Source organism: Pinus tabuliformis, chromosome 7 (genome assembly GCF_031772625.1).
Source record: "Pinus tabuliformis cultivar Carrire ecotype Pingquan chromosome 7, CPIR1, whole genome shotgun sequence".
NCBI classification, from domain to species: Eukaryota; Viridiplantae; Streptophyta; class Pinopsida; order Pinales; family Pinaceae; genus Pinus; species Pinus tabuliformis.
Genome location: NC_142293.1, coordinates 545,761,207 through 545,833,295, shown reverse-complemented (window position 1 = coordinate 545,833,295; position 72,089 = coordinate 545,761,207). Strand labels below are relative to the sequence as shown.

Sequence of the window (72,089 nt, the reverse complement as noted above, 5' to 3'; positions counted from 1 at the left end):
ACTTTCTCCACTAGATGGTTTTTTCCCTGCCAAACTACCACCACTTGCTCCTTGACCTGGAACTAAAACTAACGCATGCGTTCCAGAGTTCGCATCAGCTCCTCATGATTTTCGTGATTAATTCACTCTACCACATCTACCCAGTCCATTAAGGATTGAATTAGGCCATGACAATTTTCCAAGTAGCAATGTTGCAATCCCTATGGGTCAGGGGCTTCATCGCAATCATTTCTTGGAGCAAATTGACCTCTCCTACGCCCACCACCTTTCCGAGACTCAAGCGTCTGAGAGTTATTGCTGGTGCCGCCACTGTCACCACGTTGATTCAACTGTCCCCGACCTCTACCTCCTCCTCGAGCAGTTAGACACAGGACTCCGCAAATTTCACTACCTCGCCCTCCAAACGGTCCAGAACCTGCACCCCAAGCCCTTCCCACCGGATTGCTCCCACTTCCATCCACCATGGTTGCCAATGCGCAGGTATCCTCCCTCCCCTTCCCTGGCTTTGCCAAGAGGATAGCCCACTCGCATTGAAGAATGGGGTGCATATGCCACCATCCAAGTGCTCTCACAACAACCGAGAGTGTGACCCCTTGAGCTATCTTGAATTGTTACCCTCCCATTCACCAGACTGACCTCCAAGAGCCCCGCCTACTCGAACGCACACCAAAATCATCTTCACTCCGCTCGTTAGTCCGCCCGAGAGATAAGGTCACTCGCTTAAAGCCTAGGTAGTGAGTTTGACCATCGTCACTAGCACCATCTTCGCTATCCCCACCACACGAGTCACTCCAGTGAATAGAACCAGCTACCAGGGGGACGACAATTCTCCAGAAGCTTGGCGCCTCCCGATTGCCGCCCTCACCTTGGCATTGCTAGCTTTTGCAAAGGCGTTCATTGCCCCAAATAAACCAAAAATAACATTTTCCTTCCCCGAGCAATTGTCATCCCAGTCCCTCCCTGCAAAGCAGGAGAAAAACCAAGAGTTGGACTCCATTATACGTAACAAACCACAATTCCATGAAGAAAATCTATAAACCACCAATTTTGTCACGCCTCCGAAGCTGCTTTTGTCGTTGTGCAGGAAACCACGTTTAGCTCCACCACCAGACCTGAGCACTGAAATGAATTCCTGACTCCTCCCTCATCCCGCCTATCAACTCATCAACAATTCCCCTTTCCGAGGCACCTTGATTACTCACATGCCCCAAATCGAATATCCTTGTACATCATTCCCTCCGTCATATATGGAGAGGTGACCAGGTGGTATGACCCTCCCCAATGGCCCATTTGTCACTCCTCATGAAACCCGATAACCATGTTATTCTCAGTACTCACCATTTCAAGGATTAATATATTTTTTAATTAATCAAAATAAATAAATAAAATATATCTAACTTAGGTTCTAATTAACCCCACAAAAATTTTAAAACAATTGATTTTAATTTTATTTATATTAAAAAACACACAACACACACATATAACTTTTACAATTTCTTTTAAATTTTAATTTTATTGAATTTTTATTTTTATTAAAATTAAATAATTAGCTAGTAAAAAAATCATGATTTACAAAAATATTTCTAAACAAAATAAAATAAAGTAGTAAAAACCAGAACTACTATATACATTTTTAAAAAACTATAATTTAACTTTTACAATTCCTGTATAAATTTTTAATATTTTTTTAAACATAACATCCACTTAGTAGAACTCATATAAAAATTCGAATAAGAAATTTTTAATTCGAAAAAAAATAGATACTATACATCTTAAAAACTATCATCTTAATTGGGATATTTTCAGCACATTTTTTTTAAATTTATTTTGAATTTTGAATAACATCCAATAAACTAGATAATATAGAAACTTCACTTCCCTTCAATATTTTCTTATTTATAAATTTAAATCTAAAATATTTTTCTAATTTTAAAATTGATTTATCTGAAATCTTTTATAATAAATATAAACATTTTTAAAAATATCTGAAATTCCATAAAATCAGTCATTGCAAAATTAACATGTATTACAAATTAACAAACTGTTGTGTAACAGATTCTTCATTTTCCTATTTCACTGGCTTTTTATCCCATAAAAACAGTAATAAAGTTGGAAAATTATAAACTTTCCTATTCCACTGTGATTTTCCAGTTTCTCCATTTTTTTTCCTTCTCCGTAGATGCCATCCTATCACTATTTGTTCCACCATTAACATTCTCTCGTAGTGAATGAACAATCTGTTCCATTTACATAAACAAGCAACCGCCAATTTTGAGACATTTAATTTTTCATTTAACCGCTTATCCTTGAAAAACGAATCGAACCTCATCGAATAATACGGTATTCGTATGAAATTGGCGAATTTTCGAATTTTTTTGCCCGATTCGAACGAATTTGGTAACTATTGTAGAACTATATTTCCATGCCACATTTGTCATATTTTATGTAAAACTTTTAAATTTCTAATAGATAAATTCTCGTAGTTGCATAGTTTAATTAGATCATTATTAAATTGGTATTTTATTTTTCATGAGTTTTGAAGATCATACGATGAAACTTGAAATATTTTAAATGGGTATTCTGACTCTTCATCACTTTTGTACATCATTTTATGAAAGTTGTATTTGATAACACATAGAATATTGAAAATGATAGGGAGGATGGAGGCATATCATCACTCCATTTCCAATGTATAGGCAACAACAAAATATTTAATATTGAACACAATACATATTTCAAAAACTTAATAGACCATTTGTCCACACTTAACCCAATCGTGGATCCCAATGTTAAACTTCGGGAGCACGGTGTCCGCGATTTTCTTGAGCCGCTGGCGATAAAGCACCACCATATCCGTCACTCCAGCAGTGTTCCGTTCATGCAATGCGTACTAATGTAGATCATAGTTACCAAGTTCGGAATCGAATTCGATACGATACGATAAAAAGTCTAATAAGAAATTTTTAATTTGAAAAAAAATTGATACTGTACATCTTAAAAACTATCATTTTAAAAAAAATTGTTGTGTTCGGGATATTTTCAGCCCATTTTTTTTAATTTATTTTGAATTTTGAATAACAACCAATAAACTAGATAATATAGAAACTTCACTTCCCTTCAATACTTTTATTTCTAAATTTAAATCTAACATATTTTTCTAATTTTAAAACTAATTTATCTAAAATTTTTCATAATAAATATAAACATTTTTAAAAATATCTGAAATTCCATCAAATCAGTTATTGCAAAATTAACATGTATTACAAATTAACAAACTCTTGTGGAACAGAATCTTCCTTTTCCTATTTTACTGGCTTTTTAACCCATAAAAACAATAATGAAATTAGAAAATTATAAACTTTCTATTCCACTGTGATTTTCCAGTTTCTCCAGTTTCTTTCCTTCTGCGCGGATGCCATCCTACCACTATTTGTTCCACCATTAACATTCTCTCTTACTAAATGAACAATCTATTCCGTTTACGTAAACAACCAACCACCAATTTTGAAACATTTAATTTTTCATTTAACCGTTTATCTAACAATTTATCCTTGAGAACTGAATCGAATCTCATCGAATAATACGGTATTCGTATCGAATTAGCCAATTTTCGAATTTTTTTAGCCCGATTCGGGCCAATTTGGTAACTATGATGTAGATATATACATTCATTGGGACAAGAGTTTTACTCTCTCTGCTCTTCAGACTCGAATAGTAACACGAATCACTATGATTTTTTTTTGTCGTAGTTTAATCACACTTTTTCTATTTAGAAATTTTGGTGAGATTGTTATAAAATTAGATAGAAATTTTTATAAATCAAGTTATATTTGTTAAACTGAAAAATTTTGGGTGTTTAAAAATTTTTGATATTAAATTTTAAAATTTCTAGAAATTTTTGATGATGTTGAATCTATTTAGACTTTAAAAACACATAATTCAAAAACTGCTACTCAAAATTTCTAAAAAAAATTGCAAAGATGCTAGCCACTTTTCTTTTGACGATTCTTCCTACATTTTTCTTGAATGGAAAAAAGATTGAAAACCACTAGACCGTATTTTCTTGACAGGTTATTGACATTCGTATCATTTAGTTCATGGCAAGGGCTAACCAGCCATATATTGAGTCATAAATGCCCTTGCCAGCTATGTATGTGGTGCAAACTTGGGATGGCATACATAAACACTCCGGCGGGCGACCTCGCGTTTCCGGTGATATACCCGGGACCCACCAAAGAGGGCCCGCCCGCCCCGTCCCTCCGTTCCCGCTATCCACGTCAGCGCACGGGATCCATTTTCAAATGAAACTCTTCCCTCGCGCCCATTTCATTAAAATTCATTTTCGAGGGTGGATGGCTCTACAACCTACTCTGCGCATCCGTTGCTAACAACCGCTGCATCCTGCTTCGCATGTCCTCTGCAACGTGCTCTACGACTGCTCTGCGCATCTGCTGCAACCATCCGCTACATCCTCTGCGCTGGTTTCTGCGCAACATCTGCCTGCAAACGACTGCGCAAGAGCTGTGGGTATTCATCTGTAGGACGAGTTTTGTCAGAATTCCAACGATCACAGGTATTTCTCTGCAATCTAAAATTCCATAAGGCTTTGGACATTTGACAAGTCTGCTATTTGTCTGCTGCGAAATCTGGCTAGGAAAACAGGCAAAGTAAATGTTTTTGGTTTGTTTTTCTCTCTATGATGCTTCGTTGAGTCGATCTGATTCACTTGTGTTGGTCTTCCAAGTCTGAACCATATATCCGAGTCAAATTGCGACTATGACTTGGATGAGCTGATTTGGCTTAGCTTTCTGAAAGAACAGAGATGAACTCCGGTGTTAGCAAAGAAACTAAGAAACCAGTAACACCGATCGAACTGTTTCTAAAAGATTTATATGCAAAACTGTCACTCAAACCTCTCAAGCCACAGCGAACACATGGAGCTCAACCTATTTGCAAATATGGATCTTAATCGAAACTTGGGTGGTCAGCAAGGTATCCAGGTCACTGACTATTTATTTCTATGTGGAGATGGAGCTGTTGCAATCAAGAAAGACTGCTGAAGGAGATAAAATTCATAGGCATGGATTTTAACCAAAACACCAAGCTGGAGAACACCAGAGTGCTTGGAACCCATAACCTTTTATCTGTAGATATAAATTGTTAACAAAAATATCAGAACAGGGTATCCTGCAGAAACCCACCTTATTCCCTATTCATTCATGTATATGGAATTATCACAATCAATAAAGATAGCTTGGTATTAAGTTTAGATAATGAGCTTTGCCATCTCAAAAACTAAATTATGAATGGAAAGTGGAATAGGTATTTCACATCAATTATATCAAGGATTTAGGAACTCTGATAGTAATATCAGAGATTTTAAACGCTGATTATTTTCATGAAGCCATTGACCTATACCAGCTAAACGGATACAAAGTTGCAGGGAAATGAACACTAAATTATGAATGGAAAGTGGAATAGTTATTTCACATCAATTATATTAAGGATTTAGGAACTCTATAGTAACATCCGAGATTTTAAAGGAAAAATCATTACTGATTATTTTCATGAAGCCATTGACCTATTCCAGCTAAACGGATACAAAGTTGCAGGGAAATGAACAGAAGAAGAAATTAAGTACCTCTGAAGGGCAACTGTAGTGGAAAGCCCTGCAATTCCACCACCCACAATTGCTATGCCTTCACATTGCTCATTGCTAATGCTGCCGCTGCTCATCTTCCTACCTCCTCAAACTTAAAACCAGTAGGGTGTCTGAAAGGTGGGTATGAGTAGGGCTCTCCACTGCAGAAGTCTTGAATGGTGATATCTCTGTTAGAAGTTTTGAAGGGTGAGATCTTTGTTTGATCTTTGTTTTTCTCGGGCGGGAGATCTGTTGCTCTACTTCTCTGTTTCGTATGGGTTTTCTCAACGTTTTACAACAGCACAAACAAATTACAAATATTGATGCGGTACTTAATAGAGTGAGAGCTCTCCTTTGCCATCATGACTCAAACTCAAATCAGATACTACCTGAAATTATTCAACAGCAGATCTCTTGGATCAGGAAGAATACCAGAGCTAACTGATGAGTTAAGGAGAATCCAAAACCATGGCTAACATCCAAAGTCAGGGAGACAAACACTCTTTAGACTGCATCACATTTCATGCAAAAATTAGTTAATCTACCGAAGGATAAACCAAACAAAATTAACCTGAAGAGTTGTCAAGCCAAATTGTGGTAGAGGACTCATCCTCTGACACTTGCTGATGCTGAGGATGTGCATCCTCTAAGTCTTATCACTGATATGGTATTTTCTGTTATTTTTCAAGGATGTGCATTCAGACTTGAGGTAGCATAAAAATAATCAATTTCAATCAGGATATTTTGTCATGTTAAAGTATTCTAACATGAATCTATTTTGTTGTTGTCACTATGGAGTGCTTCTAAGCCCACGGAATGGTGGAAAAGTGGACACTATGCATTGAAGTATCATGCCGCCCCAATCCGGGTCCAGCATCTTTAAAAATTGTCCTTCACAATGGGGAAAAAAATCATGTGATTTATAGAATATGGGAAGTGCAGGGAAAGACAACCAATAACGAAGCATACTACATTACACTTGTTGCAGGTTGAAAAGAGGCAAAACACAATGGGGTGAATAACATAACAGTGCTGACAAACTCAGAATTAATCTGTAATCACATGGAAGGCATCTACAATGTTCGCGCAGACAATTTGAGGCCCCTCTACAGAGAGGCAAAAATCTGGAGTGCTCGATTTAATTCTTTTTCGATAAAGCACGTTGCGGAGATCCATAAAATCTCTACTGATCTAATGGTTGGAGCAATCTCAAGTGTAGATGCAGGTGCCAGAGATGATTCAGGATCATCGTTCATTCCACTGGCAAACATTGATCAGCATCAATATAGGTCTCGACTATGTGTATACACCATGGTTGTCATTTTTATTGGGATTCTCATACCGTGGTTCTTTCAGTAAAGTACTCGTTAATGTACTTTTTTTTGGTTTTGTAATATCATTCACCTTGGATGTCCAATCATGTTATAACTGAATTCATGTGTCCAATTATGTACATTATATTTGAGGTGAACTAATTATTCTTAACCTACTGGTGATTCTGAAGGCCATCCACAAGTTGGCAAATGTGTGGATCATTGCTTTCAGTGCATATGAATATGTGAATGTTTGATTGGTTTTAATTATGTCCATTTAATATTTTTCAAACTTGACTAGACTACTATTGGACATGGAATTATAACTCCTCAGCTTAATAATATGTATGCACAATCTTCTTCAAGCATCATTCATGATTGCCTATTAATACTTGGAGGGTACCAAAGGCTCATAGTTACCTTGTTATCTACACCTGTTAATTCCATCCACATACTTGCAGCTGCTCCATAAAACAACACAACTATCTGCACAAGCAATCTGATTTCCTTCATTTGAAGCATTTTTGTTGAGTAGGGTTTGCAACACACAAGCAATTCTAGGTAATGTATCCTTTCTTTTCCTTGCTTTCCATACTATATGCACTCACCACATATTTATTTCCTTCAACTTGTTGCTTGACACGAAGTTGGAATGCTTAACACCTACATATAAACTTAGAATGCTGATCACTTGGAACATGTAAGTATTAATTCTCTTTTTGTTTCTTTAAGGACAACTGTTTTATAGCCAGGTTCAAGCATGTTTGCAAACCTCTGGTCGTCTGATGATAACCATTCTTCGACATTTGGGTGAGACAACCGTCACAACTGAACTTTAGTAACATTCATGTTAGACCTCTTATTTCTTGTAAGTTAATCAACCTCCATGCATAATTACGCTACACTCTCAGTGCATGGATGCTCACATTATCATGGAATAGCATTAATGATCCACAACTTCGTTAGAATAAATTTCTGCAAGAATACATTTCATACATAGAGCAGAGCAGACGACTTAAAGGAAAAAAAGGATGAAAATAGTCAACTGAGAGACCACGTTCCTCTTGAATAATGTGCCGACGACCAGGAATCAACCAGAAAGTAGTTATGGAAAGACCATCTGCCATCTCAATCCTTTCCCTGTACTCATGTTGAAAAGAGATTGGTTGTGATGAACTCGACTTAAAATGGATCTTTAACAGTTTTGGAAAGACCATCTGTCATCTCAATCCTTTTCCTGTTACACATGTTGAAAAAAGATGGTAAAATTGTTTTGTGATGAACTAGACTTCCTCAAAATCGATCTTAACATTTGTCTTTCCATAGTGCATGCACTCTTCATCTAGTTTATTACCATTTATGAATCACATAAATTTGGATGTTGTTTACACATTTTTCCATCAGCAAGAAAGAGAGTCAACTTTAAGGTCACGAGCTTTGAAAATTTTTTAATTCAACTCTGAAATTTGTTAATGGTTAGTTCTTTCTCTAGACCGGCTTTAGACTGAAAAAATAAGCACCTCTTAAAGAAAATTATTCCACCAGCTCCACTGAATTGAGGTTGTCCCTGAGCAGCATCATCAAAAAGAATTCCTAAGCCATTGATTTATCAATTAGTTGCACAACAATCTATCTTGGGTAAAATATCTGGGGGGTTTGTTATCTTTCAACTGTTTCAAAAAACTAAGATTGTTCAGTCCTTGCTATGTAGATTGGATTATTAGGGTTAATTTATTCTCAAATAAGCTAATTAAACTCCCCAGGCAATGATAGTAAGTAAAGCTTCAAACCTCTTCACAGTATGATTTTCACACCAATGATTTAATCAGTCTTCTGCAAGAGGACTCCTACAATCAGTCTTCTGCAAGAGGACTCCTACAAACATATCTTGCAAGCCCCTCTATCTCTTTCCAAAACTTGAATAGCGAGAAAAGGACAAAATATAAAACTTGAATAGTGAGAAAAGGACAGAATATAAGCAAATGATGCACACTCTCTTCTTCAACCTTGTTCCAGGTGAAAACATTATTGTCCAAGTTCTAGCCAGTGGAAAACCCTTAATTGTAATGAACATTTCATTTTCCATATCAACTTGAAGTACCATTTAAAGCCCCAAAAACCCTACTTTCACCCAAAAAAAATTAAAAATGGAGACCCAATATTGGGAATATAATGCTAACCAACTGGTCTCTTTGACCAAATAATCTCGTCTGGCTAACCTTTAATCCTTACATGAACATCACAGGGATGCAATATATTTCTCTCATTCCAGGGCATCGTCCCCATATAATCCAAGCTCCTAAGTAGATTTCCATGCTAGGCCCCAATTGACATATTCATAGATATGTTCTCTGATTGAGAGTAATGAACCTTTTATCGTGCAACATAAAAAAACTAGTGTAACGTAATACACTATTCAACCATTTTGATGATTATGTTATAATTCAATTTGTATCATTTAAAGACTAGTCAATATGATTTTGCAAACTTAGTAGAAAATCCATGACTCCTAATTCTTGTTGTGGCTGCCCTGGTTGAAGTTGTTGGTTCCAGCATGTGATAGTCGATGTTAATTTCAAGTATAAATGATAAATCAAACAGTAGTAAATGACATTTAATCAGGATTGTTCATGATGAGTGCAATCCTATGAGCAGGAGAAATTATTACAATCTTTATAGTTTAATCATTATTAAATAACTAACTAGCTGAACAAAGGACAGGAACTCTGTGAAGGGATTGGTTGATTTGCAGACATTGTAGAAATGCATAATTGTAATGTGTACAATTGTTAGTAATGGTTCTAACTAATAGGCCACAACACTGAAAGTAATAATATTAGCCATTCATGCCACCAAAGGCTGAGAATGACAAAGAATGACATAATGGGGTTTGGGTTCTTTTTTAGGCTGAGCTGCTTTAGCTGGGCTTTAATTTTTAGCTTCCTCACTTCTTTTGCATCATCAATTAGAAGCTCTTGCAATAATATTATTGATGTGCTGGATGGCATTGCCCAAGTAGCTAGAAGTTTTCTCCTTAATTCTGTTGGTATTAATCTTGTTTAGTTACATGCTTTGTTAGGTAAGTGATACGAACAAAACTATTTTTCTTCTGTATTTCAAGCTAAAGCAAACTGCCTTCTAATTTATATGTAATCAAAATTGGCCAATCAGATCCGCGGATCAAGTTGGCCAATCAAATCCTTCTAGTCTCAGATCTGTGGATCAAGTTGGCCAATCAAAATTGCATGCAGTGAATCCATTTTGCTTGATCATGTTCTTGTTAGTCAAGCAGCATATCATCAGTTTACCCTTTCAAGATGTACATATTTGTGTTGTCATTATTTTATCCTTTCAGGGAATACATATTTATTGATGCAATGGTTTTTACCCTTGACTTGTAGAATTCTCTTCCCACACACGATCCGTCATATTTCAGATTGATGCAGTGTGTAAGACTGTAAGTGCATAAAGGTGCAATGCGTGCATATTTAATGGTGTCCTGTTTCTCTTAAAGCAATTCTTTTTGATATTTTCACTGGTTTAAATTAAGTAGCAGTTGATCATAAATATTCTTGCTTCAACTGAAAGCGGGTTTATGATTGATATGGTATATCATTCTTCCTTTTATAATCTTAAACATGAAGAAACATAGAAAAAAATGCACCATACACAGTAATTTCAATTACATACTGACAATACGATCAAAGAGATCAGCAATAAAATCTATAAAATGAAGGTTAAAATAATTTGCAATGGAGCATCCATTGCAGTGATTATCATAATCGATTGTTTAACCACTGTTTAATTGAAATTATATGTTCACCGAATCAGGTAATTCCTTTCCCACCAACCAATGTAACTTTGCTCCATTGCAGTGATTATCAATCCACACTTCTTAAAGGCAAATGGTGCAAGTGCAGACAGCAAGTTAGCATAAAGCATTGCCAACAAATTTCACCAACCACTAAGAAGTTCAAGTTATTCAAAACTGTCCCAAGAGATTCACACATAATTTCTCACTGAATCAGGTTCTAAAAGGAATTATGTTCCCTCACAAAAACACTGTGCCAAGGGACCAAGCAAGGATATGTAGCACTATCTTGATTCATCCCACAGATTTTGGTACAAAAGAAACACCTAGGGAAGCTATGGAAATCTTTTAAGGCCCGAAAATATGGATGGAAAAAGAGGTTTGATATAGATTTGACGACAATGCTGACAGAATAGACTAGAAACAGTGCAGTACTCCTAGAAACTTGCTTGGAGAATCACAGGTCATCAGCAGCCAAAGTTCAGGACCAAGTGGGAAATGTGTATAATTAATGAAAACAAGAAAAACTCAGAATTTGAAATAATTAAAAGAGTTCATGAATTTTTCCCTTAATAATATTAACAGAACTGTTTCAATGGTCGCAAAAATGCAGAGCTTTTGATATTACAAAGACCAAGTTGGTTTGCCTGCGAAGGAACCACAAGCATAGTTAAACATACAAATAGAAGGAAACCAATTTCAATGCCCTAACTAGCCAACAAATTTCACCAACCACTAAGAAGTTCAAGTTATTCAAAACTGTCCCAAGAGATTCACACATAATTTCTCACTGAATCAGGTTCTAAAAGGAATTATGTTCCCTGTCAACCTTTTAAATGCTCAATAAATCAAAGCTGGAGGGCCAAATCAGGCTGTGAATCAACCAGCATTCCAGAAGACTGCCTAACTGGAGACCTTGGAGACTGTTTTTCTACATTCAAATCTGGTGGAATCGAATTTGAAAATTCAGATGTCTGTTGAGAAAGCTGTTTTGAAGGTAAAGACTTCCATAGTTGTTTTTGAGATTGGGATGTATCAGCTCCCATTGGTATCTGCCTGCAATTAAAAGGACTCTGTGTGGTTGAATTTGGCAATTCTAACATCGAGTTTAGACCTCCCTGAGAAGTGGCATGAGATGACATATTCTGAGGATGCATCCAGCTCAGCTGTGAACGCATATACAGAGGCATGTCCATGGGTGCCTGCTGTTGAATAAATTGAGGAACACTACTAGAAATGCCTGATAGTTTTGTATCACCATATGGTTCCCTGGCCACACAATTGGAATTACCATCCAACCTTCTATCAAAACCAATGCTGCCAGAAGTTGTCGTCTGGACACTTGAAACAGGTTGCACATGTTCAGCTGGTTTGGCAGATGCCCATTGCATAAGTCGGTTACTTCTGGAGACAATCTCAAGCAATTTTGACTGGGATACATCTGAGGTAAATTTTGCACCTGCCAGATTGACTTCACTGGATTTAGCAATTAATGAAGCTGATTTCAACTCACTCTGTTTGACTCCTTGCAAAGGCGTTTGAAAATTTATATTGTTGGCTGACTGTGAACTCATAGATAGAGGAACAGGTAACCCGGTAGATTGAGACAGAGATACTAGTCCTGTAGATTGAGCAACTGTTGCAACTGTAGATTGAGCCAAGGTCTGTTGATCCTTGATCTCCTCACGCAATAACAAAGCACCAGGAGGAGCTTCAGCTGTAACAAAAAAGAAAAAAACACGTCGTTATGCAATCGCATACCCGCCATGGCCTTATATAACAAAACGAGCCAATTATATATATATACTCTTTGTCAGCTCAAAATTTATAACCAAAAATAAATAATCAAAATACAAGCATTATCCAAAAGGAAAAAGTGTACTGTAGATCTTATGAAATCAGAGTAAACAATCTCAGGGATCTGAGAAATTGTAAATAGTGTGATCTTATGAAATAAGAGTAAACAATCTCAGGGATCAATGCTCAGAGCACTAGTTTGGTGACTTGCGGGCCTAAATGTTAAGTTCTAGTAGATTCGGACAAACAATCAAGGGTGAATGTTCACTCCTAACAGTCCAGGCCAAAAAAATCATATAGCAGTCGAGGCCAAAAATAATCATTTATACAAGTCCCTGGGGGAGTAGCTTCATGTGTCTACAAGCTGGTGTTGCACATCCACTTGCTAATATTGTGTATGTAATTGTGGTTATCCATATATCAGTTTAACTTGAAGTAACCATTTTTCCTTTTTCTGTTACTAGTCTCATAATTCAAGAATGCTTACACAGCCTTGTGAATGATCCACATTAAGTAGCCAGAACTTATTATTATTAAAAAATGTTAATGGAAACCTCTAATTTATTGCAGTGTAATAGAAAAGAGCATACAGTTTGTATATAGAAATTTATAAGGATATTGATGCACTTTTACTGTTCAGCTTCATCTCTCCTTCAAACTGTCTTTCAAATCATTTCAAGGATAGTGATCCAAAAAGTGCTCATAACCAAAATCGCTATAAGTTAAATCAAAAGTGACTAGATGAAAGTCCAGTTCAGAGTTAATGGAAACCTATAAGTTAAATCAAAAGTGACTAGATGAAAGTCCAGTTCAGAGTTAATGGAAACCTCTAATTTATTGCAGTGAAATAGAAAAGAGCATACAGTTTGTATATAGAAATTTATAAGGATATTGATGCACTTTTACTGTTCAACTTCATCTCTCCTTCAAACTGTCTTTCAAATCATTTCAAAGATAGTGATCCAAAAAGTGCTCATAACTAAAATCGCTATAAGTTAAATCAAAAGTGACTAGATGATATTCCAGTTCAGAGTTTCCAAACTATTGTGAAAATTTGGATCGTGAAGGAATTGATAGTTTTAGGGGTAACTCAATTAATTATGGTTATAAAAATAAGTGTTATATATAAGGAGGTTTGAGATTTAAATCTTGTCTGCTGAAAAAGCATATGTACGTGCCTAAGTTATAGTAGCAACAATTAGAATCAATTTTGTGTAATACAAAACAAAACGAGCCAATTATATATATATACTCTTTGTCAGCTCAAAATTTATAACCAAAAATAAATAATCAAAATACAAGCATTATCCAAAAGGAAAAAGTGTACTGTAGATCTTATGAAATCAGAGTAAACAATCTCAGGGATCTGAGAAATTGTAAATAGTGTGATCTTATGAAATAAGAGTAAACAATCTCAGGGATCAATGCTCAGAGCACTAGTTTAGTGACTTGCGGGCCTAAATGTTAAGTTCTAGTAGATTCGGACAAACAATCAAGGGTGAATGTTCACTCCTAACAGTCCAGGCCAAAAAAATCATATAGCAGTCGAGGCCAAAAATAATCATTTATACAAGTCCCTGGGGGAGTAGCTTCATGTGTCTACAAGCTGGTGTTGCACATCCACTTGCTAATATTGTGTATGTAATTGTGGTTATCCATATATCAGTTTAACTTGAAGTAACCATTTTTCCTTTTTCTGTTACTAGTCTCATAATTCAAGAATTCTTACACAGCCTCGTCCTATATAAATATTTGTAAAGCTTATTCTCTGTTGGAAAGTCCAGTATCCTCAACTAAACTAACCATTTTAAATCATCTATAGTTTAGATGATCTCTTTTTATCTGTCATGATTTGCTGTTTATGGTTAATTCAATAACCAATATCTTTTTCCTCCTCCATTGCGGATGCAAGTATCATTAAGGGCTAATAGTAGTATTGTCAAAGAACTGAGCTATTACTGTCAAAGAACTGAATTCTAAATTTACAATGGCAGGTATGGGAAGTGAAGCTTTGGAAAATCTCTGCCTCCTTGTTTTCCTCACAAATAGATCCTTCCAATTTGCCTGAGAAATCCCTTATGGCAGTTTCAACGGTAACATTCTTATCTGGTATGCCGGTTCCAGAATCTGCACAAGGGGCTACTGATCATTCACATAAGTTTATGTGAAACCAAAATTTTATCTATTAAGTAGATGCTTATCCTCACTTTCAAGTTGACAATCCAGAATTTCATCCATAGAGTACAAGTTTAGCCTTACCTTAAAGTTTTCAATCCAGAATTTCATCTAGAGTATAAGTTTAGCCTTATCTTAAAGTTTTGAATTTCACATTAAATGGTAGATCAATTAATATTTCCATACCAGTATTTTTCAAAATAGAACCTTGTACCCTTCTAGATGTGTGGTCCAGATTGATTTCTTTTGTAGAAGAAATCTCCAATTGTTCATTCAGGCTTCTTTTCCTTCCACGACACCGTCCAACCTTTAGAAACTGTGGTCCATATTTTCTTGATTTCAACGCAGGAACACTTTGCCCCCCTTTTTTTGTTGGGCTCAAGAAACTATGTCGCCTCTTGGTAGTGACCTTGGATGGAGTTAGAACATCAAATTTCTTATTATTGTACTCTTCGCTGACATTTTTTACCAATTCATTTAGTGCATATGCCTGCTCCAAAGATTTGGGTGTTATTTGTAATAAACCCCTCAATATCTTATGAGTTGATGACATCACAAGTTCAATTTCCTCATCGATTGTTAGAGCGCTATCTTGCCTTACCATGGTTGGATCAGTGGAAGGAGAAGCCGGAAGGCTCATTTCAATTTCTGGGCTCATTGCAAACGATTCATTTAAATCAAGTAAATATCCAGGTCTTTCTGTAATAGACCTATAGACATTAGGCAATTCATTGCCACTTGAAACCTTGCTAGTCACTACCATCTCAACTTTTAGAATATGCTTGCAAATATTGCCATTTAGGGCCCATTTGCAATTACAAAAGTGTAGGTTCTGCCCTTTATAGATGACATGATACCATATATCACGAGTTGCCGTAGTTTGGCTATGAACCAAATACTCACTTTCCCTGTTTCCATCAGCAATACAATCTTCATCTGGGATATTCTTTGCTTTGCACTTACTTAAATTTATTTGTTGCTCAATTTTTGAAGCTCGGACAAAACCAGCATTTTTTAGACGTTGCATGTGAATGTAATACAACTCAACCTTTTTTAATAAAAGGTGCAACATCCAATCCACCCTTCTATGGGACACATTATTCTTCTCACAGAGGTACCTTTGCTTTAGATACCGGTGATAAGATTCGATAGCATTATTAGTATCCTGGTTGGAATGTGGGAAGTCCCTATATGCTTTTGCCCACATATCTGGAAAAAAAACATATATTAGATGCGAAAAAACAATAGAAAATGGTGAATTACAAAATAAATTGATAAAATGCAACCTTAGGAAACTTACATAGCTTGTTGTTGTTTAACCAGTTGGTTGCAAAATAATCCAAAAACACTGTTTCTTCTTTGAATTCATCAAAGAAACTTTGAATTTCATGTTGCACAGATGCATCATCTTCACACGAATGCATGATTAATCCCAGAGCACGGAAGATACGGACTTTATTTTCCTTTCCCCTGACTTTCGTTCCAACATTTTTCAACCAGGCTCTACGGACATGCCATACACACAACAATAGTGTACAGTTTGTGCAAGTCCTGAAATAATATAACATTATAAGAGAATATCCTTGAACATTATTGCTTTTTAACTATTCTAAAAAGAAAAAACTGGTTCACCTTAATGCCTCGATTTCCGCTGCTGCATCATCTGTGATGACAGCTCGGACATGCCAATCTGGGTTTTCCTTTTTCCCATTTGCAAATAATTGCGACATCCATTTACAAATATCAGGAGTACCATTCCGTGATGATATTACCCATGCCACTGGAATCCCATTGTGATGATCATCAAAAGCCATTATGGTGTACAGTTGATACTGCATTACAATAAGAAAACAAGATTATAAGCATATAAGAGGACGACATTGAAATAAAGTAGAATAAATGAAGTTTTGGTAAATATGTTTACCCCATATTTGTTAGTGCTAAAAGTGGAGTCCATTGATAACATGTTGTTGTGTGAGTATCTCACCATCATTGAAAGCATCCACTTAGTTTGTATGCCTATAATGAAAGGAATGTTTTTAACAACATCTTGTTGTTGGTAGAAGAAAAAGCTCTCTGGGCACTCACTAACCCAACAATCCACACTCATTGGATCATTTTCATGCTTCACATACTCTAGCCTCTTGATATTATTGTACATGTTTGACACATCCTTTCTTGTCATGAAAGAATCTCGAGGTGCCCCTGTGAAAAGCTCACCAGATCCATACCTTAAATCAAAGATAAATTTTTCCCAGATCATCGTAGCATTAAAACCATCACGAACCAAATCTTCAACAATAGTTCGTATATGCTGTGTTAAATGCGGCGCAAAATTGAATTTCTTGGGCATGTCATTTGCCTCATTTCCATGACAAACCACATTTTTGTCATCAATATGTCTGCATGTTGTATATATTAGAACGGCATCATTTGGTTTAATAGCAAGTCGTCGCATAATAAAGTGACACTGACAACCAACTTTGATGTTGTGACGTGGAAGACGTTTCTTAGTTGTGGATCCAGGTTCAGCCACATTGCTGGATTGTACACGATTTGGACCATAGGCACACCTATATCTGCGATCAGCAATTCACCAAAAATTAAATAAAATATTTATGCATGTTTGACATAGTGAACTTAAAATCAAAATTTTATATATATATATATATATATAGATAGAGAGAGAGAAAGAGAGAGACTCACACAACATATTCTAGATATGTTGAATAATTTGTCCTCTTGATATCCTTCACATCTTTAATTTTTCGAATTTTAGCAACAAATTGAGTAGGTGCGGGTTCCCTCATTTGCTCTCCCCTTATAAAATCCTCAAGTCGACAATATGGAATAATTGCGACTTAGTCTCCTGCTACTTCTGTCCATGTCAAATCTTCCGCTGAAAACTCTATCATCCCTCCTGGGTCCTCAACCTCCAACTCATTGATCAATTCCCACTTCCTCATTCTTCAAATCCCTATACAAATGAGGGAACACATATGAGCAACAGTTCATACTATGAATATTGAACACCACTTGAAATGCAATTTTTTGTAGTGTGTAGAATTTACACTGAAGACCCCACCAGATATAAACACATTTACAGCATAATTCCCTATCTCCCCTTCAATATTTCCTACCCATGCACAAAACAGTATTATAGACTTTCAAACTGTGTTACAGGTGTTGCTAACTGCTAGATCCAGAAGAAGCCTCTGTAAGTCAATAGCCATTTATTTCTAAATCTTTATTTATACCATTGCCCAGATGATATGCATTTTCCTGGCTTAGCATTACTGTTTTGTTCGTATCACTTACCTATCAAAGCATGTAACTAAACAAGATTAATACCAACAGAATTAAGGAGAAAACTTCTAGCTACTTGGGCAATGCCATCCAGCACATCAATAATATTATTGCAAGAGCTTCTCATTGATGATGCAAAAGAAGTGAGGAAGCTAAAAATTAAAGCCCAGCTAAAGCAGCTCAGCCTCAAAAAGAACCCAAACCCCATTATTTCATTCTTTGTCATTCTCAGCCTTTGGTGGCATGAATGGCTAATATTATTACTTTCAGTGTTGTGGCCTATTAGTTAGAACCATTACTAACAATTGTACACATTACAATTATGCATTTCTACAATGTCTGCAAATCAACCAATCCCTTCACAGAGTTCATGTCCTTTGTTCAGCTAGTTAGTTATTTAATAATGATTAAACTATAAAGATTGTAATAATTTCTCCTGCTCATAGGATTGCACTCATCATGAACAATCCTGATTAAATGTCATTTACTACTGTTTGATTTATCATTTATACTTGAAATTAACATCGACTATCACATGCTGGAACCAACAGCTTCAACCAGGGCAGCCACAACAAGAATTAGGAGTCATGGATTTTCTACTAATTTTGCAAAATCATATTCACTGCATGCAATTTTGATTGGCCAACTTGATCCACAGATCTGAGACTAGAAGGATTACATGGATTATCCAAATAAGAAGAATGGCTAAATCATTACATGAGAGTTTTGGATTATCCTAGATGAGAATGGATGATAGCATCATTTTGAGGAGAAAACAGTGTCGTCAAATTGTGATGCATCCCATCCGTTCTATTTTGACTATATTTGCCTTTGTTAATAATTCTTATTTTGTGTCTGAAAAGTCTTATTCTCCACAAAGCCCAAACTCTTGACTGCTGTATGGAGACTGGGAAACCAAACCTGACTCATCGTTTACAGATTGAGGTTGAAGCTTTCCTATAATATCATAACCGGATCAGATGGGTTATTGAATATATATTGATGCTTCCCTCTATCGTCATGACAGATCAGATGAGCTATTGAATATATAAATAGGTATAGTGTGCAGGAAAAACTCTTTAGTGTCTCTCATTTGGACCGAAAAAGAAACAGTTTCATATTCAACTGAAATGTATAGTCAGCTGTAAAAAGCATTTGCTATCTAGTAATTTTAATCCCTTTGATTTCCATCCTCCCTGTACTAAACCCCAACTACAACTAGAATAGATCCATCTTAAACCCAAACCTATGAAATCCCAGTAGGGATTTAAAAAACCAGACGTACAAATCTCAATCTTCTTGCACCACCATGTACTATTTAATAAATATTGGGGTTTGCACCTCTCCATTTTTTATCTCTCTTGATGCTTAATAGACCCAAGGTTCAGATGGGTCTATGCTAGTTTCTAGTAGTTGTCTAAATATTGCAAATTAAATATTTGCCAGATTTTTTTTGTTTATTTATTTTGTAATTTAAACTTCTAATTTTTTTAAATTATTGTAATTAAAAAAATAGGTATCTCTGTTTTTGGTTTTATTAGTGTTAGACATGACATAGATCTCCTCCACCCTGGGCTGTAGAGTGTCTTGCTTCTCTTGGTGCAATTATACGATTATATACAAAAAAAAAAGAATTGTTACATCTTGATTTGTACTGCAGAAAAGGATTGAAGTTAATTTGTTGCATCTTTGTATGGTGCAGACTCTTCTTGATGGGATTGAATAAATATGGAAAAGGTGATTGGAGAAGCATATCAAGAAACTTTGTGGTCTCACGGACACCTACTCAAGTTGCAAGCCACGCCCAAAAGTATTTCCTCAGGCTTAGTTCTGGGAACAAGGAGAAGAAAAGGTCTAGCATACATGATATAACAAGTGTAAATGGGGCAGAAATGAAGCAGCCTCATCTGCAACAATCTTCTACTATTACAAATTCTCATAATCCTTCTGTTGTTAGTCGCTCTTCAAATATGATGTATCCGTCATCACTGGGAGGAGCAACCATGGTAAATTCTATGGGATCTCCAACAGGGGGCAACCATATGATGCTATCTCCCCATTCACTAGGTCCATATTCTCAGAAAGGTATTGGTGGTCATTCGCCTGGGCATATAATTCCCATTTCTTCTTTAGGTGTGCCTCAGATGGGATACCCTATGCAACCAAGCATGCATAATTGATGAAAGGTAACAATCAGCTGCTGCTACTATGTAATGCATATGTTATCTTACACTACAAGTTTATCTGAGACTAGAAGGATTTGGCCATTCTTCTTATTCTTTACCTCCTTCAGCTACAAGTTTGGCTCTGCATGATTATAATCTATGGTTTTGTGACCCATTTTCATGCGGATCATTCACATAAACTACTCGATAGCAGCGGATCTTTCATTACCCTTTTGTTTCAACGATTTTCTATTCACGATGTGAAGATTTTCCTGTAGATTAATAGAGCAATAATTGTGTATGGGTTTCTACACAGTCGATCAATCCAACCAAACCGCTGGTTAATATGAAATGCAATACCCTTGGTTAATATGAAAATGCGAATCGAACTCCTTAAGCGAACACAGAGATTTATAATTACAGAATGTTGAGAGAATGCGAGGGTTTTAGCAGTCTTTAAAACAGATTTAAAACAAAATGAATGTTTAAAACCACGATTTGTCATTTGCAGAGACGGTGCAGGAATTTACCAGGAGGTAACAGAGCTCAGTCCGGCGGGCACTAGGTTGCAAAGCACAGTGGTTCTGGTTGCAGAGTTTCGGTGGCGCGCAGCGCTTCAGTCCTACGGGCACTGGGTTGCAGAGCAAACGGGTTCTGGTTGCAGAGTTAAATTGGCGCGTGAAAATAGTTCTCAGAATTATGTTATTGAACGAGAAGGGGTGGGTCCCGCGTGGGTCATCGGAAACACGAGGTGGCCACCGGAGTCCGATGCCTATGGATATGTATGCCATCCCAAGTTTGCACCACATACATAGCTGGCAAGGGCATTTATGACTCAATATATGGCTGGTTAGCCCTTGCCTTTAGTTCATAGCCAGCAGAACTGAAGGTACTCAACAGATAGAAAGGCTCTAAAATCTTCGCATTGACGTAGCAGCTTCTCTATCCAACCAATATACCATTGAATACTTTATATCACTACACAATTAACATCGGCATGAAAAGCATGATAATTTATTTGGCGTGCATGAATGTTTAGAAGATACAAGTGGTTCTACAACTCGAATAAATTGTTCAATCAACCAATCTGTGCGTTGGGGGTGCTTTCTGAAATTTGCGTTTCATTTTGAAGATTATTGTTCTCACCCAAGATGCTCATGAAATGTGTGGATTTTCTTTAACCAACGTATAGATATTCACTAACCCGAATTTGTGAAGGAAAAAATGAATCCTGCAGCAGGCCCTCTGTGAGAGACTAAATGTTGCTCCTTATTTCCATATTTTTCTTCCTCGGCCTCTACTCTCAGTCTTCTTATCTTTTTGCAGTGATTTGCAACAACTGTATCTTGGTTGGATGGCATGGTACGGAACACTAAATTCTATATTGATTAAGTGTTTGCCATAGAACCTTGGGCGCGAGATGTATGCCCTGAGCGCAATATGGATATAACTCAAAACCCTCCGCATTGTAGTCCCCTCATCAGACTACACTATATGCCTTGGTCCATACCCCCTCCATCTTTGGCTACACTATATGCCTTGGTCCATACCCCTCCATCTTTGAGACTACACTATATGCCTTGGTCCATACCCCCTCCATCTTTGACTACACTATATGCCTTGGTCCATACCCACCTTGGGCGCGAGATTTATGCCCTGAGCGCAATATGGATATAACTCAAAACCCTCCGCATTGTAGTCCCCTCATCAGACTACACTATATGCCTTGGTCCATACCCCCTCCATCTTTGACTACACTATATGCCTTGGTCCATACCCCTCCATCTTTGAGACTACACTATATGCCTTTTTCCATACCCCCTCCATCTTTGACTACACTATATGCCTTGGTCCATACCCCTCCATCTTTGAGACTACACTATATGCCTTGGTCCATGCCCCCTCCATCTTTGAGAATACTTGATATAATGTAAATGTATTCAACATTGTGTTGCATTAATGAAGAAACAAGTAGCTACGAAATCCCATGTACCTGACTAACTTGGATCACCGTAACAACAAAGTCCCTAGAGCACATTGCACACCCGTCAATTATTCCTAGAGTTCCTGGATAAAGATCTAGAAATAGACAGGTTGAAGTCGATCCTCATCAAATAAAGAATTACAATTGTTATGAACTCAGGGGCAAATAACCGACTCCATGGGTTCATGAGTGTGGTGCATAATAAAACTTCATCATATCATTCTATAATATGAGAACTCATTTCCTTGCTTTATAAAGCCAAGACGTCAAATATCCAAAGCCAACTGGCCGAGTCCGGTCCGGGAACCAAGCAACTAGGTGATCTGTGAAGAAGATATTTTGCCAAATTATTTTTATACATTCTAAAATTTGACAGACGTGATTATTCCGATCATAACTAGGTCCTCTGTGTTTCAGGTGTGTGACGTTTCATTAAAATTAACAAATGCTCTGTAAAAAAAATTAAGACCACAATTTTTTGAATAAACATATTCTATATTAGCAATTGTCCCAAAAGGTACAAAGAGAGGCCGATAGGATTATTAAATTGGAATTGTTGAATTTTTCTAGAAGAGTTAATTGTTTTGTGGAAAACCTTGTTTTCTTGGACTGGATCATTGTGCAATTACCCTTTTAAACGCTTTTTGTCGTTTGATAAAATAATCAAAATATTGTTTTCAAATTTCCATAGATTTCCTCTTACAGTAAATTTCAAATACAAAATCAAATTACAGAGTATTATTTTGTATGGGGCACAACTCTTCTACATTTTGGTCATTCATGGCGGATATTCCAGACAATAGAAGATAAGCTATGAACAAATTAATGAAGAGCAATGAAGAGCATATTATTCATGAGGAAAAGTTGTGTTTGCTTATCCATGGAAAAGAACGAAAATATCTGGAGCTTTGACATTGTTGAGGATCAGACTGTTGTTACAAGATTTCACTCCACAGAGAAAGTTGAAATGTAATTGAAATGTAATATAGAGGCAAGTAAAAGAGGAATTTCCCTCAAATAATCACGATCAGCTCTAGAACCCTATTAAACAATGCATCCTTCTCATGCCCTGAATATAATTAAATAAGAACACCATTTCCTGAAACTCGTGGCATGCTTTTAGGGCTACGCTAATCCCAAGAACTCCACCAGTTCATCAGTTAATCCAATCCTGTAATAATTTACTTCATTAACCTAATTAAATTAGATTAGTGACTACCCACATTGAATCTTTAATTTTTACAATTCACTATTATGCTACTGCATTTCAATGAATTTGAGTTCATGGTCTAAAAATTCTTGCAATATCAGAGATATGACATCTCTTGTTCGAGTCACATACTTCCGTCATAAATAGACGTGCCCAATGGTCTCAATAGATTTTTCATTTCACAGAATTTTGCTTGGGAATTTCCATCAACAGGTTCTTTGGAATTCATACCCCTTGATGATGATGCAACAAATATTCCACTGGCCGAGCCGTCCGCAATTGTTCGCCATCTCTATTACGATGTTCAACTGGTTCCAACAAGCTGAACATCTGTTGGCATCTGCTGGCCAGCTTACAGGTTACTCGTCAATGAAAATCGGCTCCAGATCTACAAATACAGCAGGGGGGACATGCTTTCGACTCTAGTTTTGCTGAAGAAAGTGTTGAAGGCATCATCTCCGCGACCAACGGTCTTCTCACTGGGCATCTGGCCATCAAGATGAATGTACCAAGACACTAGAATAACTAAAACTCACAATCTGTCTAAATTTATAATATGCCCCAGCTCTACACGAATTGTTCCCGTGATATTGTTGGAGGACAGATTTCTGTAAAAGCAGCAACGTTATCCGTTAGTCACATTGAATATGCTTAATGCAATTCAACAACTCATTATGTTATAGGTCAATTTAGAATATGGCCCAGGATTACTTACAGATAAGTTAGCCTTTTAAGTTTTTGAAATTCCAAAGGAATAGTTCCATTCAAACGGTTGCCATGCATATTGCTATAGGACAAAGGACAATGAAGGCACAGCATTAACATTGTTAGCCAGTGGGAAATTATGCTCCGCAAATTCATCACTTGGCTTGAAGATTATATCACTTACAAGAAAATGAGAGCAACACATGAACTAATATTCTCTGGGATCGGACCTTCAAGTTGATTTCTGGCAAGATTTCTGTCTCAAAAAAAATACAACCTTGGAATGTTAAATACTTACAGCAAGAATCCAAAAGATATCATAGATTAATGTTTAGTGTATGGGAGGTTTCAAGATATTTCTATCATTTTTATCTCCACTTTCTAGAAAAAGGTTTGGACACAAACTTACAATTCGAACAACTGTTCCAAATTCCCCAGCTCAGGTGGAATTTGCCCAGTCAACTGATTGTCATTTAGCCGCCTGCATATGCATACAACCGTTGACTATCAAAGAGCTATTTCTTATCATGCACGTCCAGTTTCCATTTCTTACATATCAATCATCACAAAATATGTGATTGGAATCTCTTACAGGTATCCCAGCTTTGTCATGTTCCCCAATTCTGGCGGAAAAGATCCCGTGAGATTATTACTGTGTAAATATCTGAGTAGTGCAAAAGAAAGTACAAGAGAATCAGCTTCTTGAAAATTGAACATAAAAGAAATTTATAGTCAAAAAGTAATGGACTTTCACAAACCCAGATGGGAACAATTCGAGCATTAACTATGCAAGCAACTCACAGTTTATCAGTGTAAGTCAAGTTGCCTAGAATCGGATGAATTGTTCCAGTAAAGATGATTATCACTCAAATCCCTGTAATAAATATTAATTGTATCAGTACACTAAAGCTTACACCATAATTACATAATCAAGTTTTTGCCAAAGGTCACAAAACATTTATCAATGAATGAAGGAATATTGATTGATTCTGCATAAGAAATATATTGACAATATCCAAAATCATTATGGATTCTTATTGATCTAGGCTTCCATGCAATTAAATGTAAGAGATTATACTTTAATCCGATCACAGGAAAATTTTGGACAAGTTGAGATCCAGAAAACACTGTACTTACAGAACAGTAAGAGCCTGCATGAGACCAATTACTTCAGGTATCCTTCCGGTCACCTTGTTTCCTTGTAATGACCTAGGATAACCACTTTAAAATTAGGGTAGGACAACTAAAGCAACCAAATTAATGATGTCGGTTGAATAGTGCATACCATGCAATGAATTGCATTACTTAGACAACCTGCATAATCTCATATCCCTGCCTATTCAACACAAAATTCCTGATGCTAGAACACAGTTCAGTCCTGGAAATATCTCCACTTACAGAGTAGCCACTTGTAGAAACCCAATTTTGAAGGGGATCTCTCCGGTAAGTTGATTGTATGATAAGTCCCTGATAAGAATACCAGCCCCAATTCAGTAAGTAATTGAGATCACGAGTCTTGCATCAAACCATACATTTACACCCGTTTGTTCATTTAAAATCCAGTTAGGCAAATCAGAAAACATACAAAACTGCATAGCTTGTACAGTTGCCAATATTCTCAGGAATGGTCCCCGACAAGTTGTTGCCTCGCACATCACTGCATGACAGAGATCAACTATTTAGTAACATTTAAGCTACCACGAAGAATCCTTCAGGTAAAATTTGTTAATGCACTGAAAACGCTGCATCGAGATACATAAATTTAAAGATAAATTCTCTGTGACCGCGAGTTTTGATGGGTTTCATATGCAGAATTAATTCGATGAAAGAAAGCTTTAAAAAATTCTGCATCTACTCCACAAGACAGAAGTATTGTGACTTACAAGAACCACAATCCTGTCAATTGACACATGTCAGGGGAAAGAGTCCCAACTAAGAAGTTGTTGCGCAGCCCCCTGGAAACGATAACAATATGCCCATTTCAAAAAGAATGGGCGCCAAATTTAGTTTGCAAACCTAAGAACAGTACTATTAACACAAATGCTTCTTCCAAACCTTAACAGGAAAATAAAAACAAATTTTGCTTAGTGAGAGAACGATAAGCCCAGGAAAACTCATAAAGAACCCAGACTCTTACAAATATTGCAAAACTTCATTCCAATAGATAAGCTTGGGGATCTCCCCACTTAATTGATTGTCTGCAAAATCCCTAAAAAATGCAAAAGCATTGTTAAATGATACTCCTCCAGAATCCAGAGTTTACACATCCTATGCAGTTCTTTGACAAGTAAAGGGCAGCAAAGAGAGTAGAATCCAAAATAGTATTCCCAACCTACATTTTCTTCAAGTTTGGAATCTGAGACAACGTTGAAGGTATAGGCCCCATTAACTGGTTATTCTTCACAATCCTGTAAATTTGATCAATGTGTCAAAAGGAGCTTTCACTCCCTTCTAAGACAGGGCAAAATACAAAAACATCTACAAATTAAGCTAAATTCTTTACAATAGCGAGCAAGTGCAGAATGTTAGGATACTTACAGTTGTTATAGTTGTTTCAACTTCGATATTGAAAAGGGAATGTCTCCATATAAATAATTTAAAGAGACATCTCTGCAGCAACATTGAAGATCAAATCAAGTCAGCGGTTTCTACGAAATATAAACCATGAGAATGATGACTTGTAGATTTGACTAGAGGGACGTTTAGACGCACACAGCAGCTTGGTTCGGCATCAGATATCTTCTCAAAAGACAGTTGTTTTCAGCATAATACTTAACAATTATCTATAGTAAAGTAATATATGCATCTTGAACCAGACTACGAGTGTTGCATATGGTGAGATCTGCTTTAACCAACTTGTAGTTGAACAGTCATTTTTGTTTGGACAGATAAACGCTTGAAAAGAGACTTTCCTAGATAGGTGGGGTGAACATTTCTTTAAAGGGATTTTCAAGGGTTTTTCATGAGCCGTTCTGTAACACTCCTAACCGATATAACTACATAGTAAAAAAAAAATTAAAGAACTGAGACCGAGAACAGGAAAAGTTCGAGCTGTACAATACAAAAAAAAAGTATGAATGACCGTCAACAGAAAAGAAACGTTCACCTGGTGTAGAACCGAGCCATCCAGGCGCCTAGGAAGGATTTAAACTGCAACAAAACCCCACTGGTTGTCATTCGGCCACATGAAGCGCTCACTGTGTAAAAGAGAAACCAGAGAGCTGAATCCAATGTAAAAGGCAAGGGAGAGACCATTTCCTTTAATGTCACTGCATGCAGAACACTGAATCAACTATGAACAGCATATATATTATAAATAGCTGCTCCATTAAGACTATCAGTTTAATTGCAATGAACCCAAAGTGCTTAAAAGTAATATATAGTGAACCTATACAGTGAACTTCTGAATTCACATACATTGACTCTGAGCTTTTTAGATTTCCAATCACTGGGGAAATTTCTCCTCCGAGGTTCAGATGAGAGAGATTCCTGCACAACACAAACCAGAACAAATACAAACATATGAGCTTAAAGTAAGCATATAATCAAAACTCAAATAACGACAGACTGCCCAGCAAACATTCTTAATGATTCCCAATATAACATATTCAGAGTATATGCTCTATCTTACATCAATTCCAGTGGAAAAGTGATATATAAACTTACAATTCAACCTATAAACTTAGTGTGATGGAGAGAATTGGTCGCTGAGCATTTATCTACCACGCACGCTGCTTTTCCCTGTACAAATTTATTAGTAAAACCTATAGATGTTGAAAACCAAAGCATACCTGCTTCTATCCATAAAAGATTTTGAGAATTTCATTCCAATGGATCAAGAATTTCATCTCTATCGATTCTTCTGCTCAACATAACAGCAACAAAATAGAATCGTCGGGATAAACCATGCAAACACTCTTTTAAAAAAAACATAAATTAAATTCAAAACAGAGAAAACACAATGAAAATAAAACACTGTAAAATCCAAAATGCATGGCCATGCAACAAAGAAAATAAACTTGAACAAGAAACAAGGCAAGCCAATGCAATGCAGAGTATTGAAGAAAATGATGAGATGAAAGTGAGAACGCCAAAAGCCAGGGAAGAAGAACAGTGCTTGCCAAAAGGCAGCGAAGAAAAACAGCAACAACAACTGGCAGGGAAAAAGCAGTGAAAATATCTTCAAGAGTGACATAAAAGAATGGGAAAAAGCAGTAAGGCAACTCAACCAATATTTGGAAAAAGCAGTCACACTTCAAATCAACGGTTGAAAGTGTCTCACCTGATCCAACGGAGTAGTATAAAAGTGTTGACGATTGTTGATGCATAGGAAGGCCTATCGGCCTAAATATATTATATATAACATAGTTAATATATTCCATTAACTTTAACAAAATGTTAATCAAACACTTCTTCGCTAACAAACACAACCATGATCCAAGCCGTTCTTTTTGCTACTTTTCATTTCATATAGGTCGTTTTTGAAGCTCACAATTTGTTTAATAACTAGCAATTGCACCACATGTTGCAAAGAAAACGCTGTAAGACATAAATTCGAGGGTTGTAAAACAAGGAAATAGAAGTTCTGAACAAGGCATGGCAAATTTTGGGAGATGGTTGGTCCAAACTTTCCCCATTTATTTTTATCCCTGCAGTATTCTCCCTCTATGGCCTTATCCAAATTTTGCGAGATGGTTGGTCCAAACTTTCAACATTTCTTTTTATCCCTACAATATTCACCCTCTATGGCCTGATCCAAATTTTGCGAGATGGTTGGTCCAATGGAAAGTTGCACCATAAATACCCCTTACATGCAGTACAAGGACTATTACTGATTGATTTCTAAACCTTAGGGTCTTTTTCTCATTCATTTGTTTATTTCCTTTAAGAGAGAGTGACAATCTACAATCTAGTTCTGGACATTATTGTTTAGGCAACCCCTTTTCCAACCAAATGTACTCTTCCTTCTAGCTATAGGGCCAAAACATGTACAACTCTCTTCTCTATTCCAATAATTGTCATAATTTTTTATAATGATTTCATTTACGAGCTTTTTAGGGTTCAAGTTTTGAATGGACTTACTGGGTTTGAACTATGTATGCCTTCATCACGATAGGATCCTATCATTTTTTCACTACTATACATTGTTACATTTGTTTTTATGAGACAATATCATCTTTTCTATGGAATTTAGTCTAGATATTTTAGATGATAATATTTTCCATCATCCTTTGGTTTCTCTTATTGGTTATTGCGAGGAGAATTATGAGATGATTTTGGTTTATGAATACATGGCCAATGGACCTATTAGGAGCCATTTGTATGGATCATATCTTCCTCCTACATCGTGGAAGAAAAGGCTTGATATATGCATAGGGGTATGGACTATCTTCACACAGAATCTGTTGGAATCATTCACTGTGATGTAAAGACAATGAACATTTTTTTCAATGAGAATTTTGTGGCCAAGGTGGCACACTTCGAGCTTTCAAAGACTGGACCTCTGAATGAAACCCATGTGAGTACTGCAGTCAAAGCTTGCTTTGGATATATTGACCCGGTGTACTTCAAAAGATAGTGGTTGACAGAATAATCTGATGTCTACTCCTTTGGAGTAGTGTTAATGAAGTTGCTATGTGGAAGGCCAACCATCAATCCTTCTCTTTCCAAAGAGAATGTCAATATAGCAGAGTGGGAAATGCACTGGCAAAGGAGAAGCATGCTTGGCCAAATTATTGATCATCATCTTTTAAATATAGTCAATCCTAACTCCCTGAGAAAGTTTGGGGAGACAATTGAAAAGTGTTTGGCTAACCAGGGTATTGACATGCCCACTATGGGTGATGTGTTGTGGAACTTAGAATATGCCCTTCAACTTCAAGAAACTGCCATGCTGGATGATCCAAATGAAAGCAGTGCTAATCACCTTTCATAGATTCCCTTACGATTTTCTGAGGAAGAGAATTTTCGTGATAGTACTATTGAGAGGGGTAGTGATGTTGTAAGTGAAGAAGGTTCAGAAGGTGCAACTACAAGTACAATATTTTCACAATTAGTTAATCCTCATGGAATGTGATCACAAAAATTTTGTGTGTAGTGATTCATCCACCAACTTATGGGAACTGGCCATTGTGATACAAATTAATGATCACTTTCAAAAAATCTTAATTCTTCATTTCTCTTCACTACTAAGATTAAATCTTCAGTCTCTTTTTAAAAGCACTTTCTTATTAATTTTCCTAGATTTCCATCCTTATTTTGAAAGTTCGAAATTCTACCTTACAAATATGTACTATTCAGTGGCATTTCTTATGTATTGGAACACTCTAGCTTTTTCAATTATTAGAAGCTTTCCTTAGCTTAAGATTAAGATTGTTTTATCATATTATACATTGTGCAAGGGGAGATATCACTAGGAACCATCTTGAACTTTTCCCTGAGATATCAACGCCTTCATTGTACTTATCTAGCCAAATGGGTATGAAGCCCTCCTCCCACAAGGGAAAAGCATAGGCTGAAATAAATTTGAAGCATAACCAAGCCAAAATACATACACCGAGAAATAATGCATTAGAGAAGATAATTTGTCCATTTAAAAAAAATAATGCCTCAATCCAAAGAAAAGAATGCATCACCTTAAACGAGTTATCTATGAAGTTAACCTTCTAATTCTGTGTAACTTGGGTTTATTCTGGGTGATTAGGAGGAATGATTAGGATCCTTCCCACCCAATTTCAACTCATTGATTTTATGGTTATCCCATTATAAACTGATTTTGTGGCTATCACATTAAAATGATTTTGTGGCTATCACATTAAAATTATACCTCTAAACAACGTAGAAGAAACTTGTTGATTACTTGTTACTCCCTTAAACACTACAGTTCCATAGTGGCTGTAATGTTGATTTCTCATTGTGATGTATTATTTCAATCTGTTACTACAAAAAAAAAATACATCACCTAATTACATAACTTGTATTAGGTTTTATCTATTCATTTATACATAATCCAAGGATGGCATAATGGTAATATTTGTTTGTCTACTGGTGTCTATTAATACATAAACATGATTTTCTGAGGAAGAGAATTTTCGTGATAGTACTATTGAGAGGGGCACTAATGTTGTAAGTGAAGAAGATTCAGAAGGTGCAACTACGAGTACAATATTTTCACAATTAGTTAATCCTCATGGAAGGTGATCACAAAAAATTTATGTGTAGTGATTCATCCACCAAATTATGTGAGCTGGACATTGTGATACAAATTAATGATCACCTTCAAAAAATCTTAATGCTTCATTTGTCTTCACTCCTAAGATTAAATCTTCAATTTCTTTTTAAAATCACTTGCTTCCTAGCTCACTACCATCTAAGGTAAGTCGCATATGGATTAATTTTCATAGATTTCCATCCTTGTTTTGAAGGTTTGAAATTCTACCTTACAAATATGTACTATTCAAGGGAATTTCTTATATTCAGTGGCATTTCTTATGTATTGGAAAACTTTGGCTTTTTCAATTATTAGAAGCTTTCCTTGGCTTAAGATTAAGATTGTTTTATCATATTATACATTGTGCAAGGGGAGATATCACTAGGAACCATCTTGAACTTTTCCCAGAGATATCAACGCCTTCATTGTACTTATCTAGCCAAATGGGTATGAAGTCCTCCTCCCACAAGGGAAAAGCATAGGCTGAAATAAATTTGAAGCATAACTAAGCCAAAATACATACACCGAGAAATAATGCATTAGAGAAGATAATTAGTCCATTTAAATAAAATAATGCCTCAATCCAAAGAAAAGAATGCATCACCTTAAACGAGTTATCTATGAAGTTAACCTTCTAGTTATGTGTAACTTAGGTTTATTCTGGGTGATTAGGGGGAATGATTAGGATCCTCCCCACCCAATATCAATTCATTGATTTTATGGTTATCCCATTATAAACTGATTTTGTGGCTGTCACATTAAAATTATACCTCTGAACAAAATAGAAGAAACTTGTTAATTACTTGTTACTCGCTTACACACTACAGTGCCATAGTGGCTCTAATGTTGATTTCTCATTGTGATGTATTATTTCAATCTGTTACTAGAAAAAAAAATACATCACCTATTACATAACTTGTATTAAGTTTTATCTATTCATTTATACATAATCCAAGGATGGCATAATGGTAATCTTTGTTTGTCTACTGGTGTCTATTAATACATAAACATGTTGGTTGCAAACTCATGTACCATATAATTTCTCCAATGTAGTTTAATCACTATGTAGATTGTACTTTTAGTCGTTATTTATTAGTTAACATTTTCTCCTAGAGAAAACCATGGTGAAATAGTTAATACCAAGATTTCGTTGCGGCATGGAAGAAATTATACATTTTAAATAACAGTTGTGTTCCAAGGTTATCGCGACATAAGGAAATGTTAAAGTTCGCTTTTATTAATGTTGGGCCGTGCCGATTATGACCTGCTCTATATTTAATATCCCTCCGTACATCTTCATGCATGCATCTGGAAGCTTCTCCTCTGAGACAGATGGCCTCCCAATCATCGTGTGATCTTCTGACCTAAATCTGACGGCCAGGGTTGAAGGGAACGGTTTGGTAACTGCTTTTCGCACCCAGAGACAGTGGAATGCCTCATTCGGCCATCGACTTCTGGGATCTGGTGGCTCTACAACTCTCATGGTCATCCATACATTCAGTGGGCACATCTGGAGAGCATTGTCTTTCCCATTAACTGAGAGGAGTCAAAATAAAAACCTGGAAGGAAATGTTACAAAGTTAGACGGGCGGGGGGCACTGTGGAGCAAGAATTGGACTAGAAATGAGAACAACACTTCGCACATGTAACCAACAAAAGAAAAAAAAATAGGGTAAATCAAATAAGACTCTCATAACATTTAATCACCTACGTTATTCGATACTCAGGGTAGGGTTTGTATAGATTACCCAGTACCTGGAAGTTCGGCGACAATACTTGTTCGCTGGAAGAACCCTGGCAATAAAAAGGGAAACTGTTAGAAAACACATAATCCAATAAATGTAGAGGAAGAAATCAAACCCTGCAACCCATTTTACCTCAGCAGGACACAAATCATTGGAAAACGTTTGGAAACCAGTCAAAACCCCTGCTTGCAGAACTCGAGCATAAGGTAGAAATAATTAAGGTAGTTTCATAGCAAGTATATACCATGCCCGTTAATTAACTGCGAGACAGTTCGTGAGGGCAGATCATCCATCAAGTCAGAGAAACAGTTATGAAATCATCCGATGGCTAAGAATGCTTTAATCATCTAACCACAGATCTCACGATAGAGAATGGTGCAAAGTGACATTTAAGGATGTCTTTCTTAGAAAGAACGCCTCACAAAGTAAATATATCTTATAATATGACATGGTGAATATTTATTTCATTAAATTTAACAAAACGTTGGTCAAACACTTCATTGAACAGCATCAAAACAACCAAACTCCAAGCTATTTTGAACATGATGAAAACAACCGAACTCCGAGCCATTTCTTTTTCTACACTCTATTTCATTAAATTTAAGAAAATGCTCATCAAACACCTCTCAATGTAGGGACTTGCTGACGTTCAACTTGCCTTGTTATAAGGAATTCCGAGATGTATGGTTTCCTCCAAATTTCCGCCTCTTTCCACCTCTTTCCAATAAAGGTATTGGTTGCATGAAGGGAAGCGTGCTTGCATGAGCATTTTCGGAGGAAGCTTGCATGTAGAAACGTGACAATTTGCGAACATTTTTATTGCAATATATATAATGTTTTTTTAAATAGAGATATATGATGTTATGGCGTTTAAACGGTATATTTTTGTAAGTAATATTTCGTGTAGTTGTTATTATGAGTACTTTGATTCTTATGTAGTGATTTGAAGTGATGATTTAGATGGGTAGAAATCAGTGTTTTATGTCTTATATATGTAATTGTTGTGATGAATAATATATAAGGTGTTGTACAATTTCTCTCATGTTCATTTTTTCAAATTTATATCATGATATAATATATAAGGTGTTGTACAATTTCTCTCATGTTCATTTTTTCAAATTTATATCATGATATGGAGCCTGTTCTAGCCTGACCCCTTTACCGGATCGCCTAGGAAGTTGTGAAATGGCCTGGAGTTTTACCGAAGGGCCAGGAAGATGTGAGAGGACCTTGAGTTTATTGATCTTATGTAAATAAATTACGGTAGAAAATTGTGTTGAGTGGAGTGTTCGTTGCGAGTAAATTTTATTTTTATGTGTTGATCTGAGTCGTTAAAGGGCAGCGTGTCAGCGTGTATAGCTTGGATCTGCAAGGGATAATGTGTGTGGCTCAGAGCTGGTGCATAGCAGATTTTGAAGATCAACTGCGTAGATCTGTGTATTTTTTTATTTTGTTTTTTTATAGATTCGTATGCCACGAACAACCAATGCTCTGCAGATCTCCGCCGACGTTCGGGAGGTGAAACAACTCCACTGTGAAGAAACAATGATCCTATTGTCAAAGGCAAAATTGTCCCTGGTGTTGTCGAGTTCTCTTGTCAACAAGTTTTCCAGCGTTATAATCCGTCTTTGAAGCTGCAAATTTTGGAAGCCTAGAAAGAGCCCAGTCCTGTCACGCAGAGGGTCGGCAGAAAAAGGGAGAATCGCGTATGTTTCCAGCAAGTCCGTGGAGCCGTCACAGCCCATGCAGGGTTCGTATTTTGGTGAATCTTATGTGCAGTGGGAGTGGCTGGAAACCTACCTGCAATCAGGTCCTGAAAGGCAGAAAAAGGAACAATCGCGTATGTTTCCAGCAAGTCCCTGGAGCTGTCACAGCCCATGCAGGGTTCGTATTTTGGTGACTCCGATGTGCAGTTGGAGTGGTTGGAAACCTACCTGCAATCAGGTCCTGAAAGGGAGATCGACCAATATGTGATCACTATCTTCGTTTGCATGATTGTATTGTGCATACCCTTGAGGATTTCTGCAACAGGAGCACCTTGATTGCTGCTCGTGTCACTGAGGTGGGATATAGATCTGCGCAAAAGCCGACAGAATTGCAAACGCATTGTGATTTGGGCATTAAGGAAATTTTTCAAGCGGGAGGCATCAAAATAGAATTCAAGTTGGTCATTCCTTCACCAATATGTGGTGGCTGCAACGGCTACAGTTATTGCTGGCACGACAAGATCTGGATCTCAGATCTGGTGCGGAGGAGTTCAATGGTTAAAACGAGTTGCCCATTTTTTCTTTAACCAGAGCCACATGTCCCTTCGTAATCAGATATCGAACCCTACCGCGTCATCCTTTTATTGTGTTTCAAGGATTTCGATGGACCTATTTTGATGCTGGTGACGTCCGAGATATGGAACTTCATCAAAGCCAATTTCGTAACATAAAATTTTGATGTCTGATGAAGAATTGAAGTTCGATATGGTATAGGGGAAAACTCTGACGGTTTTATCTAATGTCTTCTATGGGCTTAATTGTGGGTCATTGTTTTAGTGTGTATTTTGTTTTTAGGGTTCTATATGTAAATTTATCATGATTTCATTGTAATTATATGAAAGACCAGCAAAAAAGCATTTTCAAGTTAATGGTTCTCTAACGTTTTAGAGAACACATCATTGACTTGTTTACATGATTGTGTTATATGTTGATGTGTCTTGTTATACTTTAAGTTTTAAAAGATATTTTTGTGAATATGTAAGTGTGTATGTAAAAAAAGTCAGTGGTATGATGGACTATTAGATAAACTCAGTACATAGACATATTACCTATATCACTGGAAGTATGTATTTCGATGCATACTACTAGGATGGAAGCATGTCCATAGAGATATTCAATATCTAGGCTATTCTTCAGAGTAGTTCAAGAAGCGTCAATTGTACAAAGTTTGAAAATGATGGTCAAAGGCAGTTATGTGTTAAATGGAGGTCAAGTGAAAGCTAGAAGATGTGGTGGTGAAGAAAGAGCACTGTTTGCGAGACTCCAGAGTGGATGTGAGTGCTAATGAAGACTAGTCAAACATATATCATATTATTGTTGTAATATGTGTTTTCATCATTTTCCATGTAAGCATTAAGGGAGGGTGTTCGAAGTAATACTTCCATGTCATGTGTAGTTGTCATTATGAGTCCCTAGGTGTCACTCTAGAAGGTGTTGATTCCTATGTAGTGACATGGAGTCATGATCTAGATGTGTCGAAGTCAGTGTGTTATGTCATATATATATGTAATTGTTATGATGAATAATATATAAAGTGATTTGTGTTGTGCAATTTCTCTCTATGCTCATCTCTTTATATTTCTATCATATTAGTCATCCATGATTGTTATGGTGATGTCATTAATTCTAACCATAGTATTACGGTGATATCATTAATGTATCTGGGAGACGAGCTTAATGTCTATGTAAAGCAACTTCACAAACATTTAATTGGGAAGCTTCAGATATAGTTATTAATCTATGTTTTCAAAGAAAAAGCTTTACAACTATTTAATTGGAAAGCTTTAGATATAGTTATTAATCTTATTTTCAAAGAAGAAAGATTTTTGAAAGATTTTTGAATTGAGACTTCTTTGATCCATAGCAAATTTATAGAAATGTTTTTGACAATTTGTGAAAAAAAATATAATTGTTTGAAATATAATTTTACCATTTTTGAATTGACTTATACGACTGATCTGATCCTTTTTAACTTCAGCAGTTATCTTCACCTCAACCTCGTTGCAGCCTACATTCATTAATCAACACAATTTGTTATATGGAATTAAAAAAAAATTGTTATATAGAATTAAAAAAAATAAAAAAGGGAGGAAGAATTAAGTCTAAGCTAAGTTGTTATATGGAATTAAAAAAAATGTTATATAGAATTAAAAAAAGAAAAAGAGAGGAAGAATTAAGTATAAGCCAAGTTGACCCTGGTAGATTTACAAAGCAAGGTATTAATGTGCGGTGATAGTGGACATGTGCCCAGAAATAATCCAAAGGTTATGATTCGTTCATAATATAGTAGATGTTACTTATAAAATTAATTATGAACCGTAAATCGAATAACTTACTTGTCCTTGATTTGAAGTGGTTTGTTTATCCTGCTCTATTCTAAGTGACACTTTTTAGTTTACAACACTGTTGGAAGCAATTAAGTTTTTGTGGTTTGTTTATCTTGCTTTATTTTAAGTGCCACTATTTAGTGTGCAACATTGCCTGAAACAATTAAGTTTCTCTGATCGTTCTGATTTCAAATCAAATTTTTAGTAATATAGGAGTTTGTATGTATTTTCTTTTTGCAAACCCAAGAAAACTAATCGAAGGTTTGCATATGTTTTCAGTTTTTTAAACCATACAAAAAAGTTACATGCAAGATTGTTGAAACTTGACACTATCAACAAAGTATGTAAGATTGTTGACATTATCAACAAAATAGAATTGATCATTATTATACATGACCATTGATTTTTGAAAAGCTAAGAACTTCGGCCTTGCATAAAAAACTTCCTTTGCTTCTGCCATTCGTTGGTGCATAGATCCTTACTCTGTTATGTCGCTCCTGATAATTATAACGTGTGTCTGTTTATCGAATTCCATGATATGAATTTTGGTTCATGTTTCAAGTTCACTTTAATTCAAAACCGAAGTATTCGAAAAATTAAACAAATCCACATCCCAAAACTAAACCATTTGTATGAATGTAGCCTGTCAATGTCTACATCTGCATTTTAGAAAGAGGAATCTCGGGATTTATTATTAACCTTAACAAGACAATCTGTTACGTTTGTATTTACATGGAACTTCCCTGCAAATCACTCACATTTGGATTTAGTGATTTACATCGATGCGCGCGTTGACTTTTCTGAGATTTAGTCATGCTGCAATATTGATTTTGCCAAATTTGCCAGGTTAATGATATTTTATGATCGAAATCATTATAACATTTTTCGCAAATAGAATTTCAAACTTTTAGTTGTGGAGGCTTAATGATGAAGGTTACATCAAGCGTTCACTTATCTGAGACTAAGTATTAATGCATATTCCAAGTTCCAATGATTGGGAAGAGTGGGTTACATTGCTGGAGTTAACGCCCATTTGACAATGTAGTTGTCTATAATGCGATTTTTTGGAAGTCTTTTCGGTGAGTTTTTCTGGTCAAAATTTGGCAGCAATTTATTGGAATCGCAAATTTGATAGCTAGTTTCTGCACAATCAAAGCGTCCCAGGGGCTTTTCACGGTGCTGAATCCAAATATGCAGTTAAAAAACCATTTTAACTACAACAAATCAAGATTTAACCTCAATTTCTTCTGCCGGATTCCATCCCCGAAATCTCCAAAAATCCGCATTATAGACAACTCCTTTCATAATATCTATATTTTTTTTATTGTTATTTGTCTTTTAGGGTGGGTCCGTACTCGCTTGTTTTTACATAACATACTTTGTTAGGGTTTGAACTAAAAAATATCATCATTTTTATAACACATTATTTATCAAATAATAATATCTAACTTCATACGTCATTTTTATTATTGATCAATATTATAGATAGATTTTGATTATTTGTTCAACCAAACCCTTATATTATAGATTTTAATATATATTATAATGAATCTAAATACTAAATACATGATAGATGGAGACATCATAATGATAATTATTTTTTCAAAGTAACACGCAAATTTTATAATTTCAAAATTACTGATTACAAATTTTGAAAAAAAAACAAATGAATTTGTTTCACTACCTCATTTATTGGTCATGAGTATGAATTCATATACAAGATCAAAATAAATACTCTTATAATTGTCAAGAATAATTTTGATTTTTCAACTCCTAGTCTTTTAACAATTTTATGATTATTTTAACAAATTGTTAATAAATGATTTATAAAATATTTTTTATTAAGTTTGAAAATTAGTTTAATTGATCCTAATACTTTTTATTAAAGTATATTTTTTAATAAGAGGTAAGGGGTTGAATTATTTCGATACTTTTAAGGTGAGACTCTGTAGTCAGCGTGATGTAGGAGTGAGTCCTTGTTATTAAAGTATATTTTTTATTAAGAGGTAAGGGGTTGAATTATTTGGATGCTTTTAAGGTTAGACTCTCTAGTCAGCATGATGCAGTAGTGATCAATCTCTTGGGTCGATGAAGCATATAGAAAACAAAATTCAATGATTTTTTTCACTTTTATTTAATGGAGAAATGAATCTTGTATGTTTCCTAATAAGTTTTTATACATTACAAATTTATTCTTTCATATAGGTTTTGTGAATATATTAGTTAGCATCATTATTTGTATCATAGTAAATTATTATTTTTTACTGAAACTTTTATTGAGGTTGAGTTTCAATGAGCTTTGACCTTTCATTATAAATTAGATTTTTTACCAATTGTATTCACTTTTGATGATCACATTTGATATATCTAGTTATTTTTTTCCTTTCTCCCATGTCTTCAAAAAGCCATCTTACCCAAATTGCTTCAGAAGTAGCACCAAATACACTTTATATGTAACTTTAGCCATGGACAAAAAAATAGCCAGTTATTTCTTGCTACTCCAAGACACAATTCTAGATCATTTATTGAATGCATATCCAAAGGTTTATCAGAGTATGAACAAGTTTATCAACTCAACATTGAAATAATTAGTATATTGATTACCAAAATATATCATCTCTTTTAAGCCTCAAATGGCTATTTTAACTTCTTTCTGGTAATTATCATATGATTTAGCATGAATTGACTAAGTATGATAATTGAATATTTAATATCAGGTTTTATTGTAGTTAAATTGTTTAGACTTCCCAACAAATTTTTATACGAAGTACCATTTACTTGTTTTGTATTATCATTTAGATTAAATTCCGTTATATTGAACATTCTTTTTAGTTACTTTGTATACATATCGAGTAATCAAATTGTTACCATTTTGTCTTCAAATATCAATGCCTAAAAAATAATGCATCTAACCAAGACACTTCGCTTAAAATTCCTATGATAAGTGTCTTTTGATCTCATTAATAAATTTTGTAGCACTCATTATGATGAATAATCATCAACATATAATGAAATCTAAGAAACATTCTCACCTCCCTCATCTTTTATGTAAATATTTGGATCACTTATACTTTTGATGAAACTTTTCTAGAAAAAAAAGTGTCAATTTTCATATACCATGACTTGAGAGATTTTTATGATCTGAGAGTTCTTTAAGAGGATATAATGCTTTCTTTAGGCAAGGGGCAAGATGTTTTTGTCCTTGCTTTACAGAACCTTTTCATCAAACTCAACATACTTCTTTTAACTCCAATAAAAAAATGTTGACTTAACTTCCAAATGATCTACTTTCCTGTTATACTTAATAGCTAATGCAAGCATTAATATAATGGTGTACATTTTAGCTACAAGGAAAAACTTGTTTTTTATAATCTATTCCTTTTTTATTGAATCACTTTTTGAAACCAATATAGGTTTAAATTTGTCTACACTACCATCAACATTGAAATTAAATTTGAGCAACCATCTTAAACCTATAAGAATTTTATTTTCAAGAAATTCGTTAAGTTCCCAAGTTTCATTTTTCATTATTAAATCATATTCTTGTTTCATAAAATTCATGCATTCCTTTCAATCTATAACTTGATAAAAGTTTGAAATTTCGTTTACACTCATAACTTGAATCACCATAGGATAATATTTATACCAAACATGTGTTTGAATTTTCTTTCTTTATCTTCATAATGTATCATTTATTTTCTAAGTTACTCTACTCATGATTGGTGTACTTAAACTAATTCTATATTCAATGTCACTTATCTGAATGTGGAATATTAGTTTTCTATGCTAAGATCCTCATCAAAATACAAAAATGTGCTTGAGGTTTGTACTCTAAAATAGCAAGTAAAAACATGAGATTTTATGTGTGCTTTCTTATGTTAATTTCATGAAAAATTTAAACATGAATTCAAAACACTGAATGGAAGTATGAATCAATCAGTAATACACTAACCATTGTTAAAGGAGTTCACCCATCCTGGGCCACATCTCCTTGGATCAGCTCTAATGGCGTGACCCTTTCTCATTATTCTCAATGTTTAGAAAAAGAAGAGTACATAAAGTGCTAAGAAATGGAATGGTTAGTTTCTCCTTCAAAGAAACAACTTCTGTAAGAGTTATCACTCCATATACATGTAAACCTACAATCAAACATATAAAATTTCAGCATAAAAAGACATCTTGCACCAATACCGCATACTCCAACTTCAAAGAGCATCAACAATACCACAATCCACTTGAATTACATAAACAAGTCTCTCCTCCAAAACACATAGAGAAAAGAGGAATAAAAGATACAACACTGATGTAATAGCTATTTTAGAAAGCCCATGGAGGCTGGAAAACCCCTGCAAGGTCATCTCCATCTTTAAACTTCTCGATAAACTGATTCAACACTCTTGTTGACCATGGAACCCATAGAGATCAACCTGCAAAAATCCTATCTAGAAATTCTCCTTTGATTCTAAGACATTCTCCAATGAGTCCAAAATGTCCAAAAATGACTACCTAGCCTCATTTTGCACCAAATTTGGTCGAAAATTGGAGAAATTATGACTTCTGCTAGTTTCCCCACTATGCGCTCCACAATTTGCATGATTTTTGGCACCAAACCACCAATTTGGCTCGAAAATCCGCTAATTGGCCCACAAATCCACCGAAATCTAGGTGGATTTGTCGGGCAGTTGAAAAGTCTTCCAACACCCAAAAAGCGTAGAAAAATTGGTCATATGAGGCCATATGCCGTGGGGCTAAGGCCCTAGGCCCGTCCCTGCGAGCTTGGCTCCTTTATCCTCAACGCGCATTCACATGATTCAAACCTGGCAGTTAACATTCATCTGGTGGTTACATTTTATATGCTCGTTTGCGTGTTCATATTAAACGGTTTTAGGGACCGTTGGGCAAAGGCCTAGTGGTTAGCCTCACCTATAGTCCCAATGAATTATAACATTAACTCGTTCAAAATATGTTTAAGACCCATGGTGTAGGCGGTGTGGTAAGACGTTGTGATGTGCGTTGGAAGGTTTTGGTTTCGAATAGCATAGCCTCCACTCAGTCGTTGAACTAGAATTTAGTGGCCTCGTGGGTTGCCATGTAGAGGCCTCCAGCTGGGCCACATGTGAGCCCATGGTTGGCCACTATTCCAACTAATAGAAACCATAAATTTCTGAAAAATCGGAGTGTGCAACTTGGAATGATCTAACTCACCATCAATAAACCCAGTCAGTACAACCTCACCATGCCCTGTCAGTGCCACCTAAGCAGTTCAATCAACGCCACATCAGTAGCCTAGACTGCTGACTGGGTTGTCCCTTTTTTCTTAAATTTCCTTGTTTGATAAACTGAACAAAACTCGTATTTGAGGTCATATGGAGTCCGTTTTGCGTGGAACGTGTTGTGTCAGATTCAAGACGATAAGTACTGCGCAGTCGTTCAGGTTGCACACAAATCCAATAGCTTTCATTTTTTAGCATAATTTTGAGCACCTGATCACTCCTCCCCACTAGACAATTTTGGACCCCAAAAGATCACTTTCAATTGTTTACAATTTGAAGGTACAATTCCTTTACTTTTCCAAATTGATCCAATTTGTAGTGCCTTGACTTGTACTTGTCTTGGCTCTTTTTCGGGCTGAACTTGAAATATAATCTAACCAAAGAATTCAAGTTTAATGTTCTTCTTGGCTTGTCCATGTCACTATGGCCATCCACAACAACATACTTCCCAAGAAGAATTCCCATGGTCCTCTTCTGCAAAATCGTTATCAAGGATAAGAACCCAAAACGACTTTGACAAATGGACCAAACAAGTTTCACATAGTGAACACTTGTATAACTGAGTGCTTAACACATTTGCAATATACGGAATGTGCTGAAACTACTCATACAACAATTTTACAAGATGGAATAAACTTGACTTCCAAATCTTCCATTCAAGTCAACTATCAACAAGCCAAACTAGCATAACAATGCCAAAGAAAACCCTGCTGCATATAAGTGATTTGTTTATGAACATCACTTTTAGAAATTTCCCAACTATGGGAATATGCAAGTAGTGCAAAATAAAGATTTTAGAAACATCAGCTAGACAAATAGTTGGCCCATTTCTTACTCGGCCAGGTAGATGAACCCTCTATTTGAACTTTTTCTCCTTCTGGAGCTACTTCACGGATGGTCGCATCTTGCGCCACTTTTTGTTTTGTCACTTCCTCTTCTGGTGCTTACATAATTTGCTTGCCCTTGCCAAGATGTAGTTGTGGAAACAATTTCCAACACTTCTCAAACCAATGCCCATTGATATAGTAATGAGTGCAAAACTTCCTTTGAGCTTCTCTTGGCTCACATGTCTTTAACCTTGGATGAGATTTTCTCTTTTCAGTGTCAATTCCATTAGACATAAACATCTTCTTGATGATTTCTTTCCTTTTATAACACTTATCTACAAAATGGTTAGATGAAAGGAAAAAGGTGCATGGAAACACATTCCTCAACATGTTATTCCAATCAACGTTTTGTTTTCCATTATGAAAAGCATTTGAATTAACATGACGATTATACCTCTTTTTGTTGTCCTTTGGCTCACACTTCTTGAATGAGAAACTTGCATGGAAAGAAGAACTTAGCTCCATTTCTTCTTCAAATTATTCATCTCTTTTTGGAGATGTTTTTCACTTCAAGTCCTCTGCATACTTGAGGAACCAAGCGGGCACCAATTCTGGATGCAAATCCAAACATCTTGCCTCCTCATGTACTCTCTTATGGCAAAGGGAACACGATTCACTTGAGTTGTCGCTAGAAGACCATTCTTCTTTTGCAACATAGACTAATCCTTCATATTTAGGCCTCTCCTTTTGCCTCAATTGGATTTTTAATGCCTTAATGGTTCACTCCAAGGCCTCCTCCCTTGTAACCCATATTGGTCAAGAGCTTGGATCCAATGCCTTTACTATGTTTTTTAAAGGCTGCAAATGAATTTACATCAACACTTTCATGTAAAGAAGAAGAATGTAAATGCTTACCATTTGCCTCGTCTTTTGATTGAGATACAATCAAAGTCTTGAGGACTTACAGAGGTGGCAAATACATCTCAAATGACTTCCTCCGTTTTTGCAGGGAGCATAGAATTCACAAGCAATTTATGACAAGGTATACACCTCAGCAAAATGGTGTCGTGGAAAGGAAGAATAGTACCATTATGGAAATGGAAAGGAGTATGGTGAAGGAGAAACATTTGCCAAATGATTATTTAGGTGAAGTTCTCTCTTGTGCAACATATATCATGATTAGGTGTCCAACCAAAAGTGTTAAGAGCATGGTTCCTGAAGAGGCATGGAGTGGAAGAATGCATGGTGTCACTCACATGAGAGTGTTTGGATGTGTGGCATATGAACATGTCCCAGATGAGTTGAGGAAGATGTTGGATAACAAGGGGGAGAAATGCATATATGTTATCCAAGGCATACAAGCTCTACAATCCATCAACCAGGAAGGTCATAATCATCAAAGACGTGCAATTCATAAAAGAGGAAGCATGGGATGGAAGTTTAGAGAAGACATTCAATGTGACAACATGTATACAACATGAGGACAGAGAGGAATTGAGTGCAACAAGTAATTTCTCAACAATGACTGCCTCTACTCCTATTCAACCGCAACGAAGTAGGCAACAAGTAACACCATCAACAAATAATAGAACAAAGTCACACAGCCAAGCAAGTGCTTCTCCAAGCACACCGTAAAGTGCAACACCAAGTGATATGTCAAGCCCATCTTCCACAAGCATAAGAAGACCAAAATTCAGACATTCAAATGGAATTTATGAGAAAGGTGAAGTTGATAGTAGTGTTGGTCTGAATTCCTTATTTGCATTGTTTTTCCAGTTAGATGACCCAATCCATTTTGAGGATGTAGTCAAAGAAGAAAAATCGGTTGCAGCAATGGAGGAAGAAATAGAAGCAATAGAAAAGAATGGCACATGGGAGTTAGTGAACCTTCTACAAGGAAAAGAATTCATTTGAGTTAAGTGGGTCTATAAGACAAAGAGCAATGTTGAGGGGAAGATTGAAAGGCATAATGCAAGTCTAGTTGTCAAAGGATACAAGCACCAACATGGAAGAGATTATGCAGAGACATTCGCGCCAGTCGTGAGGATGGAGACAGTGCGTAGAGTGGTGTCGATTTTCACGCAACATAAATGGAAAGTGTATCAAATGGATGTAAAATCAACGTTCTTGAATGGAGTGCTAAAAGAGGAAGTATATATTGTGCAACCACCTGGTTATGAGGTAGAAGGCCAAGAATACAAGGTGTATAGGTTGAGGAAAGCTCTTTATGGGATGAAGCAAGTACCACGTGCATGGTATAGTATGATAAATTCTTACATGTTGGACAATGGATTCGACAAATGTGACAGTGAGCCTACTCTCTACATCAAAGGGAGTGATGGTAAGCTTCTTATTATTGTCTTGTATGTAGATGATTTGATTTTTACAAGCATGGATGATTTCTTCATTGCTGATTTCAAAGAAGTCATGAAAAGTGAGTTTGAAATAATTGACTTGGGGTTGTTAAGGTATTTTTTGGGCATAGAAGTGAAGCAAACAGAAAATGGTATTTTTATTTCTCAAGTATGTAGCAGACATTTTGGAGAGGTTTAATATGTAGAACAACAAGCCCGCACCAACTCCAACTGTCATGGGATTGAAGTTGAGAAAAGAATATTATAGCAGCAATGTCAATTCGACATTATACAAATGTATGGTGGGCAACATGATGTATTTGACCGCCACTAGGCCTGATATAATGTTTGTAGTAAGCCTCGTGTCAAGGTTCAAGGAGACACCCAAGGAGACACATTGGCAAGCAGCGAAAAGGATTCTAAGGTATGTCAATGGGACAAAGCAGCATGGTATTCTGTATACCGCAATAAACGATTTTAGGTTGGTCGGTTACACTGACAGTGATTGGGAAGGAAGTGTTGATGATAGAAAGAGCACATCGGGAGATGTTTTTCATTTGGGTTATAGAGCCATTTCATGGGCCTCCAAGAAGCAGATAACAGTGTCATTGTCAACAGCAGAAGCTAAATATATCATCGCAATAGCAGCAACGTGTCAAGCTATTTGGATGAGAAGAATGTTTAGGGATTTATGCCACGATCAGGAGGGAATAACAACTATTTTCTGCAATAACACTTTCGCAATTACACTATCAAGGAATTTTGTTTTTAACAAGAGGACCAAGCACATTGACACTAAATATCATTTTATTAGAGACTTGACTAACAATGGTTTAATTTTGTTGCAACATGGCAAGTCGCAGGAACAATTTGTTGACCTTTTCACAAAGCCATTGCCATGTGAAATTTTTGTTTATCTCAAAGACTATTTGGTAATTATCAATAGTGGTAGTTTTGATTAAGGGAGAGTGTTGGAAAATTAGTTCCAACCACCATGTTAAACACATTGACAACAACCATACTTGTCCACTTGATTTTTATAGGTTGTGGATTTTGTTTGCAAGCTGAAAGACAGAAGTTCTGAGTAGGAGTACGAGTTCTCCATTCCGCAACACATAAGACCATTCCAAAACACACATAAAGCATTTAAGAAGGAATGTGTATTTAATGAAGGGTTGGTAAATATGTATGGTCAAACATTTACTGCACAACTCTTACTTACAGTCCGCAACCTCTGCAAGTTCAGAAAATCATTCATTTTGTACAAGCGCCCATACTATGTCTTAATATTTTGCTCTGTCCAGTATTAATGAGTCAAAGATATATGTTTAGATAAATATGAATGTAAAATCCTTTTGCATAGTAGAGAGAGAGTCGAGGGTGTAAATCTGAGAGGTAGAGAGGAGAAAATGAGTCAAAGATATATGTTTAGATAAATATGAATGTAAAATGCTTTTGGATAGCAGAGAGAGAGGAGGTAGGTTGGAGAAAATCGTGGAGCAAATTTTGAAGGCGTGTGAAAGTTTTACTGTCTCTTACTTTGCAACCCCTGGTGAAGTGTAAATCGCGGTAAACTTTTATTTTATTGGTGAAGGAGCTGCACTCGCATATGTATGTATTTCATGCATTAGAAGCATAATTCAATGTCTATATGTATGTAGTTCATGCATTAGAAATATAATCCAAAGTCTTATTGTGTTGCTCCAAGCTTTTACTCTGTTTTTCCGCTAGTTAAATTTTTGTTGTTTTTAAGCCTATCTCCACTTGCAATTTGTTTGCTTTGTTCGCCGCAACTGAAGATAGATTTGAACTCTAAAACTGATTTATTGAGAGAGACCCCTCTCCTATGCCTCCTGAAATTTCTTTCCAGTGATATCAAAGCTCTTGCAAATTTTTTAACAAACATTACTTAGGCAGTACTTGTGTCACTCCTTACCTACACTTTGATATAAAAGCATAGAAAAGATAAATCTATCTCACAATCTTATCCATTTGTCATAAAAATAAATAAATATATAAAATAAAAACCAAGACGTTTATAACTATTTTTTATAATTATCAGCCTTCAAAATATTTAATAATAATTCTTTTTCAAGAATTATCAATTACTTTCAAACAACTTTAATAGTTCATTTATAAAATCATTTCCATCAATTAGTTTCTTTGAGTAACTTAGCGTTATTCAAACCATTTACTATTAACTCATTTCTACTATTATCTATCAATTACTTCGAGACGACTTTAAGAATACATTCATACAATTATGTCTTATCAATTTCTTTCTATGCAATGTTATATTAATTTCAAAGCAACCCGAAATTTTCTGGGAGTTTACTTCAATTTTTTTTTATTGAAATACCTTTATTAAGCATATCACATGACTGTACTTGCGCTATAATTGCGTGGTTTACATCTGTTTGCCATTTAAATCTATAAATTTCGTGGTTTACATGTAGCATCGATGCCCTTTACCTTGTGTTTCTGAAACCGTGCCAAAATGACCGAGAAGTTTATGTCAGTGAGATACCTTTATTAATTATCATCAGACAAACAAAATTAATTTCGAGTTTTGCATTTATTTGTCATTTAAATGTATAAATTTGCTATCTTTATACAGGTACGTGCAGAATTGCTTCTATTTTCATTTTTTGCACTATATAATTTAATGCTATTTACCTTGGATCATCAAAAGCGATGATATTTAGCTTATTTAGGCTCTAAAATTAATGGAAAGAGCTTTACAGCAAATCCGGCACCCAGAACTAATGAGTTAAGTGCATCGCAAAAGATCACAAAATGATGACTTTGGTGACCATGGCCAGAAAGGCGGAATCTCTTTTAAAAGGCCGGGGTCTAACTAGCATCAAATTTGCTCTGAAAAATATGGAAATTTAGTTATAATTTAAAAAAATATATTATAATTGTTTTTATAAATAAAAATTATAGTTATTAATTTTCAACATTTTTAAGTATTCATAAATTTTTAATAATATTAAATTCATTTCTACTAAAAAAAATATGATTAAAATGCCTCCTACTTTCTAACCATTTTTAATCAGCAGGGTAAATTTGAGGCATCAGTTAGCAACACCTTTTAACAGAGCTCAAGATCTTACTACACGCCATCTATATGATAAAGTTTAATAGTATTGACCATAGTTTAAACAGGAGGGGTTGCGCGGCACCTAGTCCATGCTCTAAGCTGGAGGAACAGGGAGATGTTCTGAAACTGGAGAAATGTACAATGTGCAAATCAGTAATAAGAGCTGAAGTTGAAGTGTTAAGCCTTTCAACTGCTTGAAAAGGATATTTTTGATGTTTGTTTTCATTATAGGCTGGATCGTCTGTAATTACAATGAACCGTTGTATCCTAGAGATGTTTCAAGATCACAGGAATATAGTTTAGTGATGGACTAAACTTGGTGGAACAAAGAATCCCTGATAAATTCGCGAGAAAACCCGAAGAAGCCCAGAACCGTCCAATCAACAAATCCGTTAGATCTACGGTCATCGCGTGCAAAATAAGCGCTGAGGTTTAATCCAGAAATGGACGCGATATTTTATTAAACTCAGTTAACAGCCCAGTTAACTTGGACCATCCGATTAAAGGAGGCAGATCCGATGGCAATCGCGTTGAAAAATGAATGAGTTTTAATATAAAATTCAAACGCGATATTTTATAGAATACAGTTTGATCCAGTTGAGTTCCGGATCACTGGGCCGTCCGGTTAAAGTAGGCAGATCCAACGGCAATCACATCGAAAAATGAACGAGTTTTAATATAAAATTTAGACGCGATATTTTATAGAATATGGTTTGATCTAGTTGAGTTCCAAATCAATCGAATACGTTCATTGTGAAGGGCGCGATCTGACGGTGATCGCGTGGCAAAGATGTGCATGGGTTAATTCAAGAATCGGACCCGAGAAGATTATAAGCTAGGTTTTAATTCCTTTCAGTTCCATGTGTAAAATTTGGTTTTTGCCATATTTCAGGTAAATCAAAGAATTCTGCTATTTTAGCAGAAGAACGAAATATAAGGTTTAAACGGGATTTTCAATTGTTTTGAGCAGCAATACAGGCTTTCAAAATTTGTAGACCAGGTTGTGTTGGTCATAGAAGCCTACAAGACCTTCAGAGACCGTGTGCCTTATCCTCGTGAGAGTTGTTTAGTCTCAGTGGAGATATTTATGAGAGATGCCTATGAGTCTAGAGAAAGTATGCTTGAGTTAATAGAATGTATATTGGAGTAAGATTGAAAGAAATTTCAACTTCACTAGAAGGAAATCACCGATTGAACCATGGCATGTGGCAGCAGGACCTGAAACCCATCTCCTATGCGCACCCTATATTGGATTTATCAAAGCAATTCTCTTTCCTATATTTGTTGGTTTCTATACTGAAGAAGAGTAAGAAAGGAGATAGATAGGCGCTTGATTCTATTTATAGTAGTGAGTCTAGGCTCCCGGATTTCTTTCTTCTTTAGTCATTAGTTAGGAAGGTTGAATAAGAAATAAATAAGAATATAGCTTGTGTATTCATTCCTTAATATAGATTCTCTCATTCTTTCTCATTATGTAGACATAGATCGAACAGAAGAGAAACATTATGTAGAGATAGATGGAATGGAAGAGAAATAAGGTCGTCTCTAAAGTAAAGCAAGGTCACAACAACCTTATCCCTTTTATTGCTAGAGATAGTAATTATGGACTCCTTGTTCAAGTAAGTAGGAATTAGTATGGAACTATTTCTCAAAGTGATTAGATAGGTTCTCTTTCAGTAGTAGGAAGGTCATAATAGTCTTTATGTCTTCTATGTATATTGGTGAGAGGTTAGATAGATGTATGAGATTGTTGATCTATTAGTAGGGTTGATGGGGTCAGGACAACCTTATCTCTTTTATTGCTAGAGATAGTAATTAGGGACTCTTTGTTCAAGTAAGTAGGAGTTACTATGGAACTATTTCTATTTCTTAGTATCCCTTTTCAGTATTATATTAGTTTCTAAGTTTGCTATTTGTAGGTGTAATAGGAGGTTTAGATATTGGTAGATTGTTACTAAGGATTCTTCAACATGGAAAAATGGATAAGTAACTGGGATCTATATCCTCTCTATTCTTCTTTAAAGTGATTAGATAAGTTCTCTTTCAGTAGTAGGAAGGTCATAATAGTCTTTATGTCTTCTATATATATTGGTGAGAGGTTAGGTAGATGTATGAGATTGTTGGTCTATTAGTAGGGTTGATGTCTCCGGTTCTCTTTCCTCTATTTGTTGGTTTTTATATTGAAGAATAGTAATTGGGTTCTGTTCTCTTCCTAGCCTTTCTAGATTTGAGGTTCTCTATTTGTTAGATAGAGAAAGTATTAGGAGTTGAGTTTGATTTAGTTTCTATAAAGGAGATAGATAGTCACTTGATTCTATTTATAGTAGTGAGTCTAGGCTCCCAACTTTCTTTCTTCTTTAGTCATTAGTTAGGAAGGTTGAATAAGAAATAAATAAGAATATAGCTTGAGTATTCATTCCTTAATATAGTTCTCTCATTCTTTCTAGATATTTGAAAGTCTTCTTGAGAAGGTTTGTAGAGTTTCTATAGTTAGGAGTGAAGAAGAACTCTGACTAGTTTCTATAGTGAGGAAATAGAAAGACGTTCAATAAGTTTATGAGATCTATAGTATACTTAGGTATAGAGAAAGGATTAGGAACTCGTCAGTGAAGCAAGAGACTCTTGAATAACTAGTAAATATGCTTGGGTAGAAAGACTCCTAGGAACTAGTATGTAGCTTATGTAGAGAGAGTTAGGAAATGTAGAGTTGGTTGTTTTGAGCAGCAATACGGGCTTTCAAAATCTGTAGACTAGGTTGTGTTGGTCATAGAAGCCTACAAGACCTTCAGAGACCATGTGCCTTATCCTCCTGAGAGTTGTTTAGTCTCATTGGAGATATTTCTGAGAGATGCCTGCGAGTTTAGAGAAAGTATGCTTGAGTTAATAGAATGTATATTGAAGTAAGATTGAAAGAAGTTTCAACTTCAATGGAAAGAAATCACCGATTGAACCATGGCCTGTGGCAGCAGGACTTGAAACCCATCTCCTATGCACACCCTATATTGGATTTATCAAAGCAGTCCTCTTTCCTCTAACAGGTTTCTATATTGCGGAAGAGTAATAAATGAGATAGATAGGCCCTTGATTCTATTTATAGTAGTGAGTCTAGGCTCCCAGCTTTCTTTCTTCTTTAGTCATTAGTTAGGAAGGTTGAATAAGAAATAAATAAAAATATAGCTTGAGTATTGATTCCTTAATATAGATTCTCTTGAGTATTGATTCCTTAATATAGATTCTCTCATTCTTTCTAGATATTTGAAAGTCTTCTTGAGAAGGTTTGTAGAGTTCCTATAGTTAAGATTGAAGAAGAACTCTGACTGGTTTCTGTAGTGAGGAAATAGAAAGTCTTTAAATAAGTGTATGAGATCTATAGTATACTTAGGTAGAGACAAAGGATTAGGAACTAGTCAGTGAAGTAAGAGACTCTTGAATAACTAGTAAATATGCTTGGGTAGAAAGACTCCTAGGAACTAGTATGTAGCTTATGTAGAGAGAGTTAGGAAATGTAGAGTTGGTTGTTCTGAGCAGCAATATGGGCATTCAAAATCTGTATACCGGGTTGTGTTGGTCATAGAAGCCTACAAGACCTTCAAAGACCGTGTGCCTTATCCTCCTGAGAGTTGTTTAGTCTCAGTGGAGATATTTCTGAGAGATGCTTGTGAGTTTAGAGAAAGCATTCTTGAGTTAATAGAATGTATATTGAAGTAAGATTGAAATAAGTTTCAACTTCACTAGAAAGAAATCACCGATTGAACCATGGCCTATGGCAGCATGACCTGAAACCCATCTCCTATGCGCACCCTATATTGGATTTATCAAAGCAGTTCTCTTTCCTCTATTTGTTGGTTTCTATATTGAAGAAGAGTAATAAAGGAGATAGATAGGCACTTGATTCTATTTATAGTAGTGATTCTAGGCTCCCGGCTTTCTTTCTTCTTTAGTCATTAGTTAGGAAGGTTGAAAAAGAAATAAATAAGAATATAGCTTGAATATTCATTCCTTAATATAGATTCTCTCATTCTTTCTCATTATGTAGACATAGATGGAATAGAATAGAAACATTATGTAGAGATAGATGGAATGGAAGAGAAATAAGGTCGTCTCTAAAGTAAAGCAAGGTCACGACAACCTTCTCTCTTTTATTGCTAGAGATATTAATTAGGGACTCCTTGTTCAAGTAAGTAGGAATTAGTATGCAACTATTTCTCAAAGTGATTAGATAGGTTCTCTTTCAGTAGTAGGAAGGTCATAATAGTCTTTATGTCTTCTATGTATATTGGTGAGAGGTTAGATAGATGTATGAGATTTTTGATCTATTAGTAGGGTTGATGGGGTCAGGACATCATTATCTCTTTTATTACTAGAGATAGTAATTAGGGACTCTTTGTTCAAGTAAGTAGGAATTAGTATGGAACTATTTCTCTTTCTTAGTATCACGTTTAAATATTATATTAGTTTGTAAGTCTGTTATTTGTAGGTGTAATAGGAGGTTTAGATATTAGTATATTGTTACTAAGGATTCTTCAACATGGAAAAATGGATAAGTAACTGGGATCTATATCCTCTCTATTCTTCTTTAAAGTGATTAGATAAGTTCTCTTTTAGTAGTAGGAAGGTCATAATAGTCTTTATGTCTTCTATATATATTGGTGAGAGGTTAGGTAGATGTATGAGATTTTTGGTCTATTAGTAGGGTTGATGTCTCCGGTTCTCTTTCCTCTATTTGTTGGTTTTTATATTGAAGAAGAGTAATTGGGTTATGTTCTCTTCCTAGCCTTTCTAGAATTGAGGTTCTCTATTTGTTAGATAGAGAAAGTATTAGGAGTTGAGTTTGATTTAGTTTCTATAAAGGAGATAGATATTCACTTGATTCTATTTATAGTAGTGAGTCTAGGCTCCCGACTTTCTTTCTTCTTTAGTCATTAGTTAGGAAGGTTGAATAAGAAATAAATAAGAATATAGCTTGAGTATTCATTCCTTAATATAGATTCTCATTCTTTCTAGATATTTGAAAGTCTTCTTGAGAAGGTTTGCAGAGTTTCTATAGTTAGGAGTGAAGAATAACTCTGACTAGTTTCTATAGTGAGGAAATAGAAAGTATTTGAATAAGTGTATGAGATCTATAGTATACTCAGGTATAGAGAAAGGATTAGGAAATAGTTAGTGAAGCAAGAGACTCTTGAATAACTAGTAAATATGCTTGGGTAGAAAGACTCCTAGGAACTAGTATGTAGCTTATGTAGAGAGAGTTAGGAAATGTAGAGTTGGTTGTTTTGAGCAGCAATACGGGCTTTCAAAATCTGTAGACTGGGTTGTGTTGGTCATAGAAGCCTACAAGACCTTCAGAGACCATGTGCCTTATCCTCCTGAGAGTTGTTTAGTCTCAGTGGAGATATTTCTGAGAGATGCCTGTGAGTTTAGAGAAAGTATGCTTGAGTTAATAGAATGTATATTGAAGTAAGATTGAAAGAAGTTTCAACTTCAATGGAAAGAAATCACCGATTGAATCATGGCCTGTGGCAGCAAGACTTGAAACCCATCTCCTATGCACACCCTATATTGGATTTATCAAAGCAGTCCTATTTCCTCTATTTGTTGGTTTCTATATTGCGGAAGAGTAATAAATGAGATAGATAGGCCCTTGATTCTATTTATAGTAGTGAGTCTAGGCTCCCGGCTTTCTTTCTTCTTTAGTCATTAGTTAGGAAGGTTGAATAAGAAATAAATAAGAATATAGCTTGAGTATTGATTCCTTAATATAGATTCTCTCATTCTTTCTAGATATTTGAAAGTCTTCTTGAGAAGGTTTGTAGAGTTTCTATAGTTAGGATTGAAGAAGAACTCTAACTAGTTTCTATAGTGAGGAAATAGAAAGTCTTTGAATAAGTGTATGAGATCTATAGTATACTTAGGTAGAGAGAAAGGATTAGGAACTAGTCAGTGAAGTAAGAGACTCTTGAATAACTAGTAAATATGCTTGGGTAGAAAGATTCCTAGGAACTAGTATGTAGCTTATGTAGAGAGAGTTAGGAAATGTAGAGTTGGTTGTTTTTGAGCAGCAATACAGGCTTTCAAAATCTGTATACCAGGTTGTGTTGGTCATAGAAGCCTACAAGACCTTCAGATACTATGTGCCTTATCCTCCTGAGAGTTGTTTAGTCTCAGTGGAGATATTTTTGAGAGATGCCTGTGAGTTTAGAGAAAGTATGCTTGAGTTAATAGAATGTATATTGAAGTAAGATTGAAAGAAGTTTCAACTTCACTAGAAAGAAATCATCGATTGAACCATGGCCTGTGGTAGGACCTGAAACCCATCTCCTATGCACACCCTATATTGGATTTATCAAAGCAGTTCTCTTTCCTCTATTTGTTGGTTTCTATATTGAAGGAGAGTAATAAAGGAGATAGGTAGGCACTTGATTCTATTTATAGTAGTGAGTCTAGGCTCCCAGCTTTCTTTCTTCTTTAGTCATTAGTTAGGAAGGTTGAATAAGAAATAAATAAGAATATATCTTGAGTATTCATTCCTTAATATAGATTCTCTCATTCTTTCTCATTATGTAGACATTGATGGAATGGAAGAGAAACATTATGTAGAGACAGATGGAATGGAAGAGAAATAAGGTCGTGTCTAAAGTAAAGCAGGGTCAGGACAACCTTATCTCTTTTATTGCTAGAGATAGTAATTAGGGACTCCTTGTTCAAGTAAGTAGGAATTAGTATGGAACTATTTCTCAAAGTTATTAGATAGGTTCTCTTTCAGTAGTAGGAAGGTCATAATAGTCCTTATGTCTTCTATATATATTGGTGAGAGGTTAGATAGATGTATGAGATTGTTGGTCTATTAGTAGGGTTGATGGGGTCAAGACAACCTTATCACTTTTATTGATAGAGATAGTAATTAGGGACTCTTTGTTCAAGTAAGTAGGAATTAGTATGGAACTATTTCTCTTTCTTATTATTCCTCTTCAATGTTATATTAGTTTCTAAGTCTGCCATTTGTAGGTCTAATAGGAGGTTTAGATATTGGTAGATTGTTACTAAGTATTTTCCAACATGGAAAAATGGATAAGTGACTGGGATCTATATCCTCTCTATTCTTCCTTAAAGTGATTAGATTAGTTCTCTTTCAGTAGTAGGAAGGTCATAATAGTCTTTATGTCTTCTATATATATTGGTGAGAGGTTAGCTAGATTTATGAGATTGTTGGTCTATTAGCAGGGCTGATGTCTCTGGTTCTCTTTCCTCTATTTGTTGGTTTCCATATTGAAGAAGAGTAATTGGGTTATGTTATCTTCTTAGCCTTTCTAGATTTGAGGTTCTCTATTTGTTAGATAAAGAAAGTATTAGGAGTTGAGTTTGATTTAGTTTCTATAAAGGAGATAGATAGGCACTTGATTCTATTTATAGTAGTGAGTCTAGGCTCCCGACTTTATTTCTTCTTTAGCCATTAGATAGGAAGGTTGGATAAGAAATAAATAAGAATATAGCTTGAGTATTCATTCCTTAATACAGATTCTCTCATTCTTTCTAGATATTTGAAAGTATTCTTGAGAAGGTTTGTAGAGTTTCTATAGTTAGGAGTGAAGAAGAACTCTGACTAGTTTCTATAGTGAGGAAATAGAAAGTCTTTGAATAAGTGTATGAGATCTATAGTATACATAGGTATAGAGAAAGGATTAGGAACTAGTCAGTGAAGTAAGAGACTCTTGAATAACTAGTAAATATGCTTGGGTAGAAAAACTCCTAGGAACTAGTATGTAGCTTATCTAGAGAGAGTTAGGAAATGTAAAATTGGTTGTTTTGAGCAGCAATACGGGCTTTCAAAATCTGTAGACCAGGTTTTGTTGGTCATAGAAGCCTACAAGACCTTATAGACCATGTGCCTTATCCTCTTGAGAGTTGTTTAGTCTCAGTGGAGATATTTCTAAGAGATGCCTATGAGTTTAGAGAAAGTATGCTTGAGTTAATAGAATGTATATTGAAGTAAGATTGAAAGAAGTTTCAACTTCACTAGAAATAAATCACCGATTGAACCATGGCCTGTGGTAGCAGGACCTGAAACCCATCTCCTATGTGCACCCTATATTGGATTTATCAAAGCAGTTATCTTTCCTATATTTGTCGGTTTCTATATTGAAGAAGAGTAATAAAGGAGATAGATAGACACTTGATGAAGCGGTGGTGGCAGTCGTACATGCAACGCTCTCGGTTATCTATTATACGATGGTTTTCCATTATACTAAATATATTTTGATTAACATAAAATGCTTGAGATTTAATGATGGCATTAGTTTGAAGCTAAATTTGCAGATGTGAAGTGAAAATATGATATAACTTATGCTTTCCGCCTCCCTGCCTCGGGAAGAGGCCAAATAAGACCATGAAATGGAATACTGTTAAATTTTTTTGGATATTCGCGATAGGAGGTGGTTATTCATCATGGTAATAAGCTTAAATAAATGCTAAAAGTGAACAAATCGATTACTATAGTCCCATGCCATTGCTAGATGGCACGGACTAATAATATGGTATGATTTTGAATCAAAGCCTTTTAAAATGTCTGAAAATAATCAGTTTTCAATTTGTCAATGAGCCATAAATGTATAGCAAGTGTATATGCAAGTGGTTGGATTATTAACCTGCCAAAATCCAACAACAGACATATACAACATGAGGATATTTAAAGCCCATAAACAAACAAATAATTTGTTGCCTTTTAAAGTATCTCAAGATATTACTCACGCCACATCTATATGATAATGTTTAATAGTACGGTCTTTGGAGGACCGTCGTATTATTTTGAATCAACGAAAGATCTTTACATCACATATTGCAGGGTATCAATGATGAATTTGATGACTATGGCATAAATGATCTCAATTTTTTTATAGAATAAAATACCTTGAAATTTGGTGAGGCCCACCAGGTCAATATTAACAATGTGTCACTTGGCATGGCTATGGTATCACTGGCTTCAATATTTTTTATAATAGAATCAAATATTTTATGATTTTAAGATTGTAGGAATAATGCCAATTCGACATTATACAAATGCATGGTGGGCAGCTTGATGTATTTGACCACCAATAGGCCTAATATAATGTTTGCAGTAAGCCTCATGTCAAGGTTCATGGAGACACCCAAAGAGACACATTGGCAAGCAACCAAAAGGATTCTAAGGTATGTCAATGGGACAAAGGAGTATGGTATTTTGTATACTGCAACAAATGATTTTAGGTTGGTTAGTTACAGTGACAGTGACTGGGCAGGAAGTGTTGATGATAGAAATAACACGTCAGGATATGTTTTTCATTTGGGTTCTAGAGCCATTTCATGGGCCTCAAAGAAGCAACTAATAGTGTCATTGTCAACAACATAAGCTGAATATGTCGTCGCAACAGCAGCAATGTGTCAAGTTGTTTGGATGAGAAGAATGTTGAGGGATTTATGCCACGATCAAGAGGGAACAACAACTATTTTCTGCGATAACACTTCCGCAATTACACTATCAAGGAATTTTGTTTTTCACAAGAGGACCAAACACATTGACACTAAATATCATTTTATTAGAGAGTTGACTAATAATGGTTTAATTGTGTTGCAACACTGCAAGTCGCAAGAACAGTTTGCTAACATTTTCACAAAGCTATTGGCATGTGAGAATTTTGTTTATCTCAGAGACTATTTGGGAATTGTCAATGGCGACAGTTGTGCTTAAGGGGGAGCATTGGAAAATTAATTCCAACCATCGCGTTAAACACATTGACAACAACCATACTTGCCCACTTGATTTTTGCAGGTTGCGGATTTTGTTTGCAGGTTGAAGGACAAAAGTTCTGAGTAGGAGTACGAGTTCTCCATTCCGCAGCACATTAGACCATTCTGTAACACAGATAAAGTATTTAAGAAGGAATGTGTATTTAATGAAGGGTTGGTAAATATGTATGGTCAAACATTTATTGCACAACTCTTACTTTTCAAGTTCAAAAAATCATTCATTTTGTACAAACGCACATACAATGTCTTAATATTTTTCTTTGTCGTGCATTAATAAGTCAAAGATATATGTTTAGATAAATATGATTGTAAAAGTCTTTTTCATAGCAGAGAGAGAGAGAGAATCAGTGTAAGTGTGAGAGGTAGAGAGGAGAAAATCGTTGAGAAAATTTTGAAGGCGCGTGAAAGTTTTACTGTGTTACTCGGCAACCCCTCGTGAACTGTAAATCTGCATAAAAAAAAATTTACGCGTGAAAGAGGCGCAATTTCCGTATATATGTATTTCATGAATTAAAAATATAATCCAAAATCTTATTGTGTTGCTCCAAACTCGAATTAAATTTCTGTGGTTTTTAAACCTATGTCCAATTGCGATTTGAACTCCACAATTGATTTGTCGAGAAAAACTCCTCTCCTCTACCTCTACCTCCCAGAAATTTCTTTCAAGTGGTATCACACCTCTTGCAATTTTTTAACAAACATACTTGACAATACTTGGGCCACTCCTTACCTACAATTTGATATAAAAGCAGAGAAAAAGATAAATCTATCTCACAATCTTCCATTTATCATAAAAACAAATAAATATATAAAATGAAAACCAAGACATTTATAACTATTTTTTATAATTATCAACCTTCAAAATATTTAATGATAATTCATTTTCTACAATTATCAATTACTTTCAAACAACTTTAATAGCACATTTATAAAATTATTTCCATCCATTAGTTTGTTGGAGTACCATTATTCAAACCATTTGTTAATAATTCATTTCTACTACTATCTATCAATTGCTTAGAGACGACTTTAATAATACACTCGTACAATCATGTCTTATCAATTTCTTTCTATGCAATGTTATATTAATTTCAAAGCAACCCGAAATTTTCTGTGAGTTTACTTTAAAAAAATTATTGAAATACCTCTACTAAGCATATCACATGACTGTACTTGCGCTATAATTGCGTGGTTTACATCTGTTTGCCATTTAAATCTATAAATTTCGTGGCCTTATAATGGTACATGCAGCATCGATGCGCTTTCCCTTGGGTTTCTTAAACCGTGCAAAATGATCGGGAAGTTTATGTTAGTGAGATACCTTTATTAATCATCATGCCAGATTTTTCAAACACGTCCATGTTATCATCAGACTCGCACAAACAAAATTAATTTCGAGTTTTGCATTTATTGCTGTCTTTATACAAGGACGTCAAGAATTGCTGCTATTTTCATTGGTTGCACCGTAGTTACCAAATTTCGGCGTATTGGCAAAATTTTTTTCGCTGATTCGGTTCGGTACGATTAAAAATTGGACCAAATCAAATTCGGTACGGTGCATGAAGTGTTTTTCCATCGCTTGAGCAATGGCAGAAAGAGGAAAATCAGCTGATGGTAAGAAATCTGTTTCTGAGAGCTCTTCAGTGCCCGTGGGGCGTATTGCCAAAATATCTCGCCGCGGAAGTGCTCGAGTTGGCTGGAAATGCTGCAAGAGATAATAAGAAGACGAAGATTGTTCCACGCCTTAGTCTGTCGGCAGTTAGAAACGAGCGTTTAGCGATGCCAATGGTGGTGTGTAAGGCAGGTAGCCGAAGGCTTGAGTTTGAAATCCACTCGAGTTGGAAAACTAACATGGTATTTTGAGGGAGTTGTGATGGGAAAAATTAATTAAAGAAAAGAAATAATATATTGGAACACTTGTAGTTTGTAAATTCTAAAAAAAAGAAATAAAAAAATGGTGATTTTTATATTAAAAATTTTTATAAAATAATGAATTGCAATATAAAAAATATAAAAAGCAATAACTTTTTTTTTTTAAGAAAAGCTATAAAGGGCGGAATCTCTTTTAAAAGGTCGTGGTCTTCTATTGACCGTACAAAACTTGATTCTTAAAATGAATTTGGTGAAGGGTATTTAACCTTTTCTAAATACCTACTTGCCTAATACACACTAAAAGTCATCTATCACTTGACTTCACTCAACACTCAATCATCCAATCGCTCAATTAATTGACTCTCTATTTTTAGCTAACTCCACATGCTGGAGTAATTACAATTTCTAACACTTCCCCTTAATTACGACCGTATGACTCAACATGACTTAACTATCACACAAACATGCATGTTGGTCTATGTCTCACTTAGGTTTACAATGACTCAAGAATTTTACAATTTTGCATTTTCTGTTTACAATGACTCAAGAATTTTACAATTTTGCATTTTCTTTTTCTCTGCTTCCAGATTCTATATCCTCGAAATTGCTTCAATGCATTCATCTTTGTCTTCAGAAAAATCCATATCATTCTTTTCACTTTCATCATCAGGTACTGCTATTTTTTTCTGTAATTTGCATACTCAAGATCATTATTCACCATTTCATTCAATTCTATTATTCCAGCTCTTGCTTTAAGAATCACATCAATTTGTTTTACTAGTTTTTGAATCCATTCTTCAATGAGCTTCAAATCTGCATCAAATTTATTAACAACCTTGCTTTCAACTTCTGCTCCCATGCTATTTTGAACACGAGCTTATTCAAAAACAATGTTAAAAACATTTTTAATATGACTCTCTTCAGTGAGAGCTTCGTGCTCTACATATGTTTTCTTTTCAACTGCATGGAGGTTGCCTTCCACTGCTATGATGTTAGTGGATATTTTCATCAAAAATTCTTTAATCACATTCACCCATTCTTGATCATCCACTGCTGCTAGATGACATATTGTTTCATGAGCAGTTCCAACTACTTCATATCTTGTTGCTACAATGGCAGCTTCAACTTTCAACGTTTCATCAAACATTGCACTTACCATATTGTCACAATCAATCCCTATTTCAAAAAAGAAACCACACATATCATAAACATAATGTTCATTCACACTATGGTTGGATATCTGAGCATGCATATGCTCATTGTTGATTTCATTGACAATTTCAACTTCACCAAATCTATCAGCTACAGTTGGATTCATCAATTCACATATAACTTTGCAGTCATCATCCACATGTGTCTCATCAGAGTGGGATTCACCATCATCTGTATCATCCACATTACAGTGGAATCCTTGAGTATTTATTTAATCTTGCTCTATTTCACATACAGAGAATACTACTCTCTATGCAATCATTGTTCCATCTTTTTCATCCATATGCATGCTTGCATAATGGGTTTCAATTTTATGGTCTTGACAACCATCATCCACTTTTGAGTGGTGTTCTCGAAACTATGTTGTCCCCTCAGAGTCTTGCTAATATACTCTCAGGTTTGCAGCTAAATTTTTTGCTTGTGACATCACCTGTTGTTGCATGCCACTCCCCCTTGCGCTAGATTCTTCTTCCAGGAACTTCCATGCTTCTTTGGAAGTTGCAGCCTTTTCTACCTTGGAAAAACACTTCTCACCCAATCTGTGTTTTATAATATTTGTTGAAAATAGCAACAAGAAATGCTAAATATAGAAATGCTAAAAATAACATTGCTATAAATAGGATTTTGGGATACATTCCAATTTTAGTTAGTCCATGAACTAAAATTGAGAATTAAATTTCGAATTTGATATTTGCAGTTGTTTGAAAAATAATGAATTAATTCATCTTGAGTTAATTAGTTGGAGAAAATCAAACATAAAGTCTATGTGAAGACATGCAACATTTATCCCTTTGATTGAGGAAGTTATCCCTTAATTAAAGGAGATCAGGATGAGTTGTACTTAGTTAGCTCAGTTAACTGAGTTAAGTCCATTTAGATTAGTTCCAACAGTTTGTGGAACTGATTGTGAGTTCAATTAGTTGGTACATGCATGCATGCAACTAGTGTACTTCAGATAACTGAATATTCTCTTGTAAATAACTCATGCATGTCAGTTCAGTCAGAGACCCAATTGAGATCAGAGGAAGGGAAAGTCTACTATCAGTTGTAGGAATATTCCCATGAGGATATCTCTTGCATGTAGAAGGAATTCATTCCTTGGAGATTGCCCAGTTTAGTTTGAGGACAGAGTTGTGTGAGAGGTGAATTCACACAGGTGGCATCCAGAGGATCCAGGAAAAACTACGCAATGAAATAGGGGGCTTGGAGGACTGAAGGAAGGCATATGTTGTGTCTATTCAGTCTATGAGCAGCATTGAGGGATTGTACTGAGAGGTAGATAGCTTGTGAGCTAAAGATTTGTGTAATCCGCATATATTTCCACTTGTATGATAATACAGAGATCGGGGTTTTTAGCTAAGGCTTTCCCCAGAGTATTCTTCTGTGTTCATGTGTGATTGATTTCTCATTCTCTGTTATATGTGTTCTATTTGACCTTGCTCAAAATTGATTAAGTTTCCGCAAGTTTGATTGTAGAAGTAGATTAAATATATTGCTTTAGATCATTGCATTATCACAGGAGAATTTCTACAAAATTCAATGCTAAAACATCGCATATTTCATGATATGGGTTATTAAAATCATACTCAATTAACTCTTTAGCTCGAATAAAAGTTAACATCTTGATAACCTAATGATCAAAATATTTACCTGTAAACAATGGAGATGGTAGCAAATCAAAGCTACACCAATCACCCTTGATTTCTTCTTTGTCTTTTGCTAGACTTCTCAATTCCTCGGTTGCAGCGTGAACCTCTCTAACCATGGCAATAATCTTTGCCTCTTCTTTTCGATTTCTTTTCCTCATATGCTTCAGTCGTGCTTTGCAACCCATGACTGCGATCTTTCCTATGTTTTATAGATTCTTTCTTGATTGCATGAGGCTATCTTCCATATCGCCCTCGAAAGAAAATATGATTTTCAATGTGCCCCATAAAGCACAAATTTCACCCAAAAACTGTTATGCTTGACAAAAAACCAAATAATTTTCTAGACAAACGAACTTTACAAAACCCTAAACTCTCTTGCCAATAAAAACCCCATAAAAATTTCTCCCTTCTAATAAAAAAAATCCCATTCTTTTTTTTAATTAAAAAAAACTTAAAAAAATAGTTTTCCCAAACCCTTTTTGAAAACTTTAATGAAAATCCTTAATAATATGCCTTTTTCATGAATATTAAAATCTTTCACCCTTGTCACAAGTTATTTTATAACTTTCAAACTTGCCCTCGAACTTTTGGTTGACTGGCCACCATATAATTTTCACAATGAAACCTTTGACTCTGCACGCGGACTTGTTTGCAAAGGTGACTACGGTGGCTAACTTGGCCCCAACTTTTGATCACGGCTCTGCCGGTGGTAGTTCTTCATGGTTTATGACCCTAGGACTGCGGTCCTCTGTTTTAAAAAAAATTGACAACTACGACTCGCTGCGGCCTCTCTCCACGGCACGCTCGCGATAGTGGTTGGCGGAAGTTGCGGCTGCTCACGCCTCCTCTACAGATAATAAAAAACTAATTTTCTCGCGACAGTGGTTGGCGGAAGTTGCAGTTGCTCACGCCTCCTCTACAGATAATAAAAAACTAATTTTCTGTGTAGACTACAACTGCACCTCTCCGATACACAGGGTTTTGAAATTAATTTTCTCTCAAGACTGCGGCTGCACCTTTCTCATATACAGGATTTTGAAATTTTGGCTTTTTCTCCACTCAGCGTGGATACCAATATGTTGGAAAGGTGGAGGGGACAAACCATGAATTCACACATAAAACTTGATACCAATTTGTTGGAAAGGTGGAGGAGAGAAACTATGAATTCACACATAAAATTTGAGCTGCTGCTTTTCTATTGATCACACAAAACTTGATTCTTACAATGAACCCGGTGAAGGGTATTTAACCTTTTCCAAAGAGCTACTTGCTTAAAATATCTTGACATGCATCCACATGCAACCACACACTAAAAAGTCCTCTATCACTTGACTTCACTCAACACTCAATCACTCTATTTTTAGCTAACTCCACATGCAAGGAGTAATTACAATTTCTAGCATCAAATTTGTTCGGGCAAATGATAACTTTGATGACATAGCCAGAAAGGGTGGAATGTCTCTTAAAAACCATTATCTAACTAACATCAAATTTACTTTGAAAATTATAGAATTTTAGTTATAATTAAAAAAAATATATATAATTTTTTTTTTTTAATGAATTAAAAATACAGTTATTAATTTTCAAAATTTTATGTTTTTCTAAATTTTTGATAATATTAAATTCATTTCTATTATTAAAAAAATATGATTAAAACTTAACCATCCTGAAAATTTTGACCTAACAGTTAACGCTTTTTAAAATGCCTGAAAATAATTAATCTATTAATAGGCCATAAATACTTAATGGGTGTATATATTGATTATTAAATTATTAATATGCCAAGATCCAACAGTGCAAATATACAATAAACAAACTAGTTATTTGTTACTTTTAAAATACTTAAAAGATCTTGCTCAGAGCACATCTATATCTATAGAATAAAGTTTAATAGTATGGTCTTTAGAGGACCGTAATATGATTTTGAATCAACGGAAGAGATTTACATCACATATCGCAGGGTAGCAAGGATGAATTTGATGACTGGCCTAAATGATCTCAATTCTTTTATAGAATAAAATACTTTGAAATTTGGTGACGCCTACCAGGTCAATATTAACCATGTGTCACTCGGCATGGCTATGGTACAGGTGGCTTCAATATATATTTTTATAGAGGATCAAATATTTTATGATTTTATTTGGCAATTTGGAGCAATTCCTTGGACGGTCAATAGTGGTTGGAATCTGGGTAAAATAAATTCAAATTTTTTTGTAGAGACAGTGTTTGAATTGTGTTTTTGATGGTGGAAATGGATTCAGCACCATCAAAAATGTCTAAGACACCTAAAATTTTGAAGTTTAACAACCATAACTTAGATTTACAAAAATTATTGCGAAATTTTCTCTAAATATCACTAGAATTTCCATAACTTTCCAAACAACTCCTCCGACTTGTTAGACTATGCCATTAATTTATGATTTGGAAAGTTAATATTATGACTGGGCAGGGCATCTACTCCTATCGCCTTTTCTTATTGAACCCGTGACCCTCCAGCAAGAAGTAAACGTTCATTAAGCTCATCTAAACTGTATCTTTATTTTTTGGTAGATTTTTATCGAAAGTTTGGTAGGAATTTTTTTAAATTATAAATTAAAATTATGTAATCTGGATAATTCAATAATCTAAAAGCTTTTTCAAAACAGTAAATCTATCATTGAAATATTAGTTTGTTTCCCAATTACTTAAGTTCAAGTCTAAGGCATATTATAATTAACCCATTAAAAACATTTAAACTAGTTGTATAAAATAACCATAACTATTTAATAAAAAAATAATAAATCTGTTAAAAATTACAATTTGACCAAAATTGAGATTAACATAGTTAGAGGAAACTATATAAACTGCTTCATCGTTTATTCTGTGTTAAATTTTGGAAATTTGTGAGGATGGCGAACTTTTTTTAGAAGGTAAAAAATAAAAATCTACCCATTGTAACGATACTCTCTTGGTGCAGACAATCCAAACGTTTAAAATGGCCCATTATAATCAGCAACTGCATTTAAACGGTTTCGTCGCCTCTACTTACAGCCCACATGACACCATCTGCCACAAATTCTGTGCAGCACCATCTGCCACAAATTCTGAATGTACAGAAAACATATCAGGAATTGCACATTTGCCAAAATGACAGAATTATTGACAGAAGAGTCAGCGCCACAACTTTATTACTACCGATGATTCTATTGCTAAACATCACACAATCATAGCATGAACAGGACGATGAGATTTCACTGGAATATCTATGATGGAGTATGATGATCCGGAGGTATTAGTATTGGGAACTGCGCAGTTTTTTCGAACTTCCCCCTCGTCTCCTGTGAGGACATCCAGCTGAACCATCTTAAGCATACTTAGTGCAAATTGTTCAAAGAAGTAGGTCTGGTTCACCGCAAAACCGTTAACAATCTGTTGCGTGCGGCTATCGTTGTAGAGATCCTCATCTGATGTAAAGAGACCTTCTCCGTTCTGCAGATCAACGTAATACTTTTCGTCGAATACATTTGGAGTGAGTATGTCTAGGTTTGTCGTGTTGACGGTGGAGTTTGTGGGACATATCTCGTCTAGCTCCTTTGCGAATGTAGCGTTGAGGGTGGGATCCTGCGTTGGATAGAGCCTCTCCACGAAGGCCGAGCAGTGACCAATACCGAAGGTGTGCGCACCTGAATTTCAACTTATACATTAAGCAGTTCCATCGGAATACAATGGAGAAATGTACTCAAGTTATAATTTGGTTTAAACTTTAAATCGTTGGCCTGAGCATTGAACAACTGACCTGACAGCGCCACAAGATCCGTGAAACTATCGAAACCCTTTTGAGTGAAGAGGGTCATCAACACAGTCACATTTGAAGTCGGACTTGGTAGACTGTCCACAGTGACGGTTTGACTAGCAAAGGTTAGGCTGTCTCTGCGGCCGAGTGGTACTAGAAATTCCGGTCCTCCTGCCTATTTGTGATAAATAAAAACACATGATTATGGTTAGCTCATACCGGCCTAACTCGAGTCAACCCACCTTTGCAGTAATTAAATATGGGTAGGGAGAAGAAACTACATTCCCAACCAATCAAGCTAGAAAACTTTAGACAGACACTATAGAGAGCAAATTGTATGAAACAAATTCAAGACATTTTAAGATATCCTGTCCACGTATAGAGCTTAGGCCACATCAGCTAAGCTTATGATTAAGCAAAAGTCCAGAAGCCCTTCTTAGTGGACCCCTACCCTTCTATCCTTTAACCTCAACGAACAGCTTTTGTAAAAATTCAACCCCGGTGAAAGGGAGAAAATTAAACCTGGGCGAAAGGGAAAAGATACCCTACTGCCAACCACGGCAACGAGCGCAGACGCCAAAATGAGATTGCATCAGAAAAATTAATCACATCATGGTACATCACCTTTCTTAGAATGTACTATTGCAGAAATTAAACCTTGGTTGGAAGGGAGAAGAAACTTTACTGGCAACCACTTTAGCTGGAACAAATATCTGAAATGATTGCATTTAAGAATATTAAAGAGATAATTATATGTACTCTATTATATATATATGTTAGTATTAATCAGCCTGCAACAAATTAATTATAGCCAATCATTAATTTAATTTCTTTATATTTTGTCCATTATTATTGTAATATATAAAAAAAATGTAAAATCCTGTTTATTCAATATCACTCTATTCTAATCCAACCCACCCAAAACTTAAGCGTTAATATTTATACATGCAGGTACTTTATATTTGCTCAACTTATATAATACATACTATGAATTTCTAGTTCCTGTTGTTGCAACGAACTATAATAATACTTCACCTCTCCCAGTTCAATAAAACAAATTGAAAGAGTACCTGGCTTTTCTGGGCACCATGATAGGTGAAAATAACCAGCCTGCAAATAAATGGGCCATAAATACCGCATTGAAAGAGTACCTGGTTTTTTTTGGGTATTATAATAGGTGAAAATAACCTGCCTTCAAATGGGTCATAAATACATGCAGTTGGGCCATAAATACATGGAGTTACATATACTTGCTTTTAGATTTTGACAAGTCAGTTATCTAACAAGTTGGTTAGGGTTGGGCCATAAATATATACATACTTTTAGATTTTGACAAGTCAGTTATCTAACAAGCTGGTTATTTGTTGCCGACCATGATCATCATTCAGTTTAGACATAAGAGGTTTAATGGTGTTTCGAGTTTAAATACGCACCACAAATACCGCGTAGGAAGCTGCTAAAGCCAAGATGTCGGCGCAAGAAACTACTCCGCTGCAGTTGGCTTCTACAGTTTCTTTGATTTCGTTGATGATCTCAAACGCCTCGGCTCTGAGTGTGAGATTTGGAGTAGCTTCCTGCTCGCTTGGGTCACTGGACGTTCCGTTTAGCAAGATTGAGCCGTCGCAACCCTGCCAAAAGATTAAGCACTGTAAATATGCATATGCTCTTAGAAGAAAAGAAGTGAATGATTTGAATGAATATTTTTACGCAGAGAAACCAGATCACTCAGTGAAAGTTCTGGGGAGAAAAATGTAGTTACAAAAACCAACATTAAACCCAAAAACATCTAAAATTTAAGTTCCTGGAATTTTACTCATCCACATAAAACAATCAAATACATTCACATATAGCTCTCAGATTATTACAATCATGAATATTGCCTTCACATTTATATAACTATGGAAATTTGCTACGGATCATGACCCTCATTCCTACTTCTAACTCTAATCCCAACTAATTAACTGAGACTAGTTCCAACTTCCTACTGATCTGCGGAACCATAATGTATGCTGAAAAAACTCGAAATTTGCAGAATGCTGATTCAATTAAACATTATTGGAATAAATAATTAGAGATCACCTGCACGAAGCAGTCGTGGAAAAGGAGTCTGAGCAACCCTGGTGCTTGAGTAATATTTTGTTCGAGCACCTCATCAAGAGTGGATTTCACTATTGACTCCAAGTTGGGGCAGCTGTCCTCGTAAAATGTCCATGAAAGCCCCTCCACTGGCGTCGGCAGATCACTTGCATGGACACCATGAACAAATGATACGAGAACAAAGAGAAAGATGGCAATAACGTATATGGATTCCATTTCACTCTACTGACAAAGAAACACCGTGATACTTCGATAAAAATGGGCTATGCTTTACAAGAACGCCATGGCTAATTTTTAAAGGCCACTAACCTAAATGGAGTCGCCTCCAATTTTGAACGACCGGTAAGAACGTGAAGGTTGCTCTGAATTTCAGTTAGGTCACGTTGTATTGTTTCGCAGGTTTACCTATTTTTATTTGGGTGGGAGTAAGCCCATAATTCGTACTTTTTATTCTCTTGCACCTTGCAATCTCTCCACTGAAAAGGGACTAGGATGGTTTACATCCCTTTTCCTTTTTAACACCGTGGTTCACATGCCAAATCGCTCAATCAAAAAGAAGTCATAATAATTTCCATTATAAAAAAGTCTCTGCAGCGATGCACTTACGATACAGAGTATGCATGTCGCTTTTCAGGCTTAAATTTGATTAAAAAACAGTAATAATACCTTGAATTCAAGGAACCTTGATTATGATGGCCAGAAGACCTGCTACAAAGACGCAGTGACTACTTTTAAAGCGAGTATGGCCAGGTTGACTATCTCACCGACTCTTAAGCCGACATCGAGTCGGAAGGACAGGTCGTAATAAAAGGTTACCCTGAAGTTTAGTTATTCACTACTGTGTTGTTTTACAAGTTTATCTATATTTGTTTGGGCTGCATTAAACATTTTCCACCCTGCAAAATTGTTAGTACTTATGGTATTCCTTTATTCCGTGCAAGTATGGTTGTAGTTAGGTTATGTTATTCCTGGCAATCGTACATTCGAAGTTCATACTTATTCATTGAGCATTCATTATTCAGCACTCAGCTATCAGAGATGTGTTGCGTCCTTGGTAGGAATCTCAATATCAAATAGCTGGCCCAATTTAACTGTATAAACAATTTTTTTTTTTTTAATAATTAAAACAAGGGTGCTGGTGGGTAGCAAGTCCCTGCCTTGCCTTGAGTGAGTGGGCAAGTAGTTGATCCTTTATATAATCAGTAAAACAGTACAATTAGTAAAGCTTAGTTCTGGAACTAGAGTTGTGAACTTAGAATAATCTTAAATCAAGTTGTTGCCAAATTAACTAGTAACCTGGTTGAACCACACATGAACTAATACCAAAGACACAAATAACTTACCGGGAAAGTATGGAAAGGAAAACAATATCAGCAACTTAATACGACAAATTCAGATGATGCATTTTATTATGCCGAGTACTCTTAAGATAGAGCATTCTCGAGATCTCTCAAAGAAAGGGCGGAGAAATGTACATTGATATAATATTGGATGGCAATATTTTAAATGTTAGTGAATTCCCATTCCCTAACTAAATCTGAAGATTAACTCACTGCTTTATATTTTTGTATAATTTTGTTACAATTTTTTTTCTATATCAGGTAGACACATGGACAATCTGCTGGCGCCTTGGTTTCCTCAAAGATATTTATAGCAATAGGGAATGAGGATGATCACGTTTCTCCTCATATGACCAATATGATGGGTGTATTTGCCTGGCACCCCACTTATTTCTGCTACTTGATGTACGCTGATCTTTTGTTTTTATAGTTTGTCTATATATATATTCTGATGGGGTATGCAAGTACATGCTATCCCAAATAATTTTCTATACCAAATAATTTTCTATGATGATATGGTTCCATGATAGGGATATTATGTACATGATCCATTGATAATATATACAGTTTTTTTCGTACCGAAAAGAAAGAGCATTCTCGAGATATTTAGGCAATCGAATGAATAAATCATTCCTTTTTGTGTACTCCTGACCTAGGATGGCAGGCGATCGCACTGCGCATGCCCCCAGATACAAGGGTGGACTTGCCCCACAGCCAGAATTAAACCACATCTATGTCGTCAGTGAGATACCAAAATATACTTGAATGATTTTTGTACTATGGTTTTTATTTAGCCATCCTTCATAATATTGTGGTTGCAACGGTAACAAAGTTGGAGGAATATTGATATACTATTTGCACTGTCGTGGATCTGCCTCAAAACAAAAACTCATGGACCTGAACATCGCATAGCAGAGCAATTTCTAAAAAGCGATAAGTCCACAGTTCATATTCTATTCATACTCGTTTAAGAAATGTTGAAATGTTACTTTCAATTGCAGGGTCAAAACCGCCAGTTCGCCGCACCGCTTTTTGCTGAATGGTGGTAATTCTCCGGGGCAGCGAGCACTTTCATACATACCCTGAGCAGTTTTGCAAATACAACCTTCGTAAAGTGCGGAAAAAGAGGCCGTGCGATTTTGACCGACAACCGTCCGATTAATGTGGGGCAGATCAATGGTTATGGCAGCGGCGGCATGTTTTTTTTTTCGTTATCGGGAGGACCTCCGTAGCTCATGAGAGTGTAATGCAATCTATTCTGGAAATTTTGAGGGTACTTCACTGCTGCTTGTCCCTGGATTTTCTGTGCGGCTAATGTATTGATGTGTACAGAAAATTCAGCATTGGAAGTAGAATTCTCTGACAATGGCCGTCTGACTGAATCGTATGCAAGGCTGATTGAAAAGAGTTGGATGGACGTGGAGTAAAATCTATGGTTAATAATAATAAAAATATATCGCCACGTGAAGTAATTAAGGTAATTTATTATGGTTGTTGAATGTAGGCGGAGAATTTAATTTTATTGTTTTAATTCAGAGGAGTAGTTTTTTTTATATACAAGTAAAAATGTAATGTTTTTTTTTTTTTTTTATGAAAAGTAGTGCACAACAGTGAAAAGTAAGAAGTGAAAGAAAAAAAATTACACACAACAGTGT

General features: G+C 35.6%; 4 protein-coding genes across 11 annotated transcripts; 1 reads left to right on the top strand and 3 right to left on the bottom strand.

Annotated features, from left to right (window-relative positions):
* Positions 1-15,996: 15,996 nt before the first annotated feature.
* Positions 15,997-18,973, bottom strand: LOC149248492 (uncharacterized). Its single transcript, XM_089450220.1, has 6 exons — positions 18,965-18,973; positions 17,995-18,055; positions 17,774-17,873; positions 16,725-17,316; positions 16,370-16,569; positions 15,997-16,288 (listed from the first exon to the last, which is right to left on the bottom strand). Exons 1-6 carry the CDS (start codon positions 18,971-18,973, stop codon positions 15,997-15,999), a joined length of 1,254 nt encoding a protein of 417 aa, XP_089306346.1.
* A 200-nt stretch (positions 18,974-19,173) lies between these two features.
* Positions 19,174-20,223, top strand: LOC149248491 (uncharacterized). The gene is made up of 2 exons (XM_089450218.1): positions 19,174-19,187; positions 19,746-20,223. Exons 1-2 carry the CDS (start codon positions 19,174-19,176, stop codon positions 20,221-20,223), a joined length of 492 nt encoding a protein of 163 aa, XP_089306344.1.
* Positions 20,224-23,943: 3,720 nt separating this feature from the next.
* On the bottom strand, positions 23,944-27,950 carry LOC149248490 (uncharacterized). 8 transcript variants are annotated; one of them, XM_089456056.1, is made up of 14 exons: positions 27,774-27,950; positions 27,525-27,596; positions 27,214-27,376; positions 26,444-26,515; positions 26,245-26,316; positions 25,991-26,062; positions 25,693-25,764; positions 25,506-25,574; positions 25,245-25,316; positions 24,909-24,981; positions 24,700-24,771; positions 24,517-24,588; positions 24,118-24,363; positions 23,944-24,010 (listed from the first exon to the last, which is right to left on the bottom strand). In XM_089456056.1, exons 3-10 carry the CDS (start codon positions 27,360-27,362, stop codon positions 24,915-24,917), a joined length of 645 nt encoding a protein of 214 aa, XP_089312182.1. In that variant the 5' UTR covers positions 27,363-27,376; positions 27,525-27,596; positions 27,774-27,950; the 3' UTR covers positions 23,944-24,010; positions 24,118-24,363; positions 24,517-24,588; positions 24,700-24,771; positions 24,909-24,914. The 8 variants fall into 8 exon arrangements, with proteins under 8 accessions (XP_089312182.1, XP_089312184.1, XP_089312187.1 ...); XM_089456058.1 differs by having other exon boundaries at positions 27,214-27,304; XM_089456061.1 differs by lacking the exon at positions 27,774-27,950 and adding an exon at positions 26,646-26,728 and having other exon boundaries at positions 27,525-27,735.
* Positions 27,951-66,193: 38,243 nt separating this feature from the next.
* LOC149248489 (peroxidase 12-like) lies at positions 66,194-69,329 on the bottom strand. The gene is made up of 4 exons (XM_089456054.1): positions 69,077-69,329; positions 68,431-68,625; positions 67,001-67,172; positions 66,194-66,887 (listed from the first exon to the last, which is right to left on the bottom strand). The coding sequence occupies exons 1-4, from the start codon at positions 69,308-69,310 to the stop codon at positions 66,421-66,423; spliced, it is 1,068 nt and encodes a 355-aa protein (XP_089312180.1). The 5' UTR covers positions 69,311-69,329; the 3' UTR covers positions 66,194-66,420.
* Between the last annotated feature and the right edge of the window lie 2,760 nt (positions 69,330-72,089).

Coding starts and splice junctions, on each gene's coding strand:
- LOC149248492 (XM_089450220.1), bottom strand. Junction 16,570..16,724: donor AGTGGATGCTTTCAATGATG/GTGAGATACTCA, acceptor ATTGTAATGCAG/TATCAACTGTACACCATAAT. Junction 16,289..16,369: donor GCGGAAATCGAGGCATTAAG/GTGAACCAGTTT, acceptor ATATTATTTCAG/GACTTGCACAAACTGTACAC.
- LOC149248490 (XM_089456056.1), bottom strand. CDS start 27,362: ATGGTCTCTCCCTTGCCTTTTACATTGGATTCAGCTCTCTGGTTTCTC. Junction 26,516..27,213: donor ATGGCTCGGTTCTACACCAG/GTGAACGTTTCT, acceptor TCAAATTTACAG/GATTGTGAAGAATAACCAGT. Junction 25,317..25,505: donor TTTCTACAAGTGGCTACTCT/GTAAGTGGAGAT, acceptor TGGTTATCCTAG/GTCATTACAAGGAAACAAGG.
- LOC149248489 (XM_089456054.1), bottom strand. CDS start 69,310: ATGGAATCCATATACGTTATTGCCATCTTTCTCTTTGTTCTCGTATCA. Junction 68,626..69,076: donor TCCACGACTGCTTCGTGCAG/GTGATCTCTAAT, acceptor ATCTTTTGGCAG/GGTTGCGACGGCTCAATCTT. Junction 66,888..67,000: donor GGATCTTGTGGCGCTGTCAG/GTCAGTTGTTCA, acceptor GTTGAAATTCAG/GTGCGCACACCTTCGGTATT.